Source organism: Brachionichthys hirsutus, chromosome 3 (assembly GCF_040956055.1).
Source record: "Brachionichthys hirsutus isolate HB-005 chromosome 3, CSIRO-AGI_Bhir_v1, whole genome shotgun sequence".
Lineage (NCBI taxonomy): Eukaryota > Metazoa > Chordata > Actinopteri > Lophiiformes > Brachionichthyidae > Brachionichthys > Brachionichthys hirsutus.
In genome coordinates this window covers 11,388,504-11,459,445 of record NC_090899.1, presented here as the reverse complement: position 1 = coordinate 11,459,445, position 70,942 = coordinate 11,388,504, and the positions used below count along the sequence as shown (strand labels likewise).

General features: G+C 44.4%; 5 protein-coding genes across 5 annotated transcripts; 2 read left to right on the top strand and 3 right to left on the bottom strand.

The window, feature by feature from the left end:
* Positions 1-17,563: 17,563 nt before the first annotated feature.
* Positions 17,564-30,807, top strand: rspo3 (R-spondin 3). The gene is made up of 6 exons (XM_068758915.1): positions 17,564-17,663; positions 21,934-22,128; positions 22,714-22,857; positions 23,053-23,199; positions 23,492-23,677; positions 30,599-30,807. Exons 1-6 carry the CDS (start codon positions 17,564-17,566, stop codon positions 30,805-30,807), a joined length of 981 nt encoding a protein of 326 aa, XP_068615016.1.
* Positions 30,808-32,111: 1,304 nt separating this feature from the next.
* Positions 32,112-33,623, bottom strand: mdh2 (malate dehydrogenase 2, NAD (mitochondrial)). The gene has a single exon (XM_068758750.1). It carries the CDS (start codon positions 33,512-33,514, stop codon positions 32,501-32,503), a length of 1,014 nt encoding a protein of 337 aa, XP_068614851.1. The 5' UTR covers positions 33,515-33,623; the 3' UTR covers positions 32,112-32,500.
* Positions 33,624-34,457: 834 nt separating this feature from the next.
* rnf146 (ring finger protein 146) lies at positions 34,458-35,763 on the top strand. The gene is made up of 2 exons (XM_068760298.1): positions 34,458-34,483; positions 34,573-35,763. Exon 2 carries the CDS (start codon positions 34,585-34,587, stop codon positions 35,710-35,712), a length of 1,128 nt encoding a protein of 375 aa, XP_068616399.1. The 5' UTR covers positions 34,458-34,483; positions 34,573-34,584; the 3' UTR covers positions 35,713-35,763.
* A 1,994-nt stretch (positions 35,764-37,757) lies between these two features.
* Positions 37,758-39,352, bottom strand: echdc1 (enoyl CoA hydratase domain containing 1). Its single transcript, XM_068760360.1, has 6 exons — positions 39,288-39,352; positions 38,869-39,044; positions 38,633-38,775; positions 38,445-38,497; positions 38,287-38,367; positions 37,758-38,211 (listed from the first exon to the last, which is right to left on the bottom strand). The coding sequence occupies exons 1-6, from the start codon at positions 39,350-39,352 to the stop codon at positions 37,794-37,796; spliced, it is 936 nt and encodes a 311-aa protein (XP_068616461.1). The 3' UTR covers positions 37,758-37,793.
* Positions 39,353-65,944: 26,592 nt separating this feature from the next.
* Positions 65,945-69,809, bottom strand: LOC137917570 (microtubule cross-linking factor 3). Its single transcript, XM_068760290.1, has 10 exons — positions 69,579-69,809; positions 69,180-69,404; positions 68,916-69,074; positions 68,428-68,499; positions 67,918-68,237; positions 67,572-67,731; positions 67,043-67,112; positions 66,378-66,918; positions 66,168-66,297; positions 65,945-66,055 (listed from the first exon to the last, which is right to left on the bottom strand). Exons 1-10 carry the CDS (start codon positions 69,627-69,629, stop codon positions 65,945-65,947), a joined length of 1,839 nt encoding a protein of 612 aa, XP_068616391.1. The 5' UTR covers positions 69,630-69,809.
* Positions 69,810-70,942: the final 1,133 nt, after the last annotated feature.

The window sequence follows — 70,942 nt, the reverse complement described above, 5'->3', positions numbered from 1 at the left end:
CCAGAGATGTTGGCTGCTCACTGACATGAAATTCAGCCAAACACATTCTCACAGTCTTGCTCACTGTGCTGACTCATCCTGCTGGAAGTTCATTTGATGCGTTTGTGGTGTTGGTTGATGCTTTTTGTTTTATTTTTCTTGCCCTACATTTCAACAATGGTGAACAGAGATTCATGGTCACAAACCAAGTAAAATCATCTCACTTCCAAACAGGCTGAGTACTGTGACAAGTCCTCTAGTGGTATCCTCCAGTAAAACACATCACACATCCACAACTATCCCATGTGAGAAAAAACAGACAACCAAACAGACAGATAAAAGCCGCTTTTATAGGCTGTGTGAACACTTGGTTATAAAATACGTCAGGAGTGACTAGAGTACACATTTACTTCTAATGTAGGTTTGAAGTTTTGTGTGAAGTTTTAAATATTATAATAACAAAAATAAATACAGCAAAACAGCTTTTCTGTTGTTCCTATAAAAATGCAAACAATTAAAATGTCCTTTGTCATTTTCATCATCGTGTTTTTTAACCGGTTCTTGTTGCCTTTATTCGCAGTTCAGATCACTCTTTTTCCTCCTGCGCTCAGGTCTTCCCTGTGTATTGGTTTATTGTTACAGCCTTCATGTGCCTTCTCTTTGTAGATATCCTCCTTGATTTTCCCCTCCATGATGATGATGATGAATATATTTATTAGATAGAATGTTAGAGTACAAGTACAGTCACACAGTAGAATGTATTACAGTACAAATAAAGTCAAACATCCTGTCTAAGAGGAGCATTTCAAAAAAGCCCTTGCAGTCTTGTTTCCGTTGAAAGTCCTTCGTACATAAATTGTGAGCTCCTGACATTGTGAGCTCCTGATTATTTCCACCTGACCCTACTCTGTGCCACCTGTTTGTTATCGTCTTGTCACTGAGAGCATTTTGTCTGCGTGATTCCTCCTGTTCATTGTCAGTCTGCTGTGGAATGTAAGTTACATTCTTTGCTGTGCCTTTCTTCTTCTTGGAATATCTTTATCGGATTTTTTTTTTCATCACATTTGTGTCATTACAGCTTTTTGTTTTTACGTTAAATTGGATTTTGGTTATTAAACCAAGGATCTGCACTCCTGTCCCTGTCCTCACCCTCTTTTACCTGCATGTGGGGCTAGATTTAAAATTGAAAATCACTGTCCACACTGAGTGACTCGATGTCCCATCTTAAAGGTGGTTTTGCACATGTGATTGAAAAAGAGCAAAGGGTGAAAATGGGACTCATCTCACCAGAGAACAGTCAGTCTGTCCATTGTAACCAGTAATATGTTGAAAAATGCTTTTATTTATGTTTCCGTTGTGTCGGAACTCAATAAAACGTTTGGCTGTTCTTGTCCATTCAGAAAGGTTTGCTTTTAGGTCTTTTCAACCTTAAATCTAGATTATCAATAAGATTTTTTTTTTTTTCTTGAAAAGATAAACTTGCTGGTCAGCAAATGAGTAAATGTTTTATTTTCAGCAAAGAGGGCCTCTTTTATTATTTTTATATTGTAATTTAGTTCAGTCATTCTTTGAACAGACATCTTGTTTTATTTTATTATCAAGCAATTATCCTACTGGTAAGAAAACCACTGCTTTCAATCACGGAGGAGGAAAGTAATTCCAACAGGATTACAGTGTTAGACAAACCACCTGCAGCCAAACAATTTAGACCGTCTACCTAATGCCGCTTAATATCCGTCTGATCCTGACCATCCCCTGGCTTCTCTGCTTATCTCATGCTCATATTTTCCACTGTCCAGCTTCAAGCTTACCAGTCTGTCCTGCAGCGCTGAAAAGCACACCAAGGACCAGTTTTAGGATGCACCCAAACACAGAGTTCAGGTGAGCATTTCCTCTGCGTTATCTCCTCCAGTTTGATTGTCATTTCTATAGAGCGAGAACCAGCCAGCATGGAGGATCCCTCCTGGTGATGTGCCCTGCTTCCTTAATGTGGAACTAATTCAGGAAGCAGAGCTGCATGCTGGTTGGCTGATAGCGGCATCAGACTTGTGAGAGAGCCCGTGGGTCTCAAGTCTGCCAACAGTAACTTAAATCAACCTCAACATTCTGAAACCCAAACTGAATATTCAAAATAATTGCACAAGAAAATAGCCACCTGCAATGCAATAGGACCGAGGGTGAACTCTTTCACCTCGTCCTTACTGTTCCTCCATTCTGTCTCTGGAGATGCAGCCAGACTGAATCATCACTGGCACTTCCTGATGCGTGTAAATGAAAGTTCGGATGCCTTCATTATCTTCAGGTGCATAAAAGAGTTTTCATCGACTTTTGTTGCTTTTCTCTATTTATGATCATATTATTGTGTGATACAGTCATCCTCACACTGTATCAAGATCACCAAGACAACAGAATGCTTACATGCAAAACCTTGAAGCCAAATGAAGCCAAAGGGCATAGTTTTCGTACAACTGTTAATACTAATGTTAAAATGCGCTTTTTAACTGTTTAGGATAACGTTAGCTAGCAAACTAGTGTTAATAGATGATAAAGCAATAGTAAGCATTTTAACTTTTAGACTAATGCATTCATTGCTTCCTCTGGCACAAGAATCAAAATGAAATCTGGTAGTATCTGCATTTTTGAGAAAATGAGAAAAGAAAAGATTGTGGATTTTCTCAATAAAACTGCTGTCAATCAATTGGGATTTGACAACTCCTTCAGTGGGCGTCCAATTTTAATTAAACAGCATCAGAATGGTCGTTGACCTATTAATGAAGTGAAGGGAAATACTGATGTCATTTGTGATAGCAATTCAATAATGTGTAAAATTGTCACCTTTTAATTATAGTGAATGGCAGTGCTTCAAACAGAAATTCTAATTCCTTGCAATGTAATCTCACAAATTTGTGTGTGTGTGGGGGGGGGGGATAAAAAAGATTACTGTTTCATTACAGATTCTGTAATATCAGTGCACATATATTTCTGTTTCTCTGACCCATGATATCTAAAGCAAAAGTTAATTGAAGGATTTGTTTTCAATCATTTTATGTTCATGGATTCTCTTCCTACATGGCATTGAGGTGTCCTGAATCAGTGTTTCCCAAACTCAGCAAGGGGCCATACTACTGATTCCAAGCATGCCTTCTCACCAGGACACCTTTATTTTACACCCCTCCCTCTGCTGCTAATTTAATGCTGTGTTTTGTTTTTTTTCTTGCCCTTTGAGAGATTGTCTAAATGGCTGACGTTGATGAATGCATGTAAAGAATACGCTGCAGGTAGGATATGGTTACAAGCTAAGCTGGGAGGGAGGTGAGGATGAAGGGATAAGAGGGAAGGATAGAGGGAGGCATATTGTAGGAGGAGGAGTGGGGGGGGTCAGGATGTTTGTCTTCCAATGAGCCGTGACTCTGAGAGAAAGATGGGAGAGTGGGATGAGAGAGGAGAGGAGAGGAGGGTGACAAGAGATGAAGGGGGGAGATTAATGGAGTGTTTCAGCATCTTCATTGACAAGTTAAGGGGAGGGGAAAATGTACCATATTAATTTTTTCATGCGCTAGGCTATATTATTTCTGATTGTCTAATAAAAGGCTCCCTTACGTTTTCATTCTCTTCCTGTCTGCATGTCGCTGTGTGGCGGCGAGCGCTGCAGAGCAACAGAGCGCTACAAGCGCAGCAGGAGAGAGAGTGCATGCTGCGCTGGAGAGTGTGTGTCCCATTGCTTTGTGGGATTGTGGAGTTTATTTGTTTTTGGAAATGGCTCATAAAATGTGTGTATATGCACGTGTGCTCTTGTTTGTGTGTCTGTGGTGTGCATGTTTCGTTTCGGGCATGTACAGGGCAAAGGGAGTGCACCAGTACACACACACACACACACACTTATAAGTCCTTAGAGTGAATCCCATTGTACCCTTAAGGCAATCTCATTCCAAACTAATTAAACGCATACTTATACAGATATAGTCGCACATGCACACACATTTATATATTATGTCTTCTGTCATTAAAAATGCATTAATGTGTTAAAATATATTAGTAGGAACTGTCATAGTACTGCTAACATTATTAGTAGTCAATATACTTGTGGTGGAAATAGAAAAAGCTGTAGTAGTATTACTACTGATACACATAGTAATAAATAGCTGTAACAGTGAAAACGGTAAATTTCCACAATACTACACAACAAGTTTTTGTTTATTTTTTTACTGATATTGGTTACAGTGATAGTAGTGGTGGTAGAAATAGGAAAGGCTATAGTAATACTACTATTAATATTTGGTATTAGCTCTTTAGTACAAGTGGTAGTACGTATACTAACAGCTCAATTCGATATCAAACAGATCAATATCTAAATACTGTAACAGAGGAAATAGCGCAGAGCAGCGGAGGAGAGAGGAGCTGGAAGGATGATGAAGAGAGATGTGGAAGAAAAACTTGAATTTGCTAGCAGTTAAGGAGGAAGGCGGTGAGATGACGTGAGTGATCAAATTAAAATGGCTGACTCCCTTGTAGGTTTTTTTTTTTAGATCTGAATATTTAACAAACATGTTCTAATCTATATAGTACGCATCCTCAGATCAACCATGCCATTTGTGTGTGTGTCGTGTGTCTGAGTGACAGAAGACAGAGAGATCAGATTACCTTAACGAGCAGCAGGTGTGGTCGAGCGCTGAGACACCGGCATGTGTTCGACCCCTGGAGAAATGAGGGCATCCCCTTGAAGGATATTCATTCAGTTGTTTAATGTTGTAGGAAAAAAAGCTGATCACAGGCATGCCTCAAAACTAAAGTCATAAATGGCAACTTTCAGGATTTAAAAATGCTCAAAGAAATCATGAAAATAAATTGTGGTCGGGAATAAAAAATGTTTTTTTTAGGGCAAGCAAAGGAAAAAAAATTATGGAATCACTCATTTCTGAGGGATTCTGAGAATCAGATGAACACAACGGTCAACAATTTGCGTGGATATGACTAAAATGGATTTAGGGTGCTGGCTGTCTGAGATTCAGTTTTATATATATTTTATATTTTACATATGAATTACATTTTATATATAAATAAAAAATTATATAATTATAATAATTGAATGTATGTATTTTTTAATATGGTTTTGATTATATTTCTTGCTGAAAATGTAAGGGATGAGTGAATTGTTGAAAACTATGATTCATGAATTTCATCATAAGAAATTGATGGGAACTTTATTAAACGTTATTAAACTTTCTGGCAAGTTTTGCACCTAGACGCTTTACGTTGCGCTGTTTTGATACTTTCAAAATGTGGATGAAAAAAACAATGTCTTCCCTACAAAAGGCCTTGACATGTTTCCAATATCATTTGTGGATGCAGTGAACTGTGTTCACTGACAATAAGTGGAAGTATTCAAGCGTCAGTGATGTGAAAATAATCAGATCTTTTTACTCCAATAGTGTCTGAGGGACCAAAGATCGTGGCCATCCAATAATCCCATCCAATGTTTTTTAACCAATCATATTACTAAACTGCAGCCAGGTAGCCTCAGATTTTCAACCAGGTGTTTTATTTCAGCATTTTACAACTTCCACATGTTTCTGGTATCAACTTCAAATTGGCTTAGAATTAGAAATAATTTTTTTTTAGTTTTAATAATAATCATCCCATTCTGTTGTTATTTACATATCACACAGCATCCCAACTTCTGTGAAAATGGGGTAGTAACGAATAACAAGCACTTTTTAATTCTGTATTTTGGAGTAATTTGATTCAATAAAATGTATGTATTCAACATCTGATGATTATCATCCATCTGGACTCCTTTACTATTCTGGAAAACAAAATGAGTTACAGAATAAAAATAACCATCATCCTGAATCTTCACATGTTGAACTGAATTGGATGTTGGTTACATCCTGTTTGTTTGCTGCACTTTGCCAGATCCAGTTTAAAATGAGCTGTCTCTTCTCAAAGGTGCATGTAGAGGGTGGAGTAAAAGGTCGTCAAATAGGATATTTTGCATTGCAAGCAACATGATTAGATGAACTGAACAAAGTCATAGGAATGCTGAAATGAGCGCAAGATTCCCTCTGGTTACTTTTCCACATAAAAAATCCCAGCATGTAGGTTCAGCTTCTTAATCACAGAAAAGTCGACACACTGCTTTAACGACGTCAATCTTTCATTTGGGTCTTTAAGTCTCTGGCTCTGAAATCGGAGAAATAAAACGTGACAATGTAGATTTGCAGCTACCATTTAAATCATACGCATGTGTGTGTTTGTCTATCTTGATTGCATGCAACATCTATACGGTGTTGTTCTCCAAAATAAATTCCTTGTGTTGTTTTCCCAAGGCGCTGCTGACACCTGTTAGCCGCTAACTCGACTTGGTTTGACGTGTTTGTTTACTCAGTTGTTGATGGAAACACCGCTGGGATGCGTGGCTGCTGCACAGCTCAAGGCACATTTACTGCAGCGGGTATTCTTCCAAGAGTGTGTAGGATCTGTGTGTGTTCTTGTGTATAAGTACACATAGGCCTGTTTGCATAACTGTAAGGTGTTCCAGATCAGATTTATTATAGCTAATATTTCTCCTCGTAGTCATCATGTTGCTGGGGGGGCGGGGGACGACGACAAATGATAGATGATCACAAACATGACTAGAGGCTGGAGGGAGCAGCTCCAGAGGCGAAGATGAGCCCAAACTCATTTCAGTTTCATGCTAACGAATCGAGCTCTGCCGTATTCCAGGTTGAGTAAGGCTATGTTTTTCTTTTTCTTTTTCCATTCTCACGCAAAGCTGTAACTCTCCACTACTTAACTACAGCACTGAAGCCTCTCTTCAGAATAGAGCTGGGAGACAACTCAGACTGCAGACCTGGAGCGAGTATCTGTTTTTATGGCTTGTCTCGCCTCAGATTATTATCCAGTGGGGTCAGGCTTTGAGGGATTTGAGCTGCTGTATGTTTTTTTTTTCTGACATTTCTCTTCTGTAAAAACAAAAATGAAGACGGTTGCTTCATAACTTACGTTTGTTGTCATCACTGCCTTTGGCACAGAATGGTGGTGTGGGTGTTTGATTTATTTACAGATGCGTGTCATTTCATCTTCCCTCCACCCTCGTCTTACATTCCTCTTGTATTTCTCAGACCTCTTTTTTGTCTCCCACGCTTTCCTTGCTTGAACTTAGCATTGTGGCAGAAATTGGGGAGTAATACAGTTTAAACGACTAAACGTTTGGTGGATAAATGTCTCAAATTGTTGAGCTTTTTTTTTTTTATCCTGCAATCCAATCTGCAGGTATTTTACTACTTTTTCTGAGTGGCAGCCCGGTAAATCCCTTCGTCAGTGTGTGTGTCATCGGTAGGTGTAAATTATTTCACAGCCATTTCTTTAAAGCTATTTGAAGGCCCCGAAAAAATAGAGAAACATATTCAACACGACAGCAGCAGGTTATTGAGCCGTTCGTTGAGAGTTCGTCTTGGAAAAGTGATTATAGGCTGCCCATGATTGAACAGCTCATCACAAGCACATCAATCAGGTAACTCGCTCAGCCCGCAGCTGCTGCCAGAAATTTGTTCAGCGATTTCATTAAACGATAGATCGTTGCAGCAAATTCTGTTCACCAGTGGTTTGTCTGAAGAAAGGTTATATGGTGAGCTTAGCAACTGTTGTGGCAAGTGGAGAGTGTTGTGGAAAAGCAAAGCAATGATTCATGTGATGGAGAAATTCTGTTTGGTTTAAAATACAATGACTAAAATCCTTCTGTTAGCCACGGCTACTACACTACAAAAGAACAACTTCCAATGATTGACTGTCTGGTTGTTTATACGCTACATATGACGCATGACATTTTATCCGTGCACTGCAATATTTGTGTGAGGTCTCGCCGTGTCCGTGTCTGTCTCTTTAACCACTTGTCATATTAATTTAAGAGTTTTTACACAAGCAAAACTATAACTTCGCACGCACACACACACACCTGCTGGCAATTTTCAAATTAAAATTCCACTTTGAAATGACAGTGACTCATCTATTATGAGGATTTGTGAAATCTGCCATCGTCTGTGGGGTGTCTGTGTTTGTAGGTTTATTATCTGATCAAGCCATGAGAGTCAACCCATTTCACCATCAAGGATGGAATATCTGAATATCTCCTGCCAAAAAAATGATCCACGAATAAAAACTCTGCACAAATCCCTCACATCCAGGCACGGTCCATCAGCACACCCAAATCTGTGCTGCATTAGCCCTTTCTAGCAGAGAAACCCTATTCCCATTCACGCCTATGTCCAGAGATGTTGCCCTTTGACATGATTGGGAGCTGCTCAGAGGACATAAAGGTTCACTGATTGGGAAAAATGGTCTATGCCAAGGTTTACTCGGTTCGTTTTCCAGTCAGCGTCCAATCAAAGCAAATGAAATCTCATCTCAGGCTCATTAGAATACATCAGGACTCCAGCCCAGTTAGGGCCCCGACCCAAAGATGTTCGAAGTTCACACTTTCAAATGTGCAATAGAAAACTAAACCCTCAGTGATGATTGTAAGAAGTAATTGTTCACATTTGAGAGAATGTTTTTGTCATGCTCTCACCAGTCTGAGAAAATTAAAGCCTCTCTCAGCGACATCTGGACACGGCCAGGATGGGATTCTTGTCAACTGTTTCTGCCTGGGCCGCTGCTACGTAAGTAAAGAGATGAAATCTATTGACACCCAGGGAGATGAGCTCATTTTCTGGATCCTGAATTTTGTTATGCCTTGCTATAAGTGACAACGATGTGATTTGAGGTCTATGTTATCTCATTTGGTAGTGTATGGGACCCATGTGTGAAGGCTAAGTCCAGTGGATTTAATTGAAATCAATCCAACATGTGGACCTTTAGAGCACTTCTTCCCCTTCCTCGCGCCCAGGTTTCCTGTCACCTTCACCCAACCAATCAATGAAGCCCAAATAATCTCAAAAATAGGTTATTATTGTGTCTCATATACTTTCAATAATAAAGTTTCCACAACAAGTCAGTAAACAACATATTAATGATAACAACCCTTCATGGGGTCCAATTGAATATCTTTGCACACCTTTAACTTTATCTTTAGAACTCCCATATGGAACTACGTGCATATTTACAGTTTACTACAGAAGAAGAAAATCTGGAAATAGTGCACCCGGCTGTGCCTTGCATCATGCACTCTGTTTGTCAATGTCACAAACTCTTTGGCGTAATTAGCCTACTATTGCTTTTTATAGGGAGGCCATTATCACTGGCTATAAACAGCCACCACCGTCAGTGGCCCCGCTCTTTTGATCAGATCGGCTATGTTTTACTGGCCTCATGTGCTTCACATGCGTCGCACATGAGCGCTGTCCACCCAGCTTCCCTTTGGGTAAATCCTGGGATGTGTTTCAGCTACATTCCCCAGTGATTCAGTGATACCATTCAAGAGGATGAAAACAGCATCAGCAAAGCAGACGCTGATTTACGATCACTTAGATTCTGGAAAGCAACACAGATGACATAGTATTACGTAGTAATAATAATAATAACTGCGGCCCATATTGCTAATGCAATATAGAGCATTTTGTAAACATTCATTTTCATTGGACAATTGCATCCCGGTGCTTGCCTTTGGGTTTGAAACAATTTTCCAAATTACTTACATCAGACGTTTTACGAGACTTTTCTATACAAAATTGGATAAAATCATGAACGTGTGTTAACTAAGGTGAAACCATGTTGTTATTGTTATATTGTTAGTTTGTTGTTTTGTTACACCATATATACCCTTTACAATTAGTCAGTGAACTATAGACATAGGATTCATTACTTTAAACAGTAGTACATTCAATAATAATAATAATAATGTAAGGCACTTATTTTTAAGCTTGGACACATTATTTGCTGATGTTGTTGTTTGTTTGTTTGTTTTCCACAGGCAATGCAGATCACATCAGTCAGATTTGGCCTTTGTGGAGCACATACACACTGCCTCGCCTAAACAGTCCTAGTCTGGTCATTAGCAGGAACGACCATTAGAATTTAGTTATAAAAACACAAACCCCCACTGCTGCTGGTTTACGGGTCCTGGGAACTTTTATATGACCAGTTTTTAAACGTGAAACGGATTGCTTCTGTGCAAATAGTCCACCAGACTCAGGCAAGTCTAACCCCGTTAATACCCCTTTGTTAGCTCGTACCACAATGTAGGAGTAAATTTAAACATAATGAGCGCTGTGACATGTAAGTCTGTGCAGGTTCTCAGTCGTCCAGGTCGAGTTAAATCACGAAGAGCAAAAATGAAGAAGAGTCAACTGGACTTGTTCAAGTTTGATTGAAGACGTTTCTCCTCTCATCCAAGCGGCGTCTTCCGTTCTGAGAGACTGGTCGAGAGTTTAGACACTTGTACTCTTGTTGGACAGGTAACTGACGAAACTAACATAGCAGCCTGTTCATATGTGGGTCCTTCGTTTTATCAAATGTGTCATCTCTTGTAGAATATGCAAACAAGTAAACTCCAGTGCATGTATTCAACATGCGGAAAAGCCATGTGGTTTTTTTTTTTGCCATGCTGCTACAGTAGTTTTCCAGATGTTAGATGGCACAAACGGAGATGCCTCACCGCTTTTTGCAGCTATGGCCATGACATTTTGTTCATATATATCTATAAATGATGGGTACTCGACTGGCATCGCCATTGCGACACTATAAGGTGGAAGGTTTTTTTTGTGTTCAGATGTTCAGCTGTTGGATAGAGTGCTATGAAATTATTACACACAGTATTCCCCACAGAACAAGACTTTGGTAACACTAACCACTTTTTCCTGTCACTATAATCAGGTGAAAACGTCTTAAACTATCGCAGCAACTGCACTTATTTGATAGAGTCATCGATGTGCCGACAGAAAGTACTCCCTCACAGAGGGGCTGGCATTCCTGCAGACAATTATACATACAACTTATTCATTCTTTAAATTATACTTCCTCTGCAATAAGATCTTTAAATCTACTAAAAACAATGTGGAGAGATCCTTCATCTGCCCCAAGTGTTCCAGCATGATAGTTTGTGAAGAGGCATCACTTCAGTGCCATCATGTTTGGACCATTTGAGAAGTTATTTGTTGACTGTTGGAACCACACTGTCTCAACAGATCCTGAAATCAACCACCTAACATTAGCCACTGGTAATTCAAGCAGAACGGATTTGGCCGACACTGACTTTTACTGGAAGGGGAAACAGTCTCGTTTTTTTTCCACAGAGTGGAAAAATGTCTTCATTAATTTGCTTCATAAAAAGACAAATTCTTTTTTTCAATGTGGTTCTCTTTTTTTTTCCCCCTGGGTGAGAAATGAAGAGGTGAATTGTACTTTCACACATGTTTTAATTCAGGATCTTTCCATTAGTACCTCTTGGATTGAGAGGAAATTGTTCACTAGAAAAATAAAGCTCAGGCCATCTGCCTTCTTTCAAGTTTCTGTAGCAAGAAATGCTGAAGTTTCTGGAGAGCTGTTCCTGGACCACATGCTCTGTAAAAAGTCAACAAAAATGATTTGCAATATTTACTTGACAAGCTAGATTTTTCTTAGAGATACAGCTATGTAGACATTCCAAAATTACAACAGTGCTATATATCTCAAGCGAAACCCACCTAGTCGCTCACAGGACCCCTTTGAGGGGGATGCCTGACACGGATCCCTGCAGAGCCGAATGGTCACGGGACAAAAGTCGAGGGCAGACAGGCCACCCGCTAAAAAGAAAGAAAGACCAGAAAGGATTGTATCGGAGAGGAAAAGAAAAGACTCCCCATGCCGATTAATAAAATAACCCCAAGGTTCTGTTCTACACACATTGATCTTACCCCCCCCCCCATTTCCCTTCTGACATACCACACACAGAATATCTGGGGCTTGTCTCACCTGTTGCCTGGAAACAACTGATGAGAAAAAAGCTGGAGGTGCAATGATGATTAAAATGTCCTGGGGAGCAGGGCTTGATCCCTGGTGCACTGTCATTGTCCCTCCACAGCTTCATAGAAAAAAGCACACAGGGGTAAGAGGAGAGGGAATATAAACTTTCTCAGTCTTGTCAAGGGGTGGCTGGCTTAGCTCACTAACTTTTCCTCTGATTTTCTGAGGATAAAGAAGGCCTTGCTTCCCCCCCGACTCAAGTGAACTCGGGACTTTCTTTACTTCCCCCCCCCCCCCCCCTCTTGTCATACTAGCGACTTTGACAATTCACTGGTCGGTCACTTTTTTCAAAGGGAAATACAACAACTGAGGTCAGAGTGAGGGTCAGACAGAAAGTGGTGGCCTCTCTTAACAGTTCTGTGCTCGGTTTATTTAAAGTATTGCTGTCGAGTCGAGGGGGGAGAGGGAAGCAGAGACGCTGCTTCGGAAGGAATGTGTAGTTAATGCCACGCTCATGGCCAAATTAGTCAGGCCTGCTGAGGGGATTCTTCCTGGGGTCACTTCGATGGCAAAGCAGAACACACACTAATACTTCGGTATATCACATCCACATGAGGCAGATATTTCCATAATTACACGTGCAAATACACATTGAGAATGTATAAACAAACAAAGCTAAGTGCGTCACTTTTTGCTTTAGGTAATACCCTCTATGCATTTGTGAAAATACAAGCTTTAAGAAATGGAGATGTTGGAAATGCACTTTTTTATTATTATGCGTATGCGTGATAGAAGTTATATAGAAAGTAAATAGCATTGTCATATCTATGCAAAAAATAATGAGCTATGTCTTCATCACATTTTTTTTCTGAAGAGAGAATGTTGTGGCAGTATGCGGATGCTGCATCCAGTTCTTTTGAAAAATATTAAAACTTCTCTAATGCACTGTTGTCCCCCTTTTTTTCCACAGAACCAGACACATATTAGATTCTGTGGAACTCATCACCTTGGTAGCCAAAAACAAATGGTGTATAAGTCTGTTTTGTTCATGTTTGGTTTATTTCACTGCCAGCACTCTAAATTGTGTAACGTGAACTTCTAAGAGGCTACAGCCAGCAGCTATTCAGGTTGCTTTGTGTCAATTGTGGAAATAGGAGAAAATGTCAAACCTGGCTCGGCTCAACGGGTAAAGAGACAAAAAAAAATAAAAACACTTGATCTGTGGTTTTATTCATATTTTTCTGTGAAGTGAAGTGACTTCTTGCAAGCGCAGTTGACCTACCATTTGGAGGCTTATCTGGAAGATGCCACTGGTCTCTTTTTTTTTGGGGGGGGGGGGGGGGTATTCTACACAATGTCATTGCGCCATAACCTGCCCTACTCTGCCTCTGATTGGCTGGTATGGTTACACACATCTCTAAAATAGTCAAAATGCTTTCATTGAGGGGTTAAGTGAGAAATGGCATCGCCAACCAAGCCAATCGGAGGCAGAGTAAGCTGCATCACAGTGTCACCATAGAAGGATTTGTACATTTGCTTGCCACTGGTATGTTCTCACCAAGTGTGCTCTAGTTACCTTTATGCTAAGCTAAGCTGCTTTAGTTTCATACTAAGTAGACACATACGACAACAGCGTTCATCAGCAAGATGTGAATTTATTTATTTCGATATAAAATTCTGCATGGATTTTGTTCCTCACTGAGAGAAATACGGGCCAAAATGGGACATCACTGGAGACATTTAAAACACACAGGAACACGAGTGTTCTTTCGACCTTTTCTATACACAACTCTGCCCACTGTCGTATTTACAGCTGACAGCCCTGGTTCAGTATGAACACATGTCCTTCACTACCTTCTCAATCCCTTTTGCTATGAATGTATCCCCTCAATCACCCCAGCATACACATGAACTACACACACACACACACACACACAACACATGCACCTGTCACATCCTTTGTTATATTAAGCTAATCTTCCTTGTCTGTGTGTGTAATAGAATTTCAAGTATCAATAATTATTTATTGCAACTTGACTAGATCCTGTATCTATGCATGCATATGCGCTCACACATCTATTTTCATAGCATTGTACACCCTGTGCTGCCCCGTGTCATTGTCTCTCTTTGCTTGCCTCATGCTAAGAGAATGTGCAGGGTTGCCACTGGGATATCTGCAGCTTTAATAGATGCAACGTCAGAAAAACCTGCATATAAGGCCGCAGACAGAGGCAGTATGATTTCATAGACCCCTGTGAGGCACGCTCTACCAATTGGTGTCCACACTGAGCCCGGTCTAATTCATTAGATGATGACAGGACAGTGGATCAACATTGTTACTGTCACCTGGGAATTGTGTGAGTCACAGGCCGCCGGGGAATGAAAACTTTGGAGATCACAGGCGTGAGCTTTGCGGTGTGGTGCTGTGATGTGGCTCAGGATTAAGTGCAGGATTCTCTCGATGAGGTCGAGGTAAATGGATTATTGAAATGTCATATGAATATGACAAAGTAGGCATCTGCTATTTTTGGTTTGAACAACGGAATGATAGATGTAATTGAGCTGAGCCCTGATATTCCCCTTACAAGTGCCATGTGGAGTTTCCTTTGTACCAAATACACATTATATGATGCGTACCTTCAGTTCGAGTCACCAAAATGTTCTATGTCAAACTGTGAGTTCTAACAAACATGTCTTTTCCTACAGCGTCAAACATTTGAAGAGCAATATTTACATTCATGTTCACTAGGTAGCGCTTGTTCTTTGCCTTTGATGGCGAATCAAACAAAATAGGGACCCAGCCATATAAAAACCGCACAATAGTGTTACTAGATGCCAGACACTTGCCCTAATAAATATCCGTATATGAACAATGGAAGGCATGTCGACATGTATGACTTAAAGAGATAAACACTCTGCCCATTATCCCCTTACTCTACAGTTTTCCTCAGCTAAGCTCTGTTAGCTCAGTGTTTTGGTTTAAGGGACTGCTTTAATGTTCTGGTTCACCGCCCCACATCATTTCTATTTTGTTGATGCAGCAGGGAGCGGTTAACTTGTTCAAGAAGCAAGTCAATAAAAGCCTATGAAAGGTGAAAGAAAGTATTTTCAAATGAAAAATATATATGTCTTCCTCATCCTCTGCTGTGGAATTGCACTGGGGTTAACTTGCATTGAAATTTTACTTTTTCCACCCAAAATCAATGGCAATAATGTTCAGGCTATTGTCCAAAGCACGACACAAGAACTGATTGTCTGTGTTACATAACTCTCATGCACCGTTAGCTCAAGGCCTAAATTACAGGTACAGGTTAAAATAGGACTAAATGTGGTTAACGGGGGAAAAAAATGGCGTAGAGTGCATCCATCCTTTGTCCAGAGGGTTTGTGCACCTGCCCGACTTCATTTACAGGTGTCGACTGATTCTCTCACTGGACGGTCACAGGGACTGACCAAGTGACCTTAACCTTCCACACCCCATTGCCACATACATACACACACCTAGCCCAGTTCAGACGAGCACACAAAGACAAGCATTATTCATTGACATCCCTAACATCAACCTGATGGGGTGGAGAAGAGGGAGGAGCAAGATTTCATCATATTTCATAGCATTTCACCATATTACTTTGCACTTTTTCCCCGTATTTTTCCAAAGCTTGTTAAATCTAACACATTTTAGATTAGAATTTAGAGTCGTCTTCATAACTATAATGAATATCTTAAATTTGGCAGTCTGTCTCAGTGTAGGTGAGGGGGTTTAAAACGATGCATCAATCTCGGAATGTTTCATGGCAATGTTCCTGAGTTAGTCCAGGGCAAACACGGAAGCGTTCCCATAAAGAGTCCACACTGTGCGCATTGCTTTCGTCTCTGCAGCGACTGATGAAAAACCAGAAGCCACATTGTGGAGAAGTAATGGACTTGTGCATACTGTTCCCTCTAAACATAGTTCGACAAATGAGGCCGCCTCCTCAGTGCTGTTCTGCTCATGAGGCCACAGTTCACTCAACCTGGAGGTGTAAGTCTCTGTATTTAAGAACGGTTGTCAGCAAAAGACCCAAACCTATGGACTGAGGCTCTGATGGCAAATGATCAGGAACAAGTATTGATGATTGACAAGGTGTCATAGTCATGAATGCTCCATACATGTGATTTTTTTATGACACTATTTGCATTTGCTATTGTATTTTTCATCTAATTTCCTGTACCTGTATTGCAATAATATACAACCATCACATGTGGACACAGCAGGGAATGGCCAACTTCTACAGTTTACCATAATGCACTGATGCCCATGCTTTTAATCCTGACAATGTTTCTGGCAGCTTTTATGGAACTGAACTCCCTCTAGAGGAAATCAAATGAAATGCTGCAGCTTCTTAGACTGATGTTCAGGATGTTCTGGCTCTCCACTAAAACCCCCACCGCTTAAATATGAGAGAAGAAAATACATAGTGATTCCATCATATTGTACTTCTCCACTCACATATGCCAGCCTATAAAATAGTGTGAAGTAATTGATCTTGAGTTGGAGTTTTTTGAGGATCACCCTGGTTTGTGCAGCCGCTATGTCAGACGATTCAGACTGTTTATCCGTTACTCCTTACCCGATGGAGTTAACTTTGCAATGCACTTATTGTATGTCTCGCAGTACTGTCTTCACAAATCTCACGTGAGCAACGTTCCTGTCTATGAAGACAGAGTTGTGGGTATCAGGACAGGAGTGGATCAACTGAGTCCATATATTCCAATCACATAATTTTTTATATCTAGTGCGGGTTAAACGTGCATTTAAATAAACCACAGTACACACTCGTTGAAAATAACTTCAATATGTCTCTCTCTCTCTCTCTCTCTCTCTCTCTCTCTCTCTCTCTGACGCGGGGGGCTTGTCCTCTAAATAAACTTTGGAGCTCATAGGGGGAAAGAACGACACAGATAGACAGCAGAGGGCTGAAGTCATCAGCCACCCGACGGGAGAGGAGTGAATGGGTCCTGCGCGCAAGGCAGAAAAGCGCTGAAACTATAGGGAGACTCACTTTGTTCAGTAGCTGCCGACAGCAAGAGAGAGGAGGTGTGTGTGTGTGGTGTGTGTGTGTGTTTGACAGCAGAGTAGAACTTTTTTCTTATTGCTGGCGCTGATCCTGTGGGTTCTTGTACTTTTTTGTGTGAGATGCTGAGATGAAATCGAAACCCTCGGCGCTCCTGGCACGCTGCCGTAGCTGATCCACGCGCAGCTCGGGACGCACAGCGCATCTTCACTGACAGGCGGGGAGGCAGGGGAAAAGGTCAATCTGGAGTTCTACGCCTGGGTGTCATATCTCAAACCTTTTTGAGAGTCACAACTTGTAATTCTTTTTTATCTTCCGAGCTACATTAATGATTGATTTTTGGGGCTGTGTGTATTTTTTCCACGATTGAGGGAATGTTCTTTTTCACGGAACGGATAACGGATCTCTGACTCAATCCGGTTTTCTTGGCACATATGAAGACCCTATCCAGGATGTTACAGTGTAAACGGCCCAGGCATCATTGGGCCACCGGACACTGTCATCACCAGATATCACCACATAGCTGGGGGTCCTGCTGTGTCTAGGAATTACACATCCACATCAGTCTCCTTTTGGGTTAAGAAAAGGGAATTTTATCCAAGTGCTTTGCTGAACATTGACATTGGCTTTGCGAGTCTCACCTCTGGGCTACTATGCAATTACAACTGATCTCATTTGTTTTGATCATCTTGCATTGCATGGATTACACTGGTTGTCAGCAGCACAGCAGCTCCAGGCACCGGCACCATAAACGTGAGTATAAGGCTGAAGTGCTGCCCGGTGTTTGGTCTCCACATTCAGCACCCCCCCACCCCCCCAGTTTTAACATTCAGCTGTTTTACTCGCAGAGGATTCGCGTTTTACATTTTTTTCATGCAAGAAATAATCTATAAATAAATTGTTTTCAGTGGCGCTTATTATTTGAACTAACGGCGCATTCTTTATTCCAAGCAGTTGTTGTACCAGGTCGCCAAGCAACCCCACACAGGTGCACATCTGGAAACACTGCTCCGTGCTCCATTTCTGTTAGTTTTGATTTGTCTAGATATGACGTAATGAACTCTCTCTCTCTCTCTCTCTCATCCATATGTCATTTAAAGTGACGATTGATTCAGTCTTTAGACAGATTTTAATGAATGGTTGTACATGTGTTATTAGTTATTAAGAGTCTCGTTACACGAATGTCACTAATTACCTTCCTTGTGATGCATTCCTGCTTATAAAATGGAAATCCTTACTTCTGCCTGGTAGCTCTTCGACTCATACCCTTCTGTACAGTGTGAATACTATGTTTTCTTTGAACCTTAAGTGAATGAATGAATTGTTCTGTCACCTGAGGCCTTCTGCCGCTGCTCTTATCGCTCTCTAGCGGTCAGAGCTGCAGCCGTCAGGCCCCTCAGACGCCTAACCGCAGCTTCAGCTGCAGCTTTTCAGTAACTGCCTTGCTCACCACATTCTCTTTGCACTGCCCCTTGACAGAATTTATGGTGAAACCTTTATTTGACACATAGGAACTCAAATCAAGAAATTTGTCTATTGGAGCAATCATTTGAAATTAAGCTCAATATTGTTTTTATGCAAATTCATAATCTGTAAAAGATCAAGCATATTTCACAGTATAGGAAAACATTCCTGGCTCTCATAGTATTTCATCTGCACTGTTTTCCCCCCGGACCCAATGTTAAGTTCAGTCTCGTTGGCTATGAGCAGCCTTTTTCCAGGAATAAGCAAACATACAGTACATCTTTCTATTCTTCCTCCACACACTTGCAGACTTTATCGCTGAGGGTCTCCAGATGTGCTCTGTGTGTCGGAGTAGCGATAACTGGAATATTCCATGCATCACTTGCCAGGCTGGCTGAAAAACTGTCTGTGATTTACAATAATAGACCTTAGAAGTGATGTATTTATCCCTGCCACCTGGGGCTGAAACTTCTCCTTCCCTTCACATTCAAACACAGACCTCACAACATCAGACCGGGCGAAGTTTTTCCTCGTGACCACAAGAGTGGGGTTTCTTTTGTTTGTTTGTTTGTTTGTTTGGCCAAACTGGAGCGTTGCAGCACCTTCTAACAATGTGTTTATTTGTTAGTTCTAAAGGGATTCTCGGGGCTCTTGATAGTTCTGCTGGTGTTTACTTCAGCAGCATTATGACATCAGACCCATGGAGCTAGGCATGTATCATGCTGCTGTATGTATCATGCAGCACTGACACATATTACAGAGATTTTACAAATAAATCTGAATCATATGTTATTTGGTATAGTTAATTAGTCTAATTGTCTTTGTTCTGGCCTAATGCACGATTCAAAGCTTCTATCTAGTGTCTGCTTTATATACACTGAGCAGAATTGAGACCCACAGGTTTTCTCCTTTTAATCTTTATCCCCCATTAACAAATTAAATCAGGCCTTGTATCAATTTGCTGAACTGTTTCTTATACCCTGAAAAAAAAAGATGAAACGCTGACATTCACAGTCTGCAGTGAGGAGTAAACCTCTGCCTCTCCAGACTGGCTCAGTATGCCCATTAATTAAAAGACCCTTGGAAGAATCCAAAGCTCTTCCAAGGAAGCTGCTATAATACTTTCAGAGCTATCAGGGAGGATGACAGGATTAGTTGGTGAAGGGGTGACTCTGTAACGCCTTTGGAAGGACAGAAAGGGGTAAGAGTCAATGACCATTGAGTCAACTGGCCAGAATTACCATGAACCCAAACGTCAGGCTTCCTGTCTTTGATGCTGCATCCAAAAGCAAAGGCATGCGGGTTCCTGGGTGTTAATTACATGCACCATAGAGTTTACCAGCTCAACTGTGGAAGATGAAGATGGGCTCATCAAGCTAAACAGCAGGTACTGATTATAAAAGTGAACCCGTGTCTAACGTGATGGAGTCGATATTCTTGCGTGGAGCCAAAATATTTTTGCTCAATTCTTTTTTTCTCCACGAATCGCCCGTGTTTGCATGTGTGCAGGCATGTGAAAATATGTGCTCACATGTGACATTGTTGGTATGTTGTGCAAGATACCACTGTCCAACTGAGGCTTTGTCAATGCAAGTGTGAGGGCAAGGCCACATTCCTGTGTGTTAAGACTTCTGTGAATCAGGGCAGCTTGGCAGGAACAAATGTGGGCAAATGGACAGCAGTTGTAAAGATTGTCGAGATATTTCAAACAAAGTGTCTGTGATCTATGGTAAACTGGCAGCTAAACCCCGAACTCAGAGCAGACAGAGGAGGGCCAGCTTAAACCTTTGGCATGAGATGTCAGAGCTGGAAAAGAAAACCAATTCCTTGAGTCCATGCAGGGTTTGCTTTTGATTTGCCTACGATGTGTGACGACTGAAACATTGTCCAAGCTATGCCCTTGGAAATGGCGCACCAATGTATCTTGAACGCACATTGACTCTGTGCTGCAGGTGTCTCACAGAACAGGTATATCTGTTGGCTCTAAAATAATATATCCAGTGTGTTTTTTTCTTGTTCCAAAAATTGCTGCACTGTGCACATTCTGTAAACTAGAGCATGGTAACAGCGTTATTAAACATATGTGCCGCTGTGTTGTTTCTCCAACAAATCATACATAAATCCTCATACAACCACACAAACCTTCTTTGTTACACCTTCTTGATGCTATATGGTAAGTGGACTGCACTTATATCCTCCTGAGACCCAGCCAGTTAGCATGTCCTCTGAAGTGGACATTTGTCCATTACAGATGACATGCTAACTGGTGGGCTGGGTCCCAGGAGGATATAGCGCTTTTTCCACCGTTGCGGTGCTCATGGCGCTTTACATGAAGCCTCACATTCACCCATTCACACACACATTCACAGTTACAGGCTATTTCTACTACAACTCACTAATGCTGCATATATCTCCAGTCAATACTCAAACACATTGCCATGTTAGAGATCAAAAATTTCTTTCATAAGGTTGGAAACACAAGATTTAAAACATTTATTAAAACCTCTGCCCACAATTCTCATTCTCTGCAGACAAAATCCAGCGAGACTTCCGACAAATTGCTGAAGCGTGGAGATGAAAAAAACAATCTACTGCAAAATGAGCATGACTTTAGTTACAAACGTAGAATCAGTTAACTACCACTGACATTTGCTTTGACTTTGTTTCCTCTCTGGCCTCATTGTTTTATATTAGCATAACACGTCACTGAAATCTAAAATAAAATATCAATACCTGAAATAACTCATTTAGAATGTTGAGAGACATTTGCATCGTGGACTGAAGCTTATGGCAAACACAGATGTGTCAGGCTCACCTCATGTGCAAATAAGCCACTGTTTGAAATAAGTAAACCCACATAATACCATAATACCGGCCTGACCTTTCTGGATACATTTATCAGCCTGATCCTTCCGGGTGTTGGGATACAACCATTAGATCACTAACTCAAATCCCTTCCAACCACGGTGCACTGATTTGCTTTCCCGTTACCAGTTTACAGCCCACACCAGACCTTCAAGCTGGTCGCAATGCTGTCCCGCTAAATATGGCCAACCTATGATGCCCCCCCTTCTCCCTCTCAACCAATCAGAAAAATTGGTAGATGGGTGTTTTTAAAAGTCTCTACTCAGCTCTTTGTACTTTTGTGACTTCTAACTTAATTTCAACGTGGTTTAATTTGTCATTTCACATTTCCTGATTGTGATGATTCACAATAAATGTCAGTGGATGTTAAGTAATAAAGCGAGTGTCCAAAATTCTCTGCAATGAACTTTGGCAATGCATCTTATCAATACACCGCCAACGTTCCAAAATGATGGATAGTCTCAGAGGTCGACCCAGGAGTAGATACATGGACGTAGTGAGGGAGGACATGAGAGTGGCTGGTGTTGGGGAGGAAGATGCAAAGGACAGGGTGAAGTGGTGAAGGTTGATTTGCTGTGGCGACCCCTCACGGGACAAGCTGAGGGAAGAAGTTGTCTCAGAGAGTATTAAGTGCAGATTTCTTTCTTTAAGATATATGAAATTCATACAAATATCTCTCTGCTCCTGCCAACAGAGATATCTGGTCTGAGCTCGGGGTGCCAGCAGGGGGGGTGTCTGACCTGCTCAGACTACAATGGCTGCCTGTCCTGCAAGCCACGATTCTTCATGCATTTGGAGAGGATTGGGATGAAGCAAATCGGGGTTTGCATGACTTCCTGTCCTCCGGGCTTTTACGGCACACGCTCCCCGGAAAGAAACACCTGCACAAGTAAGACAGTGTTTTTTATTTAGTGTCGAATGTTAACAGACTACTAATGAAAAATGTAAGAGTTTCCTCCATTGCATGCTCTCAGTTTCTGAGTGTGTAGGTGTGGCTTCTGCTATTAATGTCCTCTGATTCGTCCTAATCATCTGTCATAACAAAGACACTGAACTGTATCTCAGACCTGTGGTGTGTTTTACTTAGACATGACAAGAACAAGAAGTCTCGACAAGACATTGGAAAATGTGTCCTCCCTCCATATAGCGAGGAGGAGAGCCTGCTTTTGACCTGCTTTTGAAATATGGCATTATATGTAAACATAGAATGAACCCAAATGACTGAAAGAACTGAACGTGTCAAGTGTGTTTCCTTTTGGGGGTATTAAAGTAAAACAAGTGAATTTATCACAAGTTACTCTGTGAGAAATCTGTCTGACTGCAGTGGCATTTATTCCCGATTGAATTTCCAGTGCGACACACACACACACACACACACACACACACTGACATGTATATTTAACACGCAGGGGATATACTCGATAACTTTCACATTTTAAATAAACGCTGGCGGTGGGCTGTGTTTCTCTGTCAGAGTGCAGGTCGGAGTGCGACTCCTGCTTCAACAAGAACTTCTGCACACGCTGCCGAGCAGGATTCTACCTACATCTGGGCAAGTGCCAAGAGAACTGCCCCGAGGGGCTCGTTCGCAGTGACACACAAAGAGAATGTGTTCCCAGTGAGTCTTTTGCATTCACATTGATGTGGGGACAAAGAAAACTGTGATGGTTTACCCTTAATTGAATTCTATTTAACTTGTTTTTAATGCCGCAAATTCGAATAATTCCCTCTTTGGAATGACTGTCATGTAAAACTTGTGCAGGTGTTAAATTTAGCAGCTGATACATAACTAACTATGCCTTTGACTTTTCAGGGTGCCCTGCAGAGTGCGAGTCCTGTCTGAACAGTGAGACATGTACGCGGTGCCGGCCAGGCCTGTACCAGCTCAGCGGGAGGTGCCACCATGTCTGTCCAGAGGACTACGAGCCCAATGACAAACTCGTGGAGTGCACAGCACAAGGTCAGTTCTTTTAGACTTTAAGCCTGAAACGCTCAGAATCTCTGGATTTTCTAGAGGTTATTTTACACACTTCAAAGAAACAGAAGAGTAAATAAATATAAATAAATAACATACGAGTTCATAGTATGGAGCCCGGGCACGTGCTACAACCAGCAGAGTGACTTGTAGAAGAGAATCTGACCCCATGTTGAATATTGGAACCCGGTAATGGACAAAGCGGTTCAGAAGATGAATGAATAAAATACATAAAGAGTGGAACTTTTCACCCTTACCTCCCCCCCTCTCATTTCAGTGCACTGTGAGGTGGGTGACTGGAGCGAGTGGAGCCCCTGCTCTCGGTCCGGTAGAACCTGTGGGTTCAAACGTGGCCAGGAGACTCGCACAAGGCAGGTCCTTCAGTACCCGTCACCGTTTGGCAACCCCTGCCCTGAGATCTCAGAGATCAAGGAGTGTCTGGTGAAGAGGAGGAAATGTCCAGGTAAGAAAAAATGCAGAGAAGAGTTTGTCTTCCAGCTGTGTGTTCCAGAAAATAAAGTAAATACCTGTACATGCTTTTGTTCCATAGAGTGTCTGCAGCAATTGCTGTTTCGCCGTCACACTCACTGCCAACACTGAATTTGTGACACATGTCATGATTTCTACCCTCTATGACTTCCAGACCTTGCTGCTTTAGCTTGTACAATCAGAACTCGTCGTTCTTCCGCTCAGGACTACGATTGTTTACTCAGAGGATTGTCATTGTGGTTAGAGTGAGGGCAGGGAGGGGGGGGGCACACATGTGTGATGTTGCAATGGGTGTGTTGTGTGTTTTGACCTCTTTGGCTTTTTAAACAGAGGGGGGGAAAAATAATACTTAGTTCTGCTGTTAGGGTAGCGTGATTATTTATAATGAAGACAATGAAAGCTGCTTTCAGACGGGCTCGCTCTGGTGAACTAACGATCACTTTGTGTTACGTGTGTACTATGTGTGTGTGTGTGTGTGTGTGGTTACCGACATGGTTGGTGGCTGGGGCTTTCTCGTGGTAAATGACAGATCGCAGACGGGGTCGGAGACTCAGATCCAGTCCCATGGGACCTCACACTTACAGAAAAAACAATGTCTGTGTGTGTGTGTGTGTGTGGGTGTGTAGGTGTGTGTGTGTGTGTGTTCAACATCAACATCCTCCCTGTGAGGCACGCGGCGACCAGGGGATCAGTATTGGTTTATCCCCACAGCTGCCAACACACACACACCTACACACACACACACACACACACACACACACACACAGTCTCAGTGAATGACTTGCACAGCCTTTGCTCTTGGTGGTAATTTGTGTGGCGAGACAAGTGGGTCGGCATGATTTGTAAGGCAGTGTAAAATGTGCCCTCTCTCACCCCTACTTTCTTGCATGCTCTCTCTATCTCTCTCTCTCTCCATTCTGATCCATTCCTCCATCCTCATCCCACTGTTGACTCCATTTGTGATTACGCAGTTGCTCCAGCAGCATCTGCGCTGAATGAAAGCTAATTATCTACTTCGACGCATCCTCTCCTTACTGTTTACGTTCTACACATGCTCAGGGGTCAGTGGTCTGACCTCTGAGAGCCCTGGGTAATCCTCGAGCAGCCCTCAGGCATTGAGACATCATCCTTACTCTCCTCCCTTTCTTTACTTTGCTCCATCATTTTTGCTCCCACATTTTATTCCTCAGCTCATTTCATTCTCCATCATAGTTGCGGTGGTTGGTCGTACACATATAACACTTACTTATAATTATTTTAACCTTTATTAATCCCAAACACAATAATTACTTAAGATGTTTGCCATTCTACAGTTTTCTCCAGTCCTGTCTTCATACCACAGAAGGTAGAAACAGAACTCTAAGGTGTGAAATGATGGAATTTGACTCTGTAAATACTAATCTTGCACATTTTGTCCTTCAGTTAGTTGGATATTGAAACGGTTTGCAATAAATAGGAGCGCAAGATCTGTTCCTTTAAATAACAAAATGTTCAGATTAATTATGACTTGTATGAAAATTTGAAGAAATGCCCCTTTCGCCATGTGTAAGAGAGCTGTATACAGCATTGATCTTAAAATCCATATGATTTATTAACCATGCCTTTGTGCTCCATCTAGGTAAAAGCAATATCTGCTTTAGTGCTTTGACTTAGATGAGAAGACCACTCCCATGTCTGTTAGTTAAATGTGACAGCATTTAATTTGCTTCGCTTTACGCAAAGTCTCTTCTGACTGAGCACATTTTTCAAATCCAACTGCAATTCTGACTATTTAAACACATCTTATTTGTTTAATTCACACACAAATGAGACACGTCAAGCTGTGCTAGAGAGTGTTACAAGCTAAAACTCTCTTTGGTCCAGGTGGGCAAGTTGTCTTTAATTTCCACAGACAAACTGTCATGAATCCACTGCTGGTGGGTTTTGTGTTAGGCCGCCATTATCCATTCGTGGCTCCAGTTTCCTTTCGATTGGGCAGACAGGAGAGTGTATTCAATGTTTCAAAATAATAAAGCAAAAATGATAGAATATCTATATTTTGATGTGTTTTTCCATTAATTGTATACTGTGAAGCTTTTAAGTCTTCCAGTCCTGCAGAAACTTTATAGAATCACAACTTTCAGCTGACTTCTAAACAATGTTCAGTATTACAGATGGCACATTTAAAACCTTGTTTCATGAGGTTTAAAACAAGATCCAGATGCAGATAATACCAGAGACAGGACAAGCAGTTCAGAGATGCATTAACAAGCAGTTAAAGTTAAAAGGCAAGCGGGTTGGGAGGTCAATTATCCAAAATTTATCATCAAAACTTCCACAGGCAAAAAAAAATAATCCAACTCGGGAAAACAGAAGGAAAGAGTCCAAACCTTGCACTGGAACATGGGGAGAAGGCGATGGAGAACAACGAGAGCACAAACTGTAGACGTACTGAGAGATAATAGTGCACAGGAGGGACAGGGAGGAGGAGACAAACAGACAGATAATCCCAGAGGAGCAGAGAATCAGACTGGGAATGGAATAAAATACAGAAAACTTAAGCTTCTTCCTAAAACAGGGAGAAGCAACAACTCCAACATGCAGGAAACCAGCTGATATATTAAGGGTTAGAGAGTCGCCTCTGCTCCTCCGTTATCGTGACTGGAGATTGTGCACGTTTACACACACATCCGCATCTGCCGCCATCTCTCTCTCAAGTTAATGCTGGCTAATTTGTCCTCCGGTGGACTCGCTGTTCACCTCTCTATCTCTGCAGCCTGTGTATCACTACTCCAACACACACACACACACACACACACACATCAGACATGTTAAACAGAGAAATATGCATTTTACTAAGCTGGCATCATCAGTCAGCGAGGGGGTATTGATGACACACACACACACACACACACACACACGCACACACAGAGCTCCTCTCTGGACATCCCGGCGGCCATATTCGGGACAGCCCATAGCCTTTAATCCCAGTCTGACTCCCGCCAAAAGCTCCCCGGATGACAGAATGCCTGCAGCAGACGATGTGCTACCGCAAAACACACACCGCTCCTCTCCAAACACACACCTTAATCTCCGTGTATTTCCTTCCCTCGTATTATTCCTCTTTATTTTTACCCATTTCCTTTTCATTTGCACACAGTTATTGTGCAACTTCCCACCCAATAAATCCCCTGCGTGCGCTCGGCGCAGTTTACTGACATATACACCGAATGAGTTCTAGAAGTTACAGCCAAATGCAATTCATCTGGCCCACAGGACTGTGTTTACATACACAGTATCCAGAGAACACCCATCTCCATGCACTCTCCTTAGAGTTTAGCATAATAAAATCATGAAGGGCTAGTAAATGACAGTGACAATAATCATGATGAGGGTGTAAGCGTCCAGGCTGTTGAATGTGATCCCTGTGTACTCTAGTTGTTTCCGCTGGGTCCTGTTGGGAAATGGATACTCGGGACCTTTTATTTTTGTATATCACACAGGGAAACAAGGAGATAACTGCAAAACTGAGATGATTAGTCTGACCACAGGTGCAAGCCGTGCGAAGCAGCCCCTGAGACAGTGCAGCGCATCACAGCAGGGTGTACGATGCTGGCAGGCAAGGCATGCACGGAACAACATAACCAGGTGGTGGGCATAGTGTGCAGGAACATCTGGACCGAATACGGACTGGAGTCCCCAGAGCCAAGATGGAGGACACCTCCAGAGGTGGTCGAGAATAATCGAGCCAAGATCCTGTGGGACTTCCAGATCCAGATGAACAAACTGGTGACGGCCAACCAGCCTGATAAACATCAGAAGACAGTGGTAGTGATAGATGTAGCAAATCCCCAACGATAGTAACATCAGGAAGAAAGAACACGAAAAGCTCGAGAAATACCAAGAGCTGAAGGAAGAGCTGAAGAAAATGTGGGGAGTGAAGGCAACAGTGGTGCCAGTAGTGATCGGGGGCACTTGGGGCAGTGACCCCCAAGCTGGGTGAATGGCTCCAGCAGATACCAGGGACAACGTCCAACATCTCTGTCCAGAAGAGCACAGTACTCGGGACAGCTAAGATCCTGCTAGAACTCTCAAGCTCCCAGGCCTCTGGTAGAGGACGCGAGCCTGAAGGAGACACCGTACCGTCCGGGTGGGCGAGACGACAATTTATATATATATACGTAGCATTATAGCCAAGACTTCTACAAGCCAGCAATTATCCTGCATATAGAGGAAAGCAACAGAAAAGAATAAGTGCCACACAGATGGATTTGCTCGTCAGTGGATCTGGTACTAGATATATTAGACATTGCACAAGAGGCTTTATGTCAAATAAGATGTAAAGTTGTCTCATCGTTGTGGCAGTTCCACCACCGTACCCCACCTAAAGAATCGTTTATTTTTGGAAATATGCTTATTTTCTACTTCAGCAAGAATTCGGTGACAATATTTAACCTCCGTTAAATTCGCATATTTGTTTTAATGGAAATTCATGGTGATATTTGAGTGTGGATAATAGGGTGACTGTATTTCTCCAATTCCCACTGTACATAAAACGATTTTCAAGTATTCTCATCAAAGTCAACTACCGTACTTATTTACCACTGCCCCAAAATTCAAATACGTTATTCATTAAGGTTTGGATTCAAGATGCTAAATTATGTTCCAAAAACTCAGAAGGTGTCTCATTTGGGGACCATTACAGACATGTCAACACACAGTTTACACAAGGTCCATCAGAAACTGTTCCAGCTAACCAAATGCAGGTTGGTTTGATAAACACACTCCTAATCATTTCAACACTGGCATGGATTAGGTTTCTCCTCTGGGTGGACAAAAGCGCGGGGGGGGGGCTACAGTATGACTAATCCACTGAACTTGTAAATAGTTGTAAATGGTGTCAGGACAGAGAAAACAATGAGAGCGAAGGGGACTTCCTGTGTTTATAGAGGACGGGGGGCAGAGCCTGCATGAGTCAATGCACCAGATTAGTCCATCCATCCAACCACGCACCCACCCATCTTCACGTTTGGATTTTTGTTGTCTTGCAGTTAAACAATGTGGGCATGAGCTGCGTGTAATATGCTCACGTGTGCCCCCATGTCCTGCTCTTGCCCACTTGGCCTTTCATTATTTCCGGGAGAGTAAACACAGTCACCAGGTACAGCTTGGTATAACACTATCCCAGAATGTGCAGGTCAGACATGGCCCCTGGTCCCAGCTTGATTAATGAACAGACAGAGGGAGAGGATGAGCTTATGGGGCGAGCATGAAGCGGACAGGAGGGAGACAGAGATCTCTCTCTCTCTCTCTCTCTCTCTCGCTCTCTCTCTCTCCGTCTGTGCCTACTGCCTACTTCAGCAGTTTCACAATCCCCGACTGGCCAGCCAGCCGGCATAGCATGCCGTGCTGCTCCGTTCCACTCACACATGAGCAGCAACAGTACAACAACAGGAAAGGGCCTCCCTTGCTTTCACTTGCAGGTCCTGTCTCCAACCTCCCTGGGGATGGATCTTGTTATTATCTTTAATAAATGTAGCTGAAGCAGAGATAAACCTCCAAGCATTCCAAAATTCTTGGTTTTGTTTATGAGATGGTGTTGCAAGAACTGATAAATTAGGGGTTTATTTAAAGGTTTTCTATTTCGGACAACGGTCTGCTCATCACTGAGGGCTACTGTCTGTGATAAGAGACTGCCATCTAGTGGTGGGTCTTTGAAGGCGGGAACCGGACTATGCTGGCTTGCGTTTTATCTCCGCCGAGGATCTTATATTTTCACTGGCGTTGGTTTGTTTGTTTGAATGTTAGCAAGATAACTCAAAATTGTATAGACGGATCATGATGCAATTTTCAGGAATTGTTGGGAATGTTATCAGGAACAGATGATTACATTTTGGTGATGATCCAGAAGAGATCCTGGATCCTGGATCACTTTGAAATGTTCAACATTGCAGTCAATGGACCTTCAAAATTTGTTCCTCAATATCTCGGTTGATTATTGACCAATGTTTATGGAATTTTGCAGAGTCATGTAGGGTGGGGATCTCTATCACCACCGAATTTCATCCAGATCGGATCCGGATTGCGGATACTGTAGATCCAGAATGGAGTCAGGAAAAAACATTTGATTTTGACATTGAAAACACCATTTAAGGATTCATTTTGCATTACAGTGTCTGTCCAGTGGTACTGGTAGATAAAAAAGTTAGGCACCAAAACAAAATAACTTCTTATTTTTTTAAATGTGGTAGTAAAGTATTAAAGCTGATGACAGATGCAGGCTTCCCGTTCTGGCTAATAAAGGACAGACGACACGGTGAGGCCGGTTTTAGCACCCAGACACCCTGTCGCACGAAGCGGTGCAGATTTCAGTGTTTATGGGATGCACCTGAATGCACCAATTACCTATCCTTGTGTTTCAAACGCTGAAAAAGCAGAGAAGAAAGAAGCAGTGCAGCAGTGATGACATCATACTGGGGGAGGAGACAGCATATTTCAGTGTGATTAGTTTCATTCCAATTATTACTTTGTTCGACAAATGAAGCAATCCATGGAAGAAATTGTACGTTGTGCTCAAGAAAAGCAGTCTTTAGCTCCTGTTATAGTCACATGGCCTTGACGTTCTTACCCGCCAACCACTGCAGGACAAAAAGCACCGTTACAAAGTAGGATCGACTGTAGCGAAGGAACCTGTAATCATCGATGCAATAAAGTACCTGAAACGTCAATAGCAGAATAAAGATATTCTGAAATGATAAGAAAATGAATGAGCATATTAATTTACTGAATACTGCCTCCTAAATTAAAAGGGGAGGAGATTCTGAGCTTCATCCCGTCCTCTACGTTACTAATCTTTACTAATCTACTAATTTTACTCATCTTAATATACCATCTCATTTTCATATAATTTCAGGAGGACGCAGAAAGAATGACAGAAGAGAGCGCAGGAATCGCAACAGCCGGAAAGATAAGGAGAACCAAGAGGTGCGACGGGAGAGGAAGAAAGAGAGGGAGAGGGAAGCGAGTGAACGTGAAGACTCTGATAGCAGGAATAAAACAGAGCACCGGCATCGTAGAGGCCACGACACAGACTCAGTCTTCCCCGGAGATGGCCTCGTACATTAGTAGACCAAAGTCTAGCGCCACCTCATCCTCCTCCTGTTACCCTCCCATTCTTTCTCCGAAACGTCCCGCATCCTCGCCTACTTTTCATTCCCCTTCGACCCCTCCTCTAAAGGGGTGTTGCTGCTACCTGTATGAATTGAAAACAATGTTTATGCACAAGTGAGACGGAGCGCGTTCAGCCACAAGGCTCGGGCTACTTTGGACTTTAAAAAGTCTCTTTTTCTACCCTGTAGACTCGACTCCATCACTTCCACCACTGAGTGTTCTCTGTTGAGAAGTGTTGGAGACGCTGCTGAGACTGCCCTTGGGACTGAAGACAGAGTGAGAAATGTCTGTGACGGTTGCAGACTCCTACACAGGCAGCGAGACAAAGACATTATCCTACGTGCTTGTTGTTACGGTTATTTAACAAGGCCCTGGTACAACTTTGCGCATTTTGGTTTTTGAATGTAGATTTTGCAGCATTATGTAGAAAGGTCATTCACTATTGTTGTTCCTGTCCTTTAGAACTCTTTATTTGATGTAAAGACAAAGATAAAAGTGAGCTCTTGTGACATCCGCATGATCACTGCAAAGGAGCATGGTCAGAAACCGACTATGATGAACGTGTTCAGTACATCTTGGACAAATCGTAGTTTTATCCAAATACGTGATAAATCCAATCTACTATTGGTTTTCCTTTTTGTGTAAATGAAATCTGTGCTCTCAATAAAGCTCCTTGAGTAGGAAACAAAAGCACCTGTATGTCAAATAAAACAATAATGGGTTTGTATCTGTGTCTGATGCTTCTCACAAGCTGTCGTATCGTACTTTCATACCTTCTCAGATTGCATGACGTGCGACTCGGAGCGGTCTTCTGGTTTAAAACGGCGACTTTGTAAAGACAAAGATAAGCGAGCTCTTGTGACATCCTCATGATCGCTGCAAAATGACAGATGCATGACAAAAACCTGCTCTGGGTTCGTTCGGGGTGACGGTAAGGGTAGCCGTATCTCAGGCGTAGTCACAGCAGACGTTCTATTGTTCTTGCTTCAACTAACTCATCAGCACGTGTAACATCAAACATGCAGTTTAAGCTAATCAATCTGTCTGTGATCTTTATGCAGCTGCACTTTACCTGCTGCCACATAGTTGGTGTCAGTTTGGAACTGACGCTGACAGTTTCAAAACTACTTGAGGATTTATCTTGCTTAGTTTCTTGACAACTGTCAGGGTTCCTCAACATCTGGAGAGCATCAAGGATTACCAACAGCTGGAGAAGAGTGAGCATGTCAAGCATCATAAAACCAAGAAATAAAGAATCCTTCTGAAGGCTGAACTGTTTATTTGTGGTGCCATCTTTGCATCGACAGGTAAAATGACAGTATTTCTGAGCAGAGAAATCCCCACTAATGAGATGTACATGAAAATATCATGTTTTAAATTTTCACATCCGAAAAGAAAAAAAACCCGACAGTACAATCAAAGTCATGAGTGCAAGATAGACATTTTTGAAAATGCAATGGAAACTTCACATGGCACAAAAAACCATGGTAACAACCATGATTTCTGGCTTTAAGAAGAACCAACTGCTAACAGAGATAAAAGAGGAAACACCGACAGATCTCTGAATTTACCCAGACGCCTTTTAAGTTAGGACAGAACAAACGACCGATCACAGCTGCTGCATTTCATTCCACGCAACCCCCCCGGATCACTTCATGCTGGCAACAAAATCCTCGCCCTTCTTGATGGAAGCATTCAGCTCATCCATGGCGTCGGCCACTAGCTTCTCCTCAAAGGCAGACAGCTTCCCCAGCCCGAGGTTCTTCTCAATGCCGTTCCTCCCCAGAAGAAGCGGCGTGGAGAAATACTTGCACCCGGTCTCCTCGGAGCGCACGAAGGCGCACTCCACCACGCCTTCCTTTCCATTCATGGCATCCAGGACAGAGAAGGTGAAGCGGGCGCCGGCGTAGGCCATGGACAGCGTGGCAGATCCGGCCCCGGCCTTGGCCTTCACCACCTCGGTGCCAGCCTCCTGGATCCTGCCCGTGAGAGCGGACAGCTGGTCATCGGGGAACGCCACTTTGGGCGCGCACTGGGAAATGAGAGGAACGATGGTCTTCCCCGCGTGACCCCCGACGACCGGTACGCTGACGCGAGCCGGGTCGAGCCCTTTGAGCTCTGCCACGAAGGTGTTTGCCCTGACGATGTCCAAGGTCGTGACCCCGAACACCTTGCCGGGGTTGTACACGCCATGCTTCTTCATCACCTCCGCTGCGATGGGGATGGTGGAGTTGACCGGGTTGGCGATGACGCAGATCGTGGCCCCGGGGCAGTGGCGGGCGCAGCCGTCGGCCAAGGTGGCCACGATGGTGGCGTTGGTGTTGAAGAGGTCATCGCGGGTCATGCCCGGTTTCCTGGGCACCCCGGCGGGGATGACGACGACGTCACAGCCCTTCAGAGCCGCCGCCAGCTGCTCGGGACCGAGGTGGCCGGTCACTTTGGCTCTCGTCTCGATGTGGCTGAGGTCCGCGGCCACCCCGGGGGTATGGGCGATGTCGTAGAGAGAGAGGTGGCTCACCAAGGGGCTGTTCTTCAGGAGCAGAGAGAGCGGCTGGCCTATGCCGCCCGCCGCGCCGAGGACCGCCACCTTAGCGGCGTCCCGGGACGAGGTCGACAGGCAGCGGGCGAGGCCGGCGGTGGGTCTCACGATCCGAGAAAACATGTTCGATTCTTCCGCGTCTGTAAAGCTTGGAGAAACAACCCGGAGAGCTTCTCTCTGTCCGTGACACCAACGTCCTCTGGCTGCGAGCAAACAGGAAGGCCGTAAACTGTCGTTCGTGTCGTGCGACGCTTGTTTTTTACGTCACATTGCGTCATCGCGTCCTGTTCCGTCGTCGTCTCTATTTCTCCGGAGGAAAACAAAGCCAGTTAGCATCGGAAGTGGCTAAGTTAGCATCCGGAATCAGTGCATTTACACGAATTGCCGATGTGCAGGAGACGAGCCCATTTAAAGGCGGCTTTACGGTACGTGCGCAGTCGTTGCGTTGTCTGCGTCGAGAGAAGCTGCTCCTCCCGCTGCTAACGATGCTAAATTAAGCTAGCGCCGTCAGAATAACTCCGTCTATTTCCTGGAGACGCGTCTCTGCCATACACGTAGCCGGCGTTAGCTGCTGCGGCTCTCGTTGTTATGATTGCGGTGGCCGTGCAGCGTCCCTTCGTGCTATTTCTACATGTTTTACGGGTGAAGGGAATAACAAATTGCTTTCCTTCCAGTCGCTGCTACGCAGCTAACACTGACGGTAGCGAGTTTAGTTTAGTTGGGATGCAGATCGATGCTTGATTGGTCGCTGTTCATTTCAATCGAGCAGCATTCGGGCTGTTTTAATCACTGGTGCTGCCTTCAGGCCAGCTGGACTAACTCAACCCAGTTTGATCAGTGAACGGGGCGACCCTTTGTTCCACAAATAACAGCAATTCGGGCATAGCGAAGTGAAATACAGCTAACCAGCTAACATTGCACTTATAGTGCGGGTTTGTTTGCTACTTAAAGTTCGGTTTTCGCACCGTTTTTTGTGGGATAGCTCAGTTTCCATCATTTCAGTGCTCTGACTGCTCATGTCCTTTTTAATAGTGGCGGGTCTGAAGGTCCGTCAGAGCTCCTCATGACTTCTCAGCATTAAGGCTTCTTCCAGTAAGTATCTGATCGGTGACATGTTTCCATCAGTTTGCTGTTTGTATCGCTTTTACTAAACTTTATTTACAACTGTCCCCTTTCCCCAGTACTTCCTAAGAATGGCGAGCTGCGGGGAGGTGGACCACTCCGTTAACTCGCTCCCACCCAGTAAGAAGGGCGGCAACGGCGGCGGCGGCAGTGGGAGCAGTGCCGACTCGTCGTGCTCGGGTTCCAGCGGCCCGTCCCCGTCCCTGTCTGTCCCCGAGTGCGCCATCTGTCTGCAGAGCTGTGTCCACCCGGTCCAGCTGCCGTGCCATCACGTCTTCTGCTTCCTGTGTGTGAAGGGCGCGTCGTGGCAAAGCAAACGCTGCGCTCTCTGCAGACAGGAAGTGCCCGATGACTTCCTGGAGAGGCCCACGCTCCTCTCTCCGGAGGAGCTGAAGGCGTCTGCCGGAGGTCGGGGCGGGGCGGCGAGCGATCACGCCTGGTATTACGAGGGCCGCAACGGTTGGTGGCAGTATGACGAGCGGACCAGCCGCGAGCTGGAGGACGCTTTCTCCAAGGGCAAGAAAACGGCCGAAATGCTGATCGCAGGGTTTCTGTACGTCGCCGACCTGGAGAACATGGTGCAGTACAGGCGGAACGAGCACGGCCGCAGACGCAAGATGAAGAGGGACGTTTTGGATATTCCTAAGAAGGGAGTGGCGGGACTGCGCTTGGACGCTGAGGGCGCTATCGGGGCAGCAGGTCGAGAAAGCTCTGCCGATGGGGCTGACACCACGGCGGCGGGTGCACAGCAGCGGGTCGCTGCCCGACCCCCCAGCTCTCAGCCTGGCAGCGGGAGCGCCGCAGGCATAGAGGGCGCTCTCTCCCAACTGCAAATCAGCCTCGGGCCCACGCCGTCCCATGAGAGGTCTGAGACTGGGGAAGGAGAGGAGGAAGACGAGGAAGAGGAGGCCTCACCCTCCAGGTCCTCTGACCCTCACACATCTGTGGATGATTCTGGCTCTGGAGACTGGAGCGACAATGAGGAGGAAGAGGAGGAGGAGGAGGGGGGCGGCGGCGGCGGCGGCGATGAAGAGCATGTGGAGCCATTGGAGGGCAGGTCCCGGAGACAAAGACTGAATCCAGAGGACAGAGTCCCTCCTGGTGCAGAGTCCGCCTCTTCCTCTTCCTCTTCCTCTTCCTCATCCAGTAGCAGGGGAAGGTCTAGAATGCCGGATGGCCAATGTATGACTGAAGTGTGAAGTATTCCATAGCACCCTTACTAACTGGCTGCGATCTGTTTCAGTAATTTATTCCTCTTTCTCTGTCGGAGTGGGTGTGGGGGGGGGGGGGGGGGGGGGGGGGGGGGGAGGAGAAGGATAACACGCCACGCTTTTAGATAAATAACTCCCTTTTATCATTTGGGGTCACACGGATCTGGATGCATGATTTGTTCGTCTCATCCGATACAGGAAGCCAGTAGAAGTGATGTCGGCTTTTATTTTCGAGCGCAGCGTTCTTGTCCTGAGAGGAGGTTCGGTTCGGTAGACGGAGAGACGCTGCAGCAGATTATCTGAGGCAGCGGCTTCAGAGTTCTTGTTTTCAGCAGGAGCCAGTGTGGCTGCTTCTCGTTGCCGTTTGAGGGAAGGCATGTTGATCCTCTATAAACACCATGAAAGTGGAAGTCTGGAGAAAACTGACTCGCCAGCTTGCCTCTCTCTCTCCTGGGTATCCTCGTTTTGAGATGTACGATCCTAATTTGTCGGGATCTCAGCCAGGCCCGTGACGTTTGAGAATTCATAAATGGAGGATGTAAATTCAGGATACTGAAACGTCTTTATCCTTTTCTTGATCGGTGGCATTCTTGTCATCGACACTTTAACTCTCTCTCAGCTAATATAACTCTCGGAGATGAGCTTGTTAGCGCTCAAGTTATCTGTTTCTCCCAACTTCAAGTCAAACAAAAGTATTTCCTCAGATTCAATCGAGTCTCTCCCATTAAGATTCTGTAATCTCAAACTATCTGTAAAAAAACTCTCTCATTGCTCATCCAGAGTAAAAATAATAATAATAGTGCTGTTGATGCCTTGAAGTCGTGTGGTCGTATAATTCCCAATGGCCTCCGACATCAGGAGCCCAGCTTTATCTGGCATGTTCCCACTTTTGATTTTCACTCAAATAAAGTCTGTAGCGATTACAGCAGCTATTTAAATGAATGTGAATGGATCTAAGCCTCATACTTCAATGTGATCATTTCAGAGGAAAGAGGCTTGTGGAGCCTCATTAGTGTTTTTATTTTCCTGGACTGAAGTTCTCCGTGTGTGTGTGTGTGTGTGTGTGTGTTTGAAGGGAGAGGCGATTACACACTACGGGCAGCAGGATGTTGTGAAGTGATACTTTTGCTGTGAGTTCATGATTTAAAATTGTTTTTGTGTGTTAATGGTTGTAACTCGTCCTGTGACGTCTGAGGCAGGGAGAGAACACGCCGTTCCCGTCGGCCGTCCTGCAGCGACCTCAAGCTGTTATTTTTATATTCCTCACGTCATCGGCTCAGTCTTAGCCGTTCCATTCTGAAGAATAAAGTTTGCGTAACAGTTTTTCGCTTGGCAACATTTTTGTTACATGGTTTGAAATGTAAGAATAAATTGTCATCTCATTCCAAGCAGATCATTCGTTTGTCTTTTTTTGCTCCTTTAGAGTGTCTGTCTTGAATGTTACGCAAGCAGGACCATCAATGCCCCCTTTGTGAGATTTGATCTCGTTCTCCGTGCTACAAACGCTTAAGGCTTTACGCCGGAAGCAAAAAAAAAATGTGTTGCTCTAAATGAGGCGGCTGGAGCAGTAAAAGCTACAAGATAAGGTCGAGTAATTCTAACCAGCTATCAGTACAGATCTAAGGAAGCATTTACTGAATTGCTGAAATGGAAAAATGTTTCATGTGTTTTGTTTGGCCCTGGTCTTTAAGAGCCTTCGAGCAGATCAGCCAAATAAAGCCCAGAGACTCCAGAAGAATCTGCAATGCTGACCTGGCAGACACTGGCTCCTCCTGCTTCTTACTCCTCATCAGCATCTCGTCTGCAGGCTGCTTTAGCTAGCTTTAGCGACCGAAGGGAAGTAAAGGACGGAGAATGTGGTCCTTTTGTTCTCTTTCATCTGCATTCACTGGTTTAGTGCCGACATCTTCAAGAACAATGTCTGTCTCCAGAATACCGGTGGAGAGCAGTCTCTCCATTCTGCTGACGCTGCACCGTGACTTTGATGGAAATAGGGAGTCCAGTAGCGGAACTATTTATTTGTTAGCCTGAAGAAGGTCTCAGCGGAACACTTGCTATGAAGGGAATGCTCATTTATGTTTGGATTTGCTGGCCAGAGCCTGCAGGTTAGCTGGTCCACCCCACAATGTCCCAAACGCGTCCTTCTCAGTCCTCAGAGCCTCTGACAGCGGGAGCTCTCTGCCCGAGAGCACCACCCTCTTAACGGCCCGGATCACTGGCGCCGGTCCGTTCGTGTAGCGACTCAGCCAGTTTTCAGCCGCCTGCAGCGGAGTCCTTGCACCGTCTTCTGCTTGGGGGGCTTGCAGAACTCCGTCCACCAGCCCAATCTGGAGGCCGAGTTCAGGGTTCACTTTCAGAGCACCGCCTAACAGTTTCAAGGCGTTCTGCGCTCCGACAAGTCGTACTAGTCGTGCCGCTCCCCCCCAGCCAGGGATCAGGCCCATGTGTTTATGGACGTACTGGATCACACTGCCGGATGTCATTAACCTACGAACACGGGAGTCAAAGGCGTGAAAGAGATCCTCGGCTATTTCCTAATATTTACTCGTTTAAAAACATCACCTGAAATCACAGGCAGTGGTGAGTTCAGCCCCGCCTCCCAATGCTCTCCCCTCCACCAGAGCCACAGAGACTAGAGGCAGCCTGCAATGAGAAAACCGTTCTGTACTATAGACACTCCAGGGTACGCAGCTTAAGTCCACTGAAATGGGAGTCAATACCTGAGCAGTCTTGTGAGAGTATTGTGCATGAACATGCACATCTTCATTCCATCCTAAAAGACACAGGAGTCAGAGAGTCAGGCAGGTACGCCTGCAAGAGGAACAAAGCCAGACGAGCAAAGCAGGAAGAGGAAGGCAGACAGATTGGTTCCTGCAGATATGAGGAGACGGTCTGTCTGCTCCCCTACCTGTGGGCTAGATAATGCCCTGACAGCATTGAGGTCTGATCCAGAGCAGAAGGTTCCGGCGGCACCCAGGACTACGAGGCCTTTGCCCTCCGTCCAGCCCTCCAGCTGGGTCACCTTCTCCTCCAGGTCCACCATCATACTGCCTGGGAAGGGAGAAAAGGAAAACCAGGCTGTGGCGTAATTTATTTATGAACAAATGATTACGTGGAAATGCAAAGAACAAATTATCACGTAACCGGAAAACGCATTCATGAGGGAGGGATTGTTGATCGTCAGCACAGCAACGCCCGACTCCTGCTTGATCAGATCGACGGAACCTCCGGGAAAGCCCTGCAGCTTCTCCCTGAGCTCCTCCTGGTTGAAGCCGTGGATGCTGGAGTGAACACGGCCCCCGCTCCGTCTCTGCAGCAGCCTAGGAGGAACGTTTTCACAGTTCAATCACAAATATGCAGACAGAGAACAAGTCAGAATGAGTGCAGGTGTAACCCCAGAACGTTTATCTGCTCCAATGTACAAACAGTCGTGATCCAGTAGCTTCGACAGCATCTTGTTAGACTTGGTGGTTGATCATGTTTGCTTTAACTTGAAGGATAATCTATAATTCAAATATGCATGTATTATGCATGTGCATGTTTATTTCAGAACGTCCCACTACCTGGTAAAGACTCCACAGCTCCTGTGACTCCACGAGACTCGCTGCCTCACTGCACACAGCACCATCCTGCAGCAAGACGTGGGGTTTACACGCTACCTTCAGGGGGGGGGGGGGGGGGGGGCTGCATCACATGTTAGTGTTTCTTTTTTTAAAGGAAATTAATTAACTATATTAAGAAAATGAATTAAGTTATCCAGGAAATATGTCTTCATGCAATTGTGTTTAAGAACACTGCAAACCCGTTCCACAAAATATTCAAGGAGAGTCTTTCAAGAAGTAAAACTGCCAGAAATAATTTGTGAAAGATTCCACAAGCTGTCGTTTTGTATTCCATTAGCAGCAACAATGGCAGCACCAACCTTGCAACGGGACGTTCGTGTGGTGTTACCCTGAAATCCGTCCCCCCCGGAAACCACAGCGGAACAGACGCAGAGGAAAGATAAATGTAGTTCTCAAATGGTTCCAAAAGGGGGCGGAATAATACCGCCGTGGGTCAAGTAGGATTCGGGATCTGTCTGAACGCCATAATCTCTTTCAAAAACTTACTTCAGGATTCCATTTGTTCAGTCGCGACACAGCGACACGCATTTTAAATAACTGCAGCACATTATTCAGAAATATTGACAGAGGACTTTCAATAGCATAATGCAAGTTACAGTAAAGTAGTGACACAGTTATATTAACATCACTTAAATTGTGAAGTAACGTTTTATCATTGCCATGTGAGGGTAAAACATCAAAAGAGCAGGTTCCATTGATTGAAGCCTTGAAGCAGCCATGAGCAAAGTCTTAACGGTGATTCTACAGGATCAACACAACCATCTTAAAGGTTTCTCCTGATTATGAATATGAATTTGGCGTTAAAATAAAACTGCAATTTTATCTGTTTTATCAACGCTTGGAAGTTCGGAAAAGCGATAAACGTGTCCAGTGAGTGAGAGAATTTAGGCCATACACTCCATTAGGTAAACAGGCCTAAGAACACAAAAACAATAGGTTGATTAAAGAGACGGGCAGGAAGAGGAGGAAAAATGTGCCATACCAGAGGGAGGTGGGGACACTTCCTGCCCTGTGGTCTGATGTACAGCTGCTGAAAGCATAAATCCTTCACTTCTTCCCACACATCCTCCTCCTCTATTCACAACCTGAATGTCTCTAAAGAACGTGAGGGACTGAAGGGCATTTCTGTTTCATCTGGATCAGAGGATTCCTGAACGCCCCCAGAATCAAAAGTCCAAAACACATTTAATAGTTTTCCTGGATTCACATCTCAACAGCCATCAGTTATCAAGTGCATGTACAAAATGTATTTTGTATGCTCATTCATTCAAATTGACATTCATAGCATTCATTCATGCTGAATATTTTGGACATATATCCTTAAAGAGTAAGTATTTAATTTTGATTTGACCATTTAAAACAAAGTAGCGTCGTCTCTTCGTTACTGTAACGTGAACAGAAAAGAGCATCAACAAGTATGTGAAACACTCATCTCACATCTGCAAACGATTCTGCAATATTTAAGAGTCCACGCTGCACCAGTCTATTTAAAGTAGGGGAGGAATTCTAAAAGGTTGGTGGGTCTAATCCCAAGAATGCATTCTAGAAATGCCGACTCTCCTTGCTCCTTGCTTTGATCATTCAGCCGGGTCGGCCGGCCTGTAACCTGTTCCTACACATCACTGTGGGAAAAGCAGCACCTGGAGGATGTGGCAGCTTTGTGTAAAAACAGACATCGTAGTCACCAGGTCCCCCTTGTGTGTGTGTGTGTGTGTGTTTGTTGCCAATCATGTGTCATATTCACACACACACATGTATGTGTAAATGTATAGCTATAAATAAATAAATATAAACTTGAACCAAAATGCATTTGTCTCTGAGTAGTGTGTTCATGTTTTAGTGTGGTGTGTGTGTGTGTTTTTGTGGTTGGAACATTATTGCGTTTTAATTGGCTGAGGCCCCTGCTGTGTTCCCATGCACTAAATCTAAAGCATTACTGGGAGCGTGTGTTGCCTAAATTTAAGATTGCTCTTTATATCGGCGTCTAGTTGGAAATGAAACGTTGAGAAGAATTACTTTATTGGATGACATTTTGACGTTAGCGTCTCAGATGTGTGAAAATGAAAGCTCCTCCCTCTCCATCTGGGCCTGGAGGTTTTATGGTGAGGAGTGTGGGAAGGTCAGACGAGCTGGAGGGCAGAGAGCCAGGGAGACGGAGGCTCGAGGAACTCTTCCTGCAGCCGGTGGGATGTGATTCACAACCACTGCAGGACAAAGGCAACCAACCACACACTGCAATAGCAGGTATTCCAGGCAGAAAATGACCATGGAACAGGATAGTGTTTGCTCAAAATACATTATTAGCTACTAACAAATATTACATTTACCGGTACTCTAAAGTCTAAATGATCTAATACAATACCTTTTACTGGCAGAATAACATTCAACAAAAACTATGTAGCAACTAAATAAAACCTGTGAATTATTTCATGCAAATTAGGTCAATGACAGTCAAGAGCTTCCATCTCGACCAATCAGGCTTTATGATGTGTACCATCACCATGTCTGTAGCAACAACAACAAAATCAATCAATGAATGCCAATGTAGCCTTGTGTATACATTAACACTGTGTGCAGAAGAAACGATGCTTAAGCTCCTTGCAGCTAGCATTTAGCAAGAGCATAAATGTGCTCGATGTAGCCATGTAAATGCTATTATTTACTGTAAACATATGATTCTAAATCTGCTACTCTAATTGAATGGTAAACTATCAGTCAAATAAAGCTGCTGTGTTTTCACTTGTTTACAATCATTTGTTGAGTAACTGTAGCAACATTTCAATGATGACATGTAACTTGTTCCAGTAAATTATTTCTGTTATTGTGTTTTAAGCACCGCTGGAATCAAAACAGTTAGTACTGGTTATAATGGTTTCAAAGTCTGGAAAGGAACACAGATTCCCAGGCCAGTTCTGGGAATCTGTGCTCCTGCCCAACATTGACACAGGAAAACAGGGTGAGTCTGCCAACAGCGCGTGGCTGAACACCAGGAAAGGACAATATTTATATTTATATCGGCATCGGGTAGGATTTCTGGCTCCACCACATGGTCACACGGTCCACCACTACGATACCTGTGTAAAACAGAAGGGAAACTGTCAACAATACATTTTAATAGCAGAAGCATGTACAAATATTTTGAGCCTATCAAAGAGTATTTGATACATTTTGATACATCAATGATTGTTGCACTATGTGAAGTTACTCTGCTTGGTTTTGTTATTGCTGGATAGAGAGACAAACTGTACATCGTATCAATGAAATAATCAATCGTATTCAGTTTAGATGGATTTAACAAGTCAGTTAAAATCACCACAGATAAATAATGTTTTTTGGTTTACAGTAGAAAACAATTTATCATCCAATCATTGAACATTTCTGTACTTGAACCAGGTGTTCGGTGTAAACAACTCACAATGACATTCTTCTTGTTTTCATTCTGAATCATCACTGCCAAACATTCCATTAGTCCATTGCTGTGGTAATCTTTGTCAGAACATTATATGATATAGATTTATGAATGTATATCGCTACCCCACCCCCTGTTTTATTAACTCTATTCATATATTCTAATTCATAATCATTAAGACACAAATCTATGCCTATCAACATTAAACCAGGTTTCTGTAATTGCAATAATACTACAGGGTTGTACAAAATGTATCAAATACTCTTTGATAGCCTCAAAAAATTTGTACATGCTTCTGCTATTAAAATGTATTATTGACAGTTTCCCTTCTGTTAAAAAGCTATTTAACAGGAAGGGTACAGTATGTGCATAATACAATTATTATGGATGATAATGTCCAGTACAGAACAGACAAGGTGAGATTGGACACATGTTGCGTTTCCTTCTGCTTCTCTCTGTTTCCGTGTTAACCTGAGCTCTCCAATGTGTTTCAGGTGTTATAACAGGAATAAGGACAACATATATATAAAGAAACCGGCAAATGCGTTTATGTTGTTCTTGAAGGAGCAAAGGCCGTATGTTGACCCCAACCTCCTGCCCTTAGGGAGCGGTGCTGTGAATGCGTTCCTGGGAAAGACGGTAACAAGAGTTTTAGTTCTGGATGTTTGATGCCATCTCATTTCTAAATGATGGTGATTTTTCTGCATTTTATTTCATGAGCTACACAAAAGCTGCTACTTTTGTCTGGAGAATCCAAACACATTTGCACATACTTTCAAACCAATGGACAAAAACTTTAAAATGAAGGTTGAGTACAGACAGAAGGGTCCGCCTGCATTTATCTGCATTTCTAAGCATTAACAAACCTTTATCGTGTGGGGAGCATCATTAGTGTTTGCTCATGTGTTTCTGCTCACGTCGGCATCAGACAGCTTGTCAGTGTGTGGTTGCGTTAGGACTGACAGTGTGTTGCTGTCTGTCCACAGTGGAAGTCTCTGCCAGTGGAGGTGCGGGAAAGATATCACCAAGAAGCCCAAATAGAGAAAGAGCTGCACAGAAAACAGCACCCGGAGTGGTCATCTTGCCACAACTATGTAAGCAGAGACACACACACACACACACGCACACAGTGTGTCTACTGATCTGACTATTGTATCTGTGCAGGGCAGGAAGTCGGCGAGCACAAGGAGGAGACGCTGACCGAGTAGCCTGAATCAAATCATCTTCTTCAAATAAAATCTACTTTTCTTAAAAATGACTCAACTTTGTACGTCGCTCCACTCCTTTGCCAAACATCTTCAACGGGCATTCAGCGCCAACTCAGGCTCTGGTAGTTCTGCGGTTCTTCTGCTTTTAGAGCTTAGAACTGCCTTCGACACAGCAGAACGCAACGTTCTCATCTGTCTCCTAGACTAGAGCACGGTGTGGGTATTATAGGTGCAGCCCCAGAGTGGCTCAGGTCACAGAGAAGCTTCACTGGAAGCCTGGGCTTCATCCATGCCCCGCCCCCTGTTGGAGTCCCACAAGGCTCTATTCCTGGGCTCTTTTCACACTTCTTCATCTCCCATTAGGGTTGATCTTAAAGAAACGGCATATCTTTCCACTTTTGTGCAGATGTCTCCCAAGAGTATTTGCACTTGAATAATAAAATATTTCAGAGCTCCAACTAGTTGCTTCAGTGTTTTAAGGAAATCAAAGCATGGATGGGCCTAACCTTTTTAAATATAATACATAATACATTTTTGTGTTGTTATTCGACACCAGACGGAGCAGCGCTCCTAATCTCATGGTGTAGCCACTACGCAAGGACAATAAAGGCTTTCTATTCTATTTCTACTTTTCTTCTCGCGTAGGTGTGCCTTTAAGACACGTTTTAACTTGGCTACACTAAGTGTATCTTTGGTGACAAGCACGTCTTTAAAGGTACCAGGCTTGACTATTTTTAACACCGTTCTTGTGAGGGTCATGTGGCTGCACTGGCTGATTGGCCTACGACTCACACCTGTTTTCTGCCTCTCATCCCAGACACACCTGAGGCTGATTACGACCGGCCTTCATAAGCCCTGCTCTTTCGTTGGGCTCCAGCCACCCCGTAACCCGTGCGCAGCTCCGGGATAGTGACTCGGCTGATGAACATTCCAGTAAAGCTTGTAGTCACGTTTGTACTGTCTCCGTCCTCTCTTTCTTGGGGTCCTCTCGCACCAGTCCGTAACAGTTCTAGTAATCTCAGCCTCCGTGAACCCTTCAGTCAGTCCTTCATCAATCTGTTTGCACAACATGTTGCAACTCAAATCAGAATCAAAATCAGAGATTTGACCGCCATGAATCGGTAATCCCAGACGAACCCCCGAACTGGTTGCTCCTCTGAGGTTCAGAAGAATCCAAGATCATAATAAAGAGAAATAAAGCTTTGCAGTATTAAAAATCAAATGTTAATATGTTATCAGATGTATGCTTTTAATTGTTAATCATAAGGTCTTTTAAAAATGTTTTGATGTGATGTTAACCATCAACAAACCATTTCCACTGCATAAACTGATGCGAACCGTGTGTGTGTGTGTGTGTGTGTGAGTGCTTTGCTGCCAGTGGCCTTTTTTTTACTGTTTAATTTCTGTGGTGTATTTTTTATTAAATCAACCATTTGTCTAATTTATTCTTTCCTGCCACATATTTTAACCTTGTACCATTTATTTATTCACTCATTCATCTTCATTGCAGGCCTGGTGAGCCTATTTCAGTTGGCTGCAGGCGAGAGGTGGGGGGTACACCCCGGATGAGACGCCAGCTTACACCCCGTCTCCGAATGGCAGGCCCCGAACACACCGTCCGTTGTCTCCTCCTGGTTTCTCTCCTCCTCTGGTTCCTCTTTCTCCTGCAGCCTCGGTGTGCTTTTCTCCGTAGCTCTTCCGGGACGTCTGACGGTCTATGAACGAGGCCGGCCGGGTCCAGCTCCACCAGCTGATCCCGACGCGGAGTCGTTGCGCTCTGCTGACGGAGAAGGAAAGAAGATCCAGAGCAAACGAAAAGACTAAAAGCCTTCATACCTGCATATGTGGATCAAAACAAATATATATATTAACAGTTATATAGAGAAAGAAATAAGTAAGCTTCAACAAGGAGCGTGCACTGTGGCGTAACGTAAGCGTAACGAGAAAGTGCTTTGAAGTCTTACAAAGCAATATTTTGTTTTACTCCTCAAAGCCCAGTCTGCTTTGATGTTCTCAAACATTACAATCCAGGGTTATATATATGCGTCCTGTGGCTGGCCTCTTTGATTCGTCCTTCAGTTTAGAAATTATTGTTGAGAGACATTAATTATTCACTGTTGACGGAAAGTTGAGAGAAACATTTAAAAATGGTTTCAAGATCGATCAAAAACTTTTCTATTTGCTCAGAGAGTGATTCAGGTGAGTTGTAAGTCCTGGTCACCTGGGACTGTTTGACCAAGGGATTTTTCCTTTTTATGTGTTGTAAATATTATTGACAAATATATTTCCGATCAAAAATCATAGTATTGTTGATTTATGTCTGAATACAGACTTGTACTGTATCCTCTCACGTAATCAGAGGGTTTAGGGCCCTGTGAATGAAGGATTGGAAGTTCATTAAGTAGATTTCTGCTCCTTCCGATGGTGAACACGTTCACCTCAAGAAGAAGAAGAGAATTTAAAGCACTGATAATATGTTTCACACTTTTATATTATTTTTAGACACCACCACCGTGCCCCAGAGGGGGTCTGGGACTAAGAGGAAGGCCAGAAATGACCACCCTTCATCTGCCAAACCAGCCAGTCAGCCACCCAGTAAGAGACTGAGAGCCATCATCGATCTTACTGGGGAGGACTCCACGGACTCTGTGGAAGACGTCAGGCTGAGAGAGGAGCAGAATCGTGGGTTGAAGAGAAAGGCCTCCAGTAACTCTCTTCACAATTCACCAGGAGAGTTGATCCAGCCGCCCAGTAAGAGACTGAAAGCCATCATCGACCTTACTGGGGAGGACTCCACGGACTCTGTGGAAGACGTCCGGCTGAGTGAGGATCAGAATCCTGGGTTGAAGAGAAAGGCCTCCAGTAACCTTCACCATTCACCAGGAGAATCGATCCAGCCACCCAGTAAGAGACTTAGAGCCATCAACAGTCTTACTGGGGAGGACGCCACAGATTCCGTGGATGAGGTCAGGCTGACTCAGGAGAAAGAGAAAGAGTCCTCCTCAAGCATTTCCAGCAGAGGTAAGCTGACAGTTTTAAAGAACAACTTTTATTTGGATGTGAACACACAGACTGGCTCTGGACTTACACATTTACCACGTTAACAACACTTTCTCAACACAAGACATGTCAAACCCCCCGTTTCTTTGCTCCGAATGAAAATGTTCTTTTTTTTACGAGAAGGAAACTGTAATTAAATAATTTGCAATTTTCACACTTCTAGAATGCAAAACAGTAGAAGTTAATAAAATGTAAAGTCAGTAACCAGCGGTTTCAGCCGTGGAGTGAATGAGATGATGATGATTTGTTCTCCACACTTAAACATTACTGTCTTTGTGTGTGTAGAAGAGTTTGAGTCAAAATACCTGCGGCTGCAGCCAATCGGTCGTGGAGCGTTTGGGCAGGTCTTTGCTGGTTATCGTCGTTCTGATAACTTGCCAGTAAGTATGAACATGCACACACACACACACACACAGAGAGATATTAATCCCTCCGTTTACAGTTTAACAAACTGTTCATTCTGTCTCTTAGGTGGCCATCAAATGCATCCGTCGGAAGAGCATGTTTACAAAATCCGTAAGTAATGTTAAATGTCTTCATACTATTAACGATAAAGTGACTGAATTATTTCAGTACTAACGGGTTCTATTTATGCTAAATCCTAACTTCTCTCCACCTTAAACCTGAGGAGTGTTCAGTGTTTCGTAGCCTGAAAGTCTCCTGTAGCAGCAGCTACAGCTAACAATAGCACATGTTCAGCAGCGCTGCATTTGTTCATGGAGAACAGAACCATCCCTCTGCGATGCACTGATGATGATGATGATAATTCATGACAAGATGGACATTTCTACTTGTGTTCGCCTCAACACAGCGGAGTCACTGTGCCATTCTGAAATTCCTAAGCGACATGGTGTTTAGCATGCTAACTTATGCTATTTCTTTAGCATGTGCAAAACCTAATGATGTAACACAGTAGTACCGTTTGACTGTGCTGCCGGTTGGGACTACACAGAACTACACCTACATGTTTATGCTAATTGTAAGTCATTTTCTCCCCCTAGATCATAAATAGTGTTCCGTTGGAGGTGCTGATTATGCAGCGACTGGCAGGCAGATCAGTGTCAGTGGGGAAGTCACCATTTGTGAAGCTGATCGACTGGTTCAGGCTGGATGGGCAGGTGATCCTTGTCCTAGAGCGACCAGAGCCCTGCAAGACCTTGATGGCCTACGCAGCGAAACCTCTCGCAGAACATCGGGCTAAGGTAAGGCTAAACCTTTCCTTAAACCTTCATGTAAAAACTGTCACATATATATTAAAATCAAAGTGCAAAAGCAGCACTCCCCCTTCTTCCCTCACTCTAATCTTCTCTTTGTCCATTTTCACCTCAGGACATCATGAGGCAGTTGGTGACCGCTGCCATTGAAATGCAGTCAAAGGATGTTTTCCACGGAGACATCAAAACGGACAACATCCTTGTCGAGCTTCAGCCTGGTGTCCCTCGCGTGAGAGTCATTGATTTCGGCTGCAGCTCCTTCGTGGGTAAGACACGTTTTATTGGAAATTTGCTGACTGTTAAATCATCCATCGTCTCCTCTTGCTGTTCATCCCATCTGTCATGAAAATCTCACTTGTCCACGTTGTCTGTCTCCGCACCTTCCAGATAACCGCAGAATAACGCCATACCTGGCCGAGTTCATGACCATGAAACAGTTAGGCTGGGTCCTTGATGAAATTGTGTCGGGCTTGCAGACATTCTTAAATGACTCGTACATCAGCAGCAAATATAAAAACCTGACCAAGGGTAAGACAATGCTGGTGTTAATATACAAACCTAACTTTGTGCCCCAGTGTCCAAACCATAAAAGTATCATGTACATGTACTAGGAAACTTGAGTGCTTTGGTCTCAACCGCATCTTCGCTTTCTGTTCTCTCTCAACCTTAGAGTGCCAGGATTTCAGGAATGCCTGTTTAAATGTGAAACCTGGGAAGCAGACCACCCTGGAGGATCTTCAGGGGCATCCTTGGCTGTCCACGACCCCGCGTGCTTAATCAGCAGTCATTTCAGATGTCCCCGACGCAAGGCAAAGTTAGAGGCGGCAAAGGCCAGTTTTACCCCTGACGGACGCTCAGGGGCAGTCGTTAGGCCTATTTTAGGGGGGCCGTATGGATCGGTTCACAGCCGCATGTGAAGCGGCCGGGATGAGAATCAGCACCTCTAAATCCGAGGCCATGGTTCTCAGCCGGAAAAGGGTGGAGTGCACCCTCCAGGTCGGGGAGGAGATCCTGCCCCAAGTGGAGGAGTTCAAGTACCTCGGGGTCTTGTTCACGAGTGAGGGAAGGATGGAGCGGGAGATCGACAGACGGATCGGTGCAGCGTCTGCAGTAATGCGGATCTGCACAGATCCGTCATGGTGAAGAGAGAGCTGGAGCCGAAAGGCGAAGCTCTCTCTTCACCGGTCGATCTTCGTTCTCCTACCCTCACCTATGGTCACGAGCTTTGAGTAGTGACCGAAAGAACGAGATTGCGGGTACAAGAGGCTGAAATGAGCTTCTTCCGTAGGGTGGCTGGGCTCTCCCTTAGAGATAGGGTGAGGAGCTCAGCCATCCGGGAGGAGCTCGGAGTAGAGCCGCTGCTCCTCCGTGTTGGGGGGGGCCAGATGAGGTGGCTCGGGCACCTATTTATATAGGATGAGGATTTTTTTTTCCCAGGCCACATGTCAACAAAATGCTCTGTATTCTTTTAACCTTGCTTGCATATCGCCCATGTGGCTTTTCACATTTTCAAAATGTGAATTTTGTTTACGTTTTCAAGGTTGATCCTATAGTCAAGCATGATAATGTTATCCATCTGACCTTTTTTAACTCCTGTGACATCCTAGAATTAAAAATAAAAATGTATAAAAAAAACATGTTTGATCTGAATTACAAATCAACTTAAAAATGAAAGCCATACCGGAATGGTCGAGGCCAGGGTTAACCACGACCGCCAGCTGCGTTGTTAACCTATGGTCATAGACAGACGAAGAAGAGGAGGAAGACGGGTGCATCAACAGCAAGACAATAAGGAATGGAAGAGTTTAAGATTGAGAGTAAGGATGTTTTTATGTTGGGACGATGACGGGAAAAGCAAGAGAGCTGCTGGACATGATGACGAGAAAGGTTGATATGTCGTGTTTCCTGGGCCCAGTTTTTCCAACATTTTAATCTGGATCAAATTGATCCAGATTTGGAAATCCCATGTTTTGCTATCCAGGATCACTTGATCAAACTTACTTTTATGCCAGTTTTTTAAAGGAACATTGGATTGGATCACAGTGATCCAAATCCCACATTTCAAGATTACCAAATCCTGTTTACCAGAGCCTCAAATGGAACCAACAGTGTAGCCTACTGGCTTAGCAAAGAACAACAGGTAGGCAAAATACCGGTGGCCACAAATAGCCATTTTAATTTGAGGAAACAGAAACAGTGTAATAAACAGAAAGATTTTACAGTCCTTATCTTTTTCTATTGTAAAATAACAAAACAATAAATTACATCCAATCCACAAACATCATTCACAGGACAGATACCAGCTCTTTTAATCTCTTCCTTTAGGAGTTGTATCTCCATATGCACTTTTTCCTGCTGCAGTTGGGTAAGCAAGATTTGTGCTTTAACCAGTTCAATTTGTACTTTCGGTTTCCCGTTTCAGAAGCAACTCATAGCTGTCACCATTCTGGTTTGTAGCTGAGGAACGTTTGCGTTTCCTTGAAGGAAGGTCTTGGACTGTGTCCTTTACTCCCACTGGGGATCTGTCTTCCTCCTCAATCACTGGAGACAGCGCATGTCCACTCCTACCATGGCTAATGACCCATTTTCCAGTTGCAAACACACCTGGGCAGGCACGCTTCAACTCATCATATTGCAGAACAGGATGTGCCATTGAACGCCTAAACGGAGCCCCGAAGAGACGGCCTGCGTGTTTAAACCAGTGTTTCCCAACCTTTTTTGAGCCGCGGCACACTTTTTACATTTACAAAATCCTGCGGCACACCACGAACCAAAATGACACAAAATGACACTCTAACAGTACATATTAGATTAGATGACCTTTATTGTAATATATATAATTAATAATACAGTTTTTTTTAATGTATTTATACTTAGTGGGAAACCTGGGGCTGTTTCGATGAACACAAAATGAAGACACACACGAAACTCTTCCTCAACATCTCTCAGTCTCTCTCTGATTTTAGCTTTTATTGCCGTCGAGCTTGAGAAGCTCAGCTCACACAGATATGTGGATGAAAACGGGAGCAATGTCAGAATAGCTTTGTTGGCTAGAATGGGGAACTCCTTGGCAACAGATAACCAGAAACTGTCCAAAGGAAGATCAGCAAAGTTTAGCTTTAAACCACGATCTTGTTTCAGTTCAAGTGTAGTGATGGGAATTCCGGCACTTTTAAGAGAACCCGTTCTTTTGGCTCCCAAGTGGTTCCTCAAATTTTTTGTTGTTGACAAAATTAATTTAATACCAAATCATGTGCATTGTGTAAAATTAGCTACTAATGTAAAAAACATGCAATACAGTATATCAAATGTTGATTAAATGACTTTATTTAAATCCTCTTTGCACTGCTAGCTACAATAAACATATTATATAATATAAAATACCAAACCAAACACACATCTCACAGAGAACAAGGTCAAATCTCTGCATGTAAATCTCAAACAACACAACAAGAAAAGATAAATTAAAAAGTACAAAAGATAAAGCAGCATCAGGTAAGAGTTCTACTGTTTTACTGAAGAATGGCATCAAAGAAAACCAAGTGGCTCAGCTTGGAGGGGCTGCTTCTGTTTCTCCTTTCTGTTATGATCTGTCCTGGTTTGGAGAAGCTTCTCTCTGAGGGGACAGATAGCTTACATTTAAAATTTTACACGTCTGGACTTCCTTGCAGCAAAGGCATCGATGGTATCATCAAATGATACCTGTCTTGAAACCTCATGATTTATGCTTATTAAAGCAAGTCCATTGAGACGCTCTTGTGACATCGTGGATCTCAGGTAAGTTTTTATAAGCTTTAGTTCGGAGAAGCTCCTCTCTGCAGCAGCAACTGGGTCGAGCTGAGGTGCGCACTGATAAATCGCCCCCTCCCCCCTCTCCTTGGACGGCATTGTGTTTCAGGTCATACCAAGAATGACAAACAACGGGGGGGGGTTGTTTTTAATTTTTTCTGTATTTGTTTGTTTTTATTTTCTAGGCAGAGCATGAGGAAAGGGCGCCCGTTGGGGCTATAAATTATAACTATTATTAGTTTATTTTATTTTCTATTTTTTTTCGAGACTTGGAGTGGCACCCCCTCCAGCTGGTGGCGCCCTAGGCAACCGCCTAGTTTGCCTATGCCTAGAGCCGGCTCTGGTCACACCTGTTACTTCAGTCAGCCAATGGGTGCCAGGTTTCAGGTTGAGGGGTTCAATACCCATCTCACTCAGGGCCAAAGGGTTACGAGTGTGTGTTCTGTATGTTTGTCTGGGCAGATGGGTCCACTCACTTTATTAAATGCACCAACGCTTCACACAGACATGCAGCGGAACAGCCCATGTTTGATTAGAATGTTTGATCCATTAAATAGTTGCTTTCACTGCATGCTCGGCCCTGAAGAGGCCGCACTGGGGTGCCATGACTGGATGTTGTGGACTGATTTGTCCCAGCTTTGAGAAAATAATTATAGAAAAATGTTACGCTGGACGAGATTGCATAGCGTTACTCAACTTTAGAATCGGTACTTTACGATAATGACCATTACATCGTGATACTTCACACAGGAATTTTAGTTGCCCGGAGAAACCTTTTAGAAGTGTAAGAAAACGTTGTACGAAGTGATAAAACAACATAGAGTGTGAAACAAATGTAGATACTATATGTGAAAAGACAAGAAAAATAATTTGAGCTTTCTATTTATTACACAAAAAGAACAGCAAAGGCATCGCCTTCATCATGATTAAGCACTCCGACAAAAAAAGCTGACTAACGTCCTGATATGTGACTACTACGTAATACTAAAGGCATTATAAAGGCTAAACATTTTTTTCAATAATCATAATTATGTTTTTGCGTAAAAGTTGGGTAGTGAATAAAGTGATTGGAAAACATCAGCAATTAGAGGACAGTAAAAACAATTACAAACGATGCATTTCATTTCAAAATCAGGAATATGAACGTAAAGAAAACAGCCTTTGGGACAAAGTTATAAAAAGGGGAGCTCACATTCACATTTCTGTGGAACTCAACAAATGTAAAGAAAATTATAAAGCAACATGTAAGTAACATTCCAGAAAGCAGTAACCCAACTCAGAGCAGAGTGACACCAGGAGGGGAGGTGTCCACACTGACTCTATCTCAGCATCATGAATGATGTTGCACCTTAGAGAGGGGTCTGTTGATGGTGGATCTGCAAGGCTACACGAGTCAAGGCTAGAATCTGGACCTGAGCTTCATGATCCATTCAGATGGTTGGTACTATGGAGGATGCACTGGACCCGATCAGTCCCTTTGAGGGATGTCTTCATGTCTGATGCCCATTTAGAACTTATCGTTGTATAATTGAATGAGCTTCAGATGCTTTTCTCGCCTTGCTTGTTCAGTTAGTCTCCACTGGTTGGAACATACATTCTAAATGAGAGCTGCGTCACCTCACAGCTAAAGCACCGGCGTGTCTGGCGTAGGGAGCGGTCTGGGTTTGGTAAGTATGTACACGCAGGTGTCCAGAGGTTGTCGCCGAAGGCTTCTTATTGGTTCAGCCACACAGTGAGGTGGAGATCAAATGATCGCAGGCTCTATGTGAAAGGCATGTGAGTAGGTAAAAGATGAAGCGAGCTTCTGAAGAGGAAGAGGAAGAGACAGAGGGACAACTGGGGTGGTCGAGACGGAGGAAGAAGTGGAAGAGCGGCTCGCCCACCGGGAGGTGGGCGAGCTGAGAAGTTCTTCTGGGTGGAGGACGAGGAGACAGATGGCGTTTGGTTCTCCTGTGAAGAGACAAATGAATTACCTTTTAGGATTATCACACTGCTCTATCAACAATGAAGATCAGGCACTCAGATACTTTACATTTTGTCACGTGTCCCATCTGTAGTCTTGGTGATCCTGGAGGAAACAACAGGCATATTTCAAACAGGAAGGCAAATAAATTAAGCATTTGCTCATTTGGAAAAGGTGAGCGAAAAGCATCTGAACTGACAAATTGTGTTGCAGCAGAACTTCTGCATTGGATCAGAATTTTGTTTCAAACACTGCTTCTTCACTTGATGCCAAACTGATGGTGGTCAGATAAAATAGGCTCGATAATCAATCCCATGATTTTCTCCTACAATGTGTCCTTTGACTTTAAAGCAGTGTTCTCATTTCCTTGGCCTGCTAAGGAAATGAGAAAGCTGTGACTATTCTCTAATCACACATCCACTCCAGAGCTTGATGCAGGAATTCAAAGATAAAAGAGCACTTGATGACGGCTGGAGATGCGACATTATCAGTTCCTTACGTTAGGAGCCTTTGAGCAGTGAACGGCCCAGATGGCCAGATTACGTTGGGGGTTCTGGCCTCCCTCTTTTTTCTAGCGGATACCAGAAATAAATGAGCTTCCCATTGGGGCTGCCCTCAGTTAAGAGCAACTAGTGCTCAATGTTTTAGAGTGCAACAGAATTAAATGTGTGCGTTCATCTGGATTCACGGGTACAAATGACCTTTAGGATATAGTTTGACTTAAACGTAAATCATCATTTTGTAATTTTATTTTGCTAAAAAAAAAAAACACTTCTAAATATTAACACCCATCCATGCCAACACCTCCAATTCCAAAACAGTCTGGCTGCATGGTAAACGTAGCCCTTCGTGTCCATGTGTTCATTCACGCTGTGCACGCCGGACCCGACCCACCTGCACCGGTCGATGCATCGCTCTCACACACGGGGAACTGTTGCTGAGAGTGGGAGGAGAGGGTTGACGCTCCATGTCCAGCATGTCCACGTCTGTGATGGTCTCCTCTTGCCCGACACCGAGATTCGGACTTGTGGACACCTTGTCCTGTTGGCTCTGGTTTTGTTCAGCCCAGGCTGCATTCTCATAATTCTTTAGAATCCTTTCCAGTGCCCCGTAGTTGGACCTGGACCCCTCAGGGCGTGGGTATGCAGCCAGAGTGAGGGGCTTCCAGGGATGCTCGTTCATTATTCGGGGCACGGGTCTGGAGAAGTCGGACAGTGAACGAGGAACAGATGCATGCTTCAGCTGCGACTTGCACCCTGGTTGGGTCATCTGTCTTTGATTCTTTTCCGCAGACAGCTGCTGGAGTGAAGCATCATCTTTAGCAGATTGAGGCTTTACTTCACAGGGATTTTCATTCCTGGAGCTGGAAATGATTCCATTCTGAGCCAGCTCAGAAGAGACAGCGACACTGGTCAGTCCCTGTTCTGCCTTCCTGCAGGGACTGTCTGTTGTTTGCGCTTTGAGCTTGACCTCAGGATGGTGTGCAGGACTCCGGGAGGCTGTGGTCGTTGGCTCCGTAAATTCAGTCTGTTGCTCAAATGACATGTTGATTCTGACCTCTTGACCTTCAGGATCACATCTCATTTGCCTTTGTTGGACCTCGTGAGTTATGGAATCTGAGGTGGAGCAAGATAACACAACTTCAGACTGCACATCCATGACGCCGATGGTGCCATCAGCACACTGTGGATGTAATGTCGACTCTCTGGGAGGTGAAGCTTCAACTGTTTCTGAGCAGACCGACCGGCAGCCCACAGAGCGGGCACCGGCTGCTGTACCCTTGTCGGCCTGAAACAAAGTTCTGTTGAACTCAGCTGTTTTTTTTTCCAGCGTTATGTTTCTTTTGGCGCCCGGGTGCTTGTTGCTGGCAGGTGGTCTTTCACGAGAGGAAAAGAGCAAATCTGCAGGTAATTCTTTGACGACAGGCAGCAACTGTAGGTCTTTTAATTTTCTAGCAGCAGGGCAGTGATCTGCGTGCGAGTGTTTTGAAGCGGTCAATATGTTGACTTCAGAGAAGCTCTTTTGGACAGTCTCGAGGGTAGACAGCTTGTTACTAAACTTGCTTGCATCACAGGACCAGCGGTTGTGGCAGCAGCCGACGTTGCATTTAGAGTTAGTGGGTGTAGAACACGATGCTACTCCACCATCTATTAAAAGCTTTCCTTCATTTTCTTGTAACATGGCCCCAAACCTCCTGACAATAGACGGGCTGCTACACGTTCTGTCCGTCAGGACACAAGGACTATGGCACTTCCTGGCCGTCATCCTGGGGGGCTCTCCGATGTGAAGCTCCGTGTCTGTATGGGTGTAGGTGTTCTGATTCCGGGAGGAGATGCGTGGAGGAATGGGAGGAGCGGGTGTGTCGACCTCAGAGATTAACTCAGGGGTTGTCTTTGCTTCCATGTCCAGATCAGACAGATTTGCTTTTGGGGAATTTATTAGCACTCTCCTGGCTTGCCACGTGTTATCTGGGGACAGGGTGATCCAGTTTTCCTTCTCCAAAGCCTGAAGGTCATTGTAAATCTGGCTGAGGTCACAGGGAGCTTCATGAACTTGCAGTTGGATTTTATTGTGCCCAAACAGCCTTTTGTTCTCCTCAGGTAGGGCGAGGGGTGTAGATTGAGTTCTGAGGGGGGGAAATACATGCGCTCACTTTACTTTATTATATACCGGTAATCACTTTATATTATATATATTTATAATTGCATTTTTTTTAATTACATAAACAACAAGTGCAGCCTGGTTAAGAGAAACTCGTGAAAATGTCATTGTTCATTTGTTGCACACACAATCATGGCATTAGCATTATAGCACCAAGACATCACAGCGTAGTTGCATGTAGGCACCAAGATCTAAACACAGCAGAAGGGATTCGTTTACCTCTTATCTCCACTCTTCTTTCTGATCTCATCCTGGTAGCTGCAAAGCTCCTCGCTCACTCGAGCTATCTCCTTCAGAGCCTAAAACACAGAAGGTAAGACAGATTTAATGAGGCATGTTGGACCAGGCAGAGATGGAAATCACATGCAAAAACAGCTTAAAACACTTACAGCATTGAGGGCAGTGGTGGTCTTCTTCGTGTCGCTGCCATAACTCCACTCTGACCAACCCGGACTGCCTTGAGCTCCAACATGAACATTTCCTTCACTATCTTTAGATCCAACTGCGTGCAGTGCCAGACGACTCGGAGCTTCATGACAAACACCATCTAGCTCTGATGAATCCACGTCTTCACTGACTGAAAGTTGTGGCCACGCGTCTCCAGATCTTAACGGATCAACTAAATCAGATTGTGACAATTCCTCCCGAGCGCCTTGATCAAAACCAGCTAACAGTGATGGTCTGATGGGCTCTGAATGACTGCTGCTGAGGAGTTGATCAGAGCGGTAGTTGTCACTGAGCAGACTGGAGTCAGTGCAGGTGGAGTGCACGCTGAGCCTTTGTGCATCATAGTCCTCATCCTGTCCCCCAGTGTCCCGCCTGGTCCCTTCCCTTTTGACACGCACTTCATAGCACAGCTAGAAAAAGGAAGAAGGAAAGAGTTCTTCACCTCTACTGTAATGGTCTTATGTTGAATGAAGCATGTATTGTCATTGGTAAAATCCAAAAATTTGAGAGACCAAACCAGCCTGTTTTGAAAATTATTGCCAATATATTTTATTCACTTAATTCACTGACTCGTTCAAAACAGACTGTTTACTGCCCTTGCACAATTCTGCTACAGTACACAAATGAAAATAAACTTGATATTGAGTTCTCGACATCGACATGAACAGGTATGCTTCCAACCATGACCAGAACAGCATTTCCCTAAAAGGTTTGTTTAGTCACGTTCAAGACAATTCTGACACAAAGACGGTTCAAAACAACATGAAGGAAATCAAGGTTACATATTTGTCCTTCTAAAACACAGGGGTGTATGAGGAGTCCCCATCATGCAAAACACATGGAACATATTTATTAATAATTAAATTCAAAATGGAAAGAGATTAAAAAATATGAAAGAAACATGTAGAGTATATAAAATCCATTCATCTTTTCTGTTTTTTATTGATTTACCATCAGTAATGAAGAATATTGGTATCCACTGATTACTCTCAGAAATAGCTTCCCTTTGTAAATCAGTTTGTCCGTGCATTCTTCCAGGTCACAAACGGTCCCAATCACTACCTGGGTCTGTAGCAGAGAAGCAGCAGCCTCCTGCTTCCTGTCTTTTGTCTCTACAGCTGCACTTATCAACGGTACTGTTTGAAAGCGTTGATGGTGAACAGGATGTGAAGGAGAAGGGAGATAGTGCAGACTGCAATGCTCAGGGATTTCATACATTTGGAAATGTAATAATGTGGTTCATCTTACGTTTACCTAAATCAAAGCATCAGGGCAAACCAAATCATTTAACCTTCAATGCATGAAGAAATATTCCCATGCAGAACACACACATATTCAAACTGCCCTTACCTCTTTTATTTTCTTCTGCATATTCTTAAGCTGGCTCTCCCACTCCCTCCTCTCCATGTCAAACCTCTCCAGCAGCTCAGCTTTTTCCCGTGACCAGTCCCTTTCGGTGTGCTCCAGGCGACAGCGAAGATCCATGGCCGTGGAGTGTGCATCCGCCAGGAGTCTCCGCTGCTCTTCCCTCTCCCGAAGGAGTGATGAGGTCTGTTCTAAAGCTCTCTGGGAGACCACAGAGCCGCGACCTGCTGCCGACTGGACTCCACCGATAAACAAAGCGCCCTCTCTAGCTTCCAACTGAAAATGAAGAAAAAAGGAGGGCAGAAGGAACAGACAAGGAAAAGAAAGGGAACGGGGAGATGTTAAAGAGAGTCAGCGGAGACACAGAGAGTATTAAAGTCAGACAAGAAGAGCCGGAGTGAGGAAAAAAGGGTTAAACAAGGAATTAGAAGAATGAAGGAGTGGCAGGAAGAGAAGGTTTAGGAAGCGGGGAAATAATGCACCATCGGGATGAGTGTGAGTGGGTTCAGAAGAGGGAAGAGGGAGAAGAGAGAGAAGTTTAAAAGATGAAAATATCCTGTAACATCTCACAGACACGGATCACGGGTTCAGGGTTCAAGTCTCTTTCTACGGTTCTTCACTAACAGGATACAGGATGTGGCAGGCGCGGAGCAAATCGAGTCTGCAGAGGACACATGTGGCCTCAAACAATTCACACAAAGATCCTCAAGAGAAATAAAGCAAAACCGACCTTAATTTCAGCGTTACAGGAATGAGTTTCATTGTTTTAAAGAGAATACCACTGTTAATATTATCACATTTAAGGAAAGTACCTCTGGGCATTTCCCTTAGAATTTAACTGTCAGGGTCAGAACCATTTATCTTGTTCTTCTGGAAGTGATTCCAAAATAAACGAGCCTGAAACCCTGACTGACATTGTGACGTGATGATTGAAGTCTGGGTGGTCAGATTTATATTTCTAGAGTGATAAGTAGACAGATCTTTGTGTTGAATAAAGTCCAAACAGAAAAGGAGACAGGAAACTAAGGAATTATAAAACTGCAGTATTTTTAATCTTCTATTTCAGCTCTCAGAGATTAACAATGAGTTTTAAAGATTTTCTTCATTTCAAAGTTCCTCCTCAAATTCATTTCTTAAAATTCAAAGGCGACCATTATTGTCCAACAATGAAAAGCCTTATTTTCTTATGTGACTGAGTCACACAGTCTGGTCAACTGGGTCAGACAGCTGACTCTCATGCAAACAACCCGAGTTTGTGTCCGTTTATTCAATAATTCAACAAGATTTGTTACTTTTACTGAATAATTCTAACTTTTCTGCACATGGTAATTTTCTTATGGGTTCTGGGAAGATTTGGGATTTTCAATTCAAAGGTTGTAAGTGAGCATTTGGTGAAGTTGAAATGCTCTAACAGTACTAAAGAATCAGGTGTGTGTCTGTGTGTGTGCGTGTGTGTGTGTGTGTGTTGGAGAGAATTTGCACAAGTATGTGTGTTTTATTTGAGTGTTTAGACACAGAGAGCAGCCAGAGCTTTCTTGGCCACGGTGCTATTTCTGCATGTAGCCTGAGGTCAGGAAATTATGGCGTAGAAGAATAAGTCTGTCTGTGGCTCTTCTTAGAGCTTTCCGTGATAACAGACAGAAGGATGGATGCCGCCCACGGTCTGAGCAAACATCCAAATGTCAGACAATAGAGCGGTCTGACAGCGTAGATAACGGCTGTCCTCGATGGGCAGTTCTGGAGCAACGCAAACACACACAACTTTAAGTCAGTCTGACAGAGCGATGCCTTGGAACCATTAGAGACCCTCTCTGTCACTATATGGCACAGGGTATATGGAGGTAACTGTTACCACGGTGACCCACTATAAATAGCAGACACAGAGCCTTGTACTATGTCACATTCCTGGGGGAAGTGGAGAGGTGAGGTAAAGGGAGGGGGACATGGCTGCACACGCAGAGTGAGGTGTCTCTGAGCTGCCAGCGGCTTTCATAAATCAAATGCATGCTGGGAAATACGCTTCGATATATCCGGCCCAAGTCGTCTGCGTGGGACCACGGATGGTTGCTCAGTGTCCGGTGGTACAAGCGCCCAAAATGGATGTGGAAACAACAAACAGTAGTTACAGCTACAACCACAGCCTGTTGTGAAGAAAAGGTTTTAATTAAAATCTCAAAAATGGAACAAGCATGAACTCAAGAAGCCAAAACATCTGGTCTGGAAAACAGATGACAGAGTACCAGTTCAAAATAACAATGCTACGGGTAAAGCCTCCGTAGCTGCAGAATTGTATTCCTCGACGAATCAAATGAGAAACGTTCTCATTTAAAAACGTGTGTAAACCTGCGTGAGATTTGTACATTTAGTTTTGCATCAACTGTCAATTACAAAGCGATTCTGCTGAAATGTAAATGGATTTAGGCAGACTAACACGAATAAGAACATCCTCACTACATAACATACAAAAGCCATTTCTCTTACAGCTTCACTTGAAAGTGAAAACATTCTGATTGCGTAGATCCTTAAATACCGACCTCTTCTTCCATTTACTCTCAGGTTTGTATAATACACTTATCCGTTTGGATATTCCTCAGATTGTATCTACTGCTGACTCTCTGAAGTGAAATAACGAATGAACAAATGCTACTTGTCCTGCTCGCAGCCGAGCGAAACAAGTATGAAAAGAAGAGTTAGGCTGAGCTCTCCTTGACTGTCTGACTCTGCAGTTGATTGATTTCGGGGCTCTTCTCAGAAATTACATGTAATTCTTTCTATATTATTTTTCAATCAATTTGTTTGAACAACCTTAACAACTACCTTCTCCCTTGATAACACCTTCAGTCTGTGCTTTGTCTGAGAAGAAAATAGAACCTCGTCTGCAATGTGTGGAAAATGGCACGTTCACATTTCATGCAGAAGTGAAAAGATGTTCCTCCAGCCTGCATTCATGTCTATTTTTACCGTTCCAGACCGCTGAATAGCCGACTATCCAGTAATAAAGGACCGCCAGCAAACAGTCTAAGAGTTACGCTGTTTGCTGCACTTTGTCTGCATGGATAGAAGGTCGACAATGACTCAGCTCACTTTGAATATCACTTCACACATATATATATCACATAAACGTAAAAATTAACATTGTTGCATGTGCGATTATTAAGGTATGATCTCTGGAAGTTAACAAATATTTCTCCTACTACACCACCGTCCTTTACGAACTATGAACAGAACGGTAAATATCTGTTTTTGATGAGGCTATCCTCTCATGTGAGAGTGAAGAGCACGAGATCTGAGCAGCAACCCCGTGCCATCGGCTGAAGCACTTGTACTACGTGTGTGTGATCCGTGATGTCATTATGTTCCGTTCCCGTGTCTTCAGTGTCCTTACCTCGCTGGGCACCACTTTGTTTAATTCCAGCAACACATGATGGAATTTCAGCGCTTCCTCAAATCCTTATTTATTGTAGCTTCAAATAATCGAACACAAATCTGTGAATGCGTGACCGAGGACTCAACCAGCAGATAAAGAGCCTCTCACCACCACGTCACCGAACTTTAGAGACGCAGTAAACGTTGTGATTTACAAAGAGTGTAACAGCACAGAGCTATAACTCTCCTCCATAGAATCGAACGGTTTCAATAGCAAGCCTGAACGGGTTCACAATGCTCGGCTGAGACGGCCGAATAAATCCACCTTCTGAGCCAACCGAAAAAGGCTCAATCCCCGAAGCTGCACCGCTTTGATGAAAAAACTATGCGTAGTCCTACAAGTGACCTGTGAGATGTCTGGCACGGCGTGGACCTGCGTTACGGGGACTTTCTGCCCATTCCCAGAAGCATTTAACCAGCTGCCCGTGACAACAACAGGATCATGTGTCATGTACTTAGCAATGCTTTTTAGAAGTCGAGTGTCTGTCTGTCTGTCTGGCACAGCACAGACCTTCTGTCTGAGCCGAGGCTTGCTTGGAGACATGCCAGGCTCACTTGTCACTCTGCCATGAGGGTTGCAAACACTGAGCTGAATTTACACCAAACTGGATATATATGCACAGAACATGACCCCCCCCCCCCCCCCCCCCCCCCGCCCAAATAAATCACCATCATCACGTCTGAGTTACCTGAGCAATCCGGCTTTTGAGTTCAGCCTTCGCCCCCTCCCAGGGCCATCGGTCTCTGGCGTACTGCAGCTGGAGCTCGCTCCTCTTCTCCTCCTCTCGCTTCACTTCTAACTGCACTTCTTCTAAAGCCTTCTTCAGGTCCAAAAGAATCCTCCTGTTCTCACCTCCCTGCACGGAGACGGAACACGAAGCGTCACGTTTGAGTGTTACAACAGTCATCTTGCATGTAATGCACGGGAAGCCTTGAAAGAACAACTGAGTAAACTTTTAATATAAACCGATGGTTACTGGTTCCGTACCAACAATCACATTCTGATAATAGAAGACAAGAAACCACCAAACACAAACGTGCACTGTGAACGTGTGCAGACGTTCACCCCCATAAATGAAGACGGACAAACGCTTTTAGCTTTCCGTGGGCTGAAAGTATATTTCTGATTACTTGTATATCAGCCATTTCTCTCAGCAAAGACTCTTTCTCACGCATCCATCCTTCCTTCTCCTGCAAATGTCGCTTTTTCACGTCCTCCAGTTCCTTCTTCAGCTTCCTGTGCTGCGTTTGCTGCTGCTCTTGTTGGTGGGGTTTGGGATCCGGCCACATTTGTGCCATGAGGAGCTCGAGCTGCGTCCCGGCTCCAGCCTCTCTGCCCGCCGAAGCTCCGAGCTGAGGCTCGTGGAGCTGACTGAAGACGGTGGGCGGGGATGAGATCCTCCTCAGCGGGTTACGATGTTGGACCCTGCCTCCGTCTGCCCTGTCCATTCTGGTGCACGGCACAAACTCCCATCCCTGGGACGGGACGTACCCCCCGCCAGCACCGCCGTGCGGCCCCGAGCCATTCATGAACGCATTCCACATTCCTCCAGCGCATTCAAATTACACTAAATGACGATTCACAAATGTCCGGTCCTGAGCTGAGCTGTAAATCACAAGGTTCGCACACTTGTGTGGGTCCAGCCCAAAATACACTTTGAGCTCCAGTTATCCAAACCCGAGCAGGTCGTCCGGTCGGCCCCACAGCAGACGCTGCTGCGGCACGATTCCCGTCCCTTCCATGATCCCATACAAGATCCGGTGCCAGAACCTGTGTGGACTCCCCGTCTTTAACTTCCAGCGTCCTTGAACTGGTTTGCCATGTCCAAACTGGGGACGCACTGTGTGTGTGTGTGTGTGTGTGTGTGCCGTCGCTCTCTCCTGCACAGCCTGGCTGTAAGGCGACAATCCACAGCGGCCCCCCCCCCCCCCCCCCGCAAGCCCAACTCTGACCCGAGTGGGAGAAGTCCCCAGAAATACCGCGGAGCGCACTGGGAGAGCAGCAGAGTATTTTTACTCGCTGTAACCAGGAGTTTATTTCCAAATAGCTGGGATGACGTCAGAGACACGCAGGGAGAGAAAGCGTCCATTAATAGCCACGCAGCTCTAATTACGCCGCAGGTGTGCAGGATGCCACCCTGCGCTGTATCCACGGCAACGAATCACCCAATCAAACATCTGCATGATAACAACCGACATTCATTAAGCAAAAAAACAACAACATTTATTGGCGTGTTACTGCTGGCGTTTGATGTTAGTGTTGTAAAAGACGAGGTCGTTTTAGAAACACTGTGAAAACGTGAAACTGCGTTTTACTTTGTCTTCAGTCCCTTCACGCTTCCGCTGTTTGCGCTCCGAGCATGAGGGGATGATTATCACGAGGACGTTCTACTCAGCTTCCTTTAAAAGATAATATCTCACCCGCTAGCCTGGAATAGTAGCTCCTTGCTCGTTATTTATTAGTTATTATATAATATCTACGGACAGGCGGCACCGCCGGAGCCTTGAAGCGCGTCAGCGCGCCGCACAAGCCGGAGGAGTCCGATTTGGTTCCGGTCAGGCGCCCCGAAAGTAACGCCGCTTCCTCCGTCCGAAGCCGTTCCCGAGCCTTTCCATGATTAATCTCTTACCTCTTCCTGAAACGTTCTCGGGAAGACGAGCCGACCTCTCAGCTAACGGGAGCAGATTAAAGGAAGTCCGCCATGGACAGACGCGTTGCTTCCATTCACAGCATTAAACCATCCGTCCTCTCCTCGTCTCTCCACAGCTGGACCTAATATGTGACGTCACACATCCCACCGGCGGGGGTGAAGGCAGGGGAGCGGTCCCTCCCGTGGCCCTCCTAAAAGCGTTACTAATGTGGCATGAGCAACGCTCACATGCGGATCAAATGCCAACTCCTATTCCACTTGGACATTTGGGTATTTGTTCCGGATTGCATTGGCGTTTCATCCAGACTAATGCTGTAAAGTTGCTCCACACACACACACACACGAGTGGGATGCCAGCTGGTGTGCCAGTGTTACTGCTATAGTGTGTACTTCTGTGTGTATATATATATATATATATATATATATACCCTCTGTGTGCAGTCAGAAGAAAAACTTCAGTATCCTATAAACAAGGCTTTTAGATGTTCCAGAACGTGAAACAATGGCCGTTAAGTTTCAGCATCTCAGTATAGCCATATTTTAGTTACAGTGGCTGCATTGACCTCCTACAGGCTTCTGTAAAATGTACTGCCCATTGAAATCTGAACAGTTTTAAGGTGCAACGTTAAACAATGACATGCTGTAACCTGCACTAATCTGTGGGAAACAAAGCATTACGACAGCATTTCAGAAAACGACTGCAAACAGCAGAGGATCGTCGGAATGTGTCAGAAAAGTGTGAGAAGTCAAATGTGGAAAAATAACCAGACACGCTACAATCTGCTCGGCCCTTTGACGCAGACATCAAGAGCTGCATTCAAGAAGGAACCGCCTCAGACTCACAGAAGTCACCATTTTTATTACATCTGTCCTCGGCCGTATGTTGATTTGTTTGGTGAGAAAATGAAATCATTTTGCTCTGACGGGGCCTTAAATGAGTGCATCTAATAATTGTGTTCTTCAGTTTGCTTACATTCAGCAATGCGGATGAGATAGACAGATTATAGACAGATTATAGACAGATTATAGATGGATTATAAAAGACAGTTGACTGTTGGAACCCGCCTCAACAGTCTTGTGAATAATGTAATAATGCAGAGTGACTGAAAACATCTGCATGGCAGAGCCTTTCAAAACTGTACCTTAAATTGAAATTAAAACTCAGAGAATTGATCGGCATACTCACCGAACTCTCGGCTGTTGCTCCGAGCCGTTTGGCCTCCCTCCAATAAATGTTGAAAGCATCTGAACTGTTGGGTGTCTTGGGTCATGTGTGGAATGTGATATAATGTCCTTTTCCTTAAGTGGCCTTATGCGACGTGATCAACTCAACAGAATGGAAATGAGCAAATGAGAATAAAAGAAATGATGAAAAGGTAACTAATTTGACATGGAGCGAGCGGTTTACAGAACAAAGAACAGGGTGAAAAGGAATACCAATTTAAAGATCGTGGCGTAGGAGAGCGAGGAAAACAGAACAAGAATGAGGATCAACAAAATGATGGGCTGAAACATCTGGATGGGTAACAGTGGAATGAGAGGGAGTGAGGAGCAGATTGAGAGTTAGTAAAACACGGTTATACTATATATGCACATTCATGTCAATCAGTCATTGGCTTCGACTTACAGACAATGGCTCCTCTGCCTGTTTATCCTCCTGCTTGGGGACATCCAATCGGTCTATGAAGCTCTGCAGCTCCTTTCTAAAGGCTTTCAACTGGGCATTGATACGATACAGCACCTCGTGCTCCCTGATCCTGCGGGGCAGGACAGAGCGCGTTTGGATTTGAAATACGGTCCTACAGAAACACGATGAGAACTTCCCTGTGTTTAATACCTGCCGCCTTCCTCGTCCTCTTCCATCCTGGCAAACAGCTCGCCGTTGGTGATGTACACCCGGGGCTCGGAGATGATAGTGCTGGTGTCAGCGATGAGCCTGTCGACGGTCCGACCCAGCCTCTCCGCCTCGATGCGGATGTCTATCAGCTGCTGCCGGTCCTTCAGGCTTCTGGATAAAAAACGGCTCTCTACTTGTGAGTAATGGGAACGTGTCGGGGTAAGGCAGCGGATGTTCCTCACCTCATCAGAGTCACTCTCCCCACCAATGGGGCCCTCGCGCTTGCGGTGGGGCGGGAGGAGTCGAGGGGAGGATGCTGACGCTGAGGGGGGGTCATCGTCCCGGCCTCCGTCACTTTCTGCATCACTGTCCCGAGGACTGGCACGAATGCCGAGGTGGGATGCCAGGTCGTAGCGCTGCATGTTGGAGAGCAGCACACGGTTCTCGTACTGGAGCTGCATAACTTTGCCGCTCAGCTCATTAATCTGCAGGCGTGCTGCTTTCAGCTCCTCCTGCAGGGCCTCCACTTTAGCGGGGTCAGCTCCTCCTGGGTTTGACATGAAGGCACAGTGAAAAGTAGAGCACCTCTGCAAAGGAGACTTTAACGTGCAGCTCCTCTAGGATTTAAGAAAACCAGACGTTAGAAGCATGAAACGCAAACAAACCTCCTCCGTGCCTCGAGCCGGCTTCATAGGATCCAGCCTTGTACTTGAGTTTATTGAGTTCATCCGTCACCTAAAGATGAGACCGCGTTAATCGTTTGTCGTATTTAGTGCTGGACATGAGAGGATCAGATCACAGACTAACAGACTGAAGAGCAGCTTCTTCTTCTTCAGAGCCGAGGCCTCCAAAACCTCCTCATCACACACACACACACACACGCACACACACACACACCTCCCGAGAGCTGTAGAATGCTGAACAAGAGCAAGATGCAAAACCTTTATGTCTGTTTTGGTGTGTCATTATTTCTGTCGTTCGCCTGCTCTTGTTTTAGTGTTCTTCTATAGTTTGTTCTTCTGTAGTTTGTTCTTCTATAGTTTGTTCTTCTATAGTTTGTCCAGTGCTCTTAGCATGAGAGTCAAAAGACATAAAGTCCGAAGTTGCCTTTTGACTCCATTGCAGTCAGACTGCAGGTAGTTTATATATATAATATGTGATCATCAGAGGCTTTGGGGAAATGGGCCTTGCTACCTTTTTGTTTTCCTCTTCCACATCTGCTAGATTCCTGCGCAGCAGCTCTGCCTCGTCTTCCACCAGCTGAAGCTGCTGCCTCAGCTCTGACAGGGCCTCGCCCTGCTCTCTGCACTGCTGCCCTCCAGTCCCAGAGCCGTCTACTCCCGCTGCCACCAGGCTGGGACAGGAGTGAAGAGTTAAAAATGGTGACATGTACTTTATAGAACAGTCTTATTTAAGTCTTGGGATATAAAATATACAGTCAAACTAATCTCGACCATAAAATTATCATTTCTTATCACAAGCGGCATCCAGTCTCTCCACCTTTTCCGTCATCATGAATCTGATGACTGAAGGTTAGTACCTGTCCTCCCTCATGTCGTCCAGTTCAGCTTTCAGTCCCCTGTTCTCCACCTCCAGCTCCACGATCTTCCTCCCCAGGATGTTCGCCTCCTCCTCCACCAGGCGTAAGCGGAGTTTTAGCTCGGATTCACGGGTGGTAGGAGGCCCTCCGGCCTCGCCTTTAGGCAGAGGACTGTCCACGTCCCCGTAGAAGGAGCGGTACTTCTGCAGCTCCTGTTCCAGACGGTCCTTCTCCTTGTCAATCTTGGCCATTTTTTTCCTCATCAAGATGGCCTCCTCCTTGATGAAGGCCAGCTGGCATTTCAGATCATCATTTTCTTCCTGTAAGGAGAGTTGATTTATTTCCCCAATACTTTTTTTTGTCTTCAGGGGTACATTTATTCTCACAAATCCAACACGGAATCAACATTTCCAGGAACGGTTCCATTGCCTGTTTTGAAAATTGTATTGAAAAACAACCTCATATTTGAAAATCTCCATTGAAGTTTATAACTTTATAATGCTGACTTACCTCGACGGCGGTCTGTGGAGCCTTCCGCTCTGCTTTTTGCCCATCTTTATTTCCTTTTCTTTTCAATGAGAGCTGCAGGAAACAGTGGTTACATCATCAGCATCAGGATCAGTCACTGCTTCATTTCTGAAGGCAGTGATATATCATCTGGATTTATAGAACAATGAAGGACCGGTAATAATAATAATAATAATAATAATAATAATAATAACAATAAAGGCTGTTGAAAATAAAGTCACCCTCAAGAACATTTCTGGTAAAATATATCAAATGAAATCAGCACTAGTGTGATTTTATAGTCCTGAGGTAATAACATCGTCCCAAAAAAGGGCATGAGTGATTCTGTTGCCCAATCAGACTGCATCACGTGAGCCATAGAGTAGGGGTATTATTACACTCATTTACATTTACATTTGAAGGTATCTTCTTCTCTAAACCCTACAAGTCTCTTCAAAGTGACGCCGAGCTCAATCGCATTGGCCCTTCACCTCTTTGGCTTTCTCCAGTTCGTTCTGCAGGGCCTGCTTGGTCACCTCCACCTCTATCAGTGCCTGCCTCAGCTTCTCATTCTCGTCCTCCGTCGTCATCCTCTTCTCCTCCACATTCTCCAGCTCATGGTGCAAGCGAACAGACACATCCTTCGCCACCTGGGGGGAGGAAACCGAGACAGCATGAGACAGAAGACAAAGCGAGGCACTGCAGTGAATCACGAATGTGTTATCATCTCATTTAATTACGCTCTGCAGACTCACCTTCAGGTCCTGCTCCAGACTCCGGAGCAGCTCACCATCCACCTGGCCGCTTTCTGCAAAGCGAAGCCTCTTCCTCTCAGCCTTCTTCAGGCGGTACTGAAGAATCCGACAGTTCTTGTTTGCTCTCTCCAGCTCTCTGCGCATGTCCTGCAGCTGGCTGGCGTCCTCTTCATAAAAGGTGTCTCGTATTTCACCCATTTCTGCCCGCATCTCCTCGATTTCAGCCTATAACCGAATATGAATGCAAACAAAGCCATCAAACCTGTAGTGGGGGATAATGAAGGTATCTCCTAAACAAAGCATGGAGCTATAATGCTGCAGCCACAAGCATCATGCCGCCTACAGCAGGTGCTACAGCTAAAAATGATGCGACAAATAGTCCTGCAATGCAATCTGTACCTTTAGGTCGTCGTTTTCATCCTCCAGCTTCTCCATTTCTTCTTGCAGCATCTGGCCTGTCTGTGGAGCCGGGTGTGGTCTGTCGGGCTCCGGGGACAGTTCCGGCTCTGACGCCGGCGGTGAGGTCGACTTCGCCTGCGTTTTTGTCCCTTTCTTCCCCAAGCTCTTATTCAGGTGAAACTGTATTAGCTCGGATTGCAAGCATCCCTCCTTCCAAAAGCCGGGGCCGCAGCCGACTGTCCCCTTCGAGCTCTTCTTGCTGGCCTCCCCGCCTCTCGGGGTTTTGCTCCTCAGTTTCGGGGATTTGGACGCGCAGGGCTGGTCGGAAACGACGCGGTTGGAATCTGCTCTGGAGGCATCAGCGGAGTCGTCCGGTGCCTGCGCGCCGCCTCTCTCCGCCGCCGCCGCCCTGCTCGGCGTCGGGCTTTCAGCACCGGCGGGCTGGACAGCGGCCGCGCCTCTGGCGGCGGCGGCGCTTCCGGCCTGCCGCTCCTTGCCGCTGGAGACGGGGGAATGGCCGCGGCTACTTCTCCCTCCTCCTCCTCCCCCTAGCTTCGGCGCGACGCTGCCCTTCTGTGCTGCTTTAGATCCGCTGTCTTTGAGGCCGGCCGGAGACGACGACCGCTGCTGCTGCTTGCGGCTGCTATTGTCCGGGTGCCGCGGCGGGTCGGCGGAGGAGAGGTTCATCATCCGTCCCCCTCAGCGCCGCTGCAGCGAGATAACAATGGATGTAATAGACCAAGAGGCAACAATTGGTGGGTGGGATCGACGGTAAAAAAAAAAAAAAAAAAGAAAGAGAAAGAAAGAATGCCTGTCAAAGTGAATCTGATTATTAAAATCATTTACAGTGTGTTTGGACTCTTTTTTTATACAAGTTTCTTTTAGACACGAACGAGACTAATTTAGGGTAATTGGATCTCTGTTTGGGTTTTGTGATTATGAAGTAGGCCATTCAGCCGCTGCTTGATTAGATCTGAGCGTAAAGTCGGACAATGGGTGAGAGCAAAGGCCCGGCATGCAGAGTCACTGATTAGAGTTAACCTGTGTAAAACTGGAGGTTCATTTGACAGGAAAACATTCTTAGTGGCCACTGATCTGACCCACTGTGGACTAGAGACAAAGGATGATGTGAGATGATCCACATCCGTGGGCTTAAGCTGCAGAGAGAGCCGTTTCCTGTGAGCCTGCAGCATCTTACTCTTCATAGCTAACACATAATAGCGATGACACGGATCAAAGGGATGTAGGACGAGCCTCAAAGGTCAGCAGCAATGACGGACACGGCGTGTTTTTGTATATTGTCCGATGGATGAGTGGAACATTTCTTTTTTCGCTGGTTCTAAAAACTCCACTGTCACGCACAC

What these genes read in the sequence shown, in the direction of transcription:
- rspo3 (XM_068758915.1), top strand. Translation starts at nt 17,564, where the DNA reads ATGCAATTACAACTGATCTCATTTGTTTTGATCATCTTGCATTGCATG. An exon ending in GGAAAGAAACACCTGCACAA is followed by an intron (nt 22,129 to 22,713) that starts GTAAGACAGTGT and finishes TTTCTCTGTCAG; the next exon opens with AGTGCAGGTCGGAGTGCGAC. An exon ending in GAAGAGGAGGAAATGTCCAG is followed by an intron (nt 23,678 to 30,598) that starts GTAAGAAAAAAT and finishes TAATTTCAGGAG; the next exon opens with GACGCAGAAAGAATGACAGA.
- mdh2 (XM_068758750.1), bottom strand. Translation starts at nt 33,514, where the DNA reads ATGTTTTCTCGGATCGTGAGACCCACCGCCGGCCTCGCCCGCTGCCTG.
- rnf146 (XM_068760298.1), top strand. Translation starts at nt 34,585, where the DNA reads ATGGCGAGCTGCGGGGAGGTGGACCACTCCGTTAACTCGCTCCCACCC.
- echdc1 (XM_068760360.1), bottom strand. Translation starts at nt 39,352, where the DNA reads ATGGTGCTGTGTGCAGTGAGGCAGCGAGTCTCGTGGAGTCACAGGAGC. An exon ending in CCTCATGAATGCGTTTTCCG is followed by an intron (nt 38,776 to 38,868) that starts GTTACGTGATAA and finishes CTCCCTTCCCAG; the next exon opens with GCAGTATGATGGTGGACCTG. An exon ending in ACCACTGCCTGTGATTTCAG is followed by an intron (nt 38,212 to 38,286) that starts GTGATGTTTTTA and finishes CCGTGTTCGTAG; the next exon opens with GTTAATGACATCCGGCAGTG.
- LOC137917570 (XM_068760290.1), bottom strand. Translation starts at nt 69,629, where the DNA reads ATGCTGCAAGAAGAAATGGAGAAGCTGGAGGATGAAAACGACGACCTA. An exon ending in CGGCTCGAGGCACGGAGGAG is followed by an intron (nt 66,919 to 67,042) that starts GTTTGTTTGCGT and finishes ACCCAGGAGGAG; the next exon opens with CTGACCCCGCTAAAGTGGAG. An exon ending in GAGGACGAGGAAGGCGGCAG is followed by an intron (nt 66,298 to 66,377) that starts GTATTAAACACA and finishes CCTGCCCCGCAG; the next exon opens with GATCAGGGAGCACGAGGTGC.